Raw genomic sequence first — 61,681 nt, 5'->3', positions numbered from 1 at the left:
CCCGAAATATGCCACCGTCGGATCGATGTGAAACTCTGATATGTTGTAGCCCAAGAAAAGAGCTTTCCAACAAATATAGTTTCAGGTGAATCTGAGTTGGGGATCTCGAGATATCGTCCGTTTAGTAGACGAACATCAAGATGCTCTGTTTTGGATCCGTGGATGGAGGCACGAGATCCTAGGTAATGGTGGTTGGTGGAGGACTGGCGTTAATGGGGTGGCACCAGTGGAAAAGTGGTGGTGGAAGGGTTATGGATGATGGAAAGGTTAGGGCAAGTGTTGGATAGATTGGAAGAAGGGGGAGAAGAGGGCCACCCCTAAGGGACTAGGGTGATTAGCCGGACGAGGGATGTTAGAAGCGACGTCGCCGAGGATTGAGAGAACGGGAGCGAAGAAGACGAAGGAGGCAAGGCAAAACTCAATCTCAATAATCAATAATCAATTTGGTTGCCTACCACATCCTTTTATAGGCTAACCAACAACTCAAATTAACCCTAAAAACACAATTTTCGTCGACCGCGTTCGAACTCGCCTGACCCCGTTCGAACGCATTGAGTTCACTCTTCTGGATTTGTGAACGCAATGCAGGCGTTCGAACGCGCGATCGAACGCGCCTGTCGATATTTGTGAATGCGATGCAGGTGTTCACAGTGCGTTCGAACACACCGCGTTCGAACGCACAGTACATTCTCTTCACCACGTTCACAACCCCGTTCACAAACCGCGTTCGAACGCGACTTACAGAAAACTTATTTTAATGGAAATTAAACACTAAAACATGAAATAAAAATACTCCTAAAGTGAATCCATGCTCGAGACGACGTCGGTGAAGTCCAAATCGTATCAATCCACCATGCTTCCGCAACCTTGTCCTCAAGGTTTGAAATTTGGAAAGTGATCCATGATATCTGACTCTAGCTCCTCCATGGTATGATCTTCTGCATTGGTTCCCCACATATCTGAAGATATAGGAAATGTTGGTGCTGAGAAAGAGGCAAGCTCACTTGTGTCCGGTTGGCGCGAAAGGGCATCAGCCGCTCGATTCTCGATTAGCAAGTTCCAAGTCAAGCTCGGTCCTATCCATCGCCGCGAGTCTTTCGTAAGCACGCAAGATAGGGGAAGTGTGACCATAATCGCCTCAAAGGGGTTCATCCTTAGTCGAGCTTGGATACTTGTACTCCTACTAACCCAAGGTGGAATTCAGGTCCATCTACATTGAGTCCACTTGGTGTCGGGTGATCGAAGCAATTGACTCAATGTCAGTTCAGTAATAGAAATCTGGTGCATCCAATTGCGCTCGGGAGGTCGAGTAAGATGCAGTTGGTGGATCCGGATTTGGTCCTCCCAATGACTCGAGTTAGGTTCCGCGACAGCCATTTGCAATAGTAGAGCTTGGTCCCCTGCACAAGGAAAGCCCACAAGTGGTTGCAATGTCGGCCCCTGCTGCGATTGATTTCCATCCAGCAGCACCCTTCGACCATTCTTTCGAAATGTCAGTGTGAGGTTTGAGAAATCAAATGTTACGGGGCCCAAGCTTCGAAGCCATTGGGTCCCCAAAACAATATCGGCACCTTGCAAGGCCAATGAACTCCACCTTGCTTGGGTCGACTATAACTCCCTCGGCTGAAATGATGTGCCCTAAGTACTCCACTCGCTGCCCACAGACATTTACTTCGCTTTACCTTGGGAGAATGGTCCCTAAAGAGCGTCAACATGGACCGTAGATGATCCAAGTGAACCTTCCAAGTCTTGCTATATATCAAAATGTCGTCGAAGAAGACTAACACATACCGTCGTAAGAGTGGATGGAATATATAGTTCATCAGCCTTCGGAAGGTCGCCGGAGCATTTGTTAATCCAAATGGCATCACCCTAAACTCATAGTGTCCGTCATGAGTTTGGAACGCCGTTTTGTGGATATCCTCTGCACGCACTCAAATCTGGTGGTATCTTGCACGAAGGTCCAACTTGCTAAAGTATGATGCTCTAGTTAGCTCATCTAGCAACTCCTCGATGACTAGGATCGAGTACCTATCCTTGATGGTTATGGCATTCATCGCACGGTAATCTACACAAAAATGCCAACTATCATCCTTCTTTCTCACCAACAGAACTGAGGATGAATAGAAACTCCAACTTGGTTAAATGATGCCTTGTTCCAACATCTCCGCAACCAACCTCGATATCTCTTCCTTCTGGATGTGTGGATAGCGCTAGGGTCATACATTTGGAGGTTCAGCCTCTGGTACAATCTCAATCCTGTGATCAGCGTGCTTGGCAAGTGACAGCCCTCATGGAGCCTCAAAAAGTCTAGAAAAGTCAGCTAACAAGCAATCCAAATCAGGACGAGTACCTAAGTTAGAGACGACTTCAAGTTTTATAGGCGCCAACTGTTAGAAGTAGGTAACTTTGCCTATCCGCGGAGCGCTCACCAATGGTCGTAAAGAGGGGCTTGTTTGCGTGCGAACTCCCTCGAGTCGTATCACACGTCTATCTCTCCAAAATGTGAGCCTTATTGTGAGAAATCAAATATGACGGGGCTGAGACTCTGTAGCCACTAGGTGCCTAGTACAATGTCAGCACCTCGAAGGGCAAGCGGGTACAAGTCCAAGGTGAAGCTATGCCCTTGCACTCGTACCACTATTCCTCGGCAGATGCTGTCAACACTCAAGCGAGTACCATCACCAATGCTCACGTCAAACCCAATAGTAGGCTCAGCCTCAAGTCCTATACTCCGTACCAATCTCTCATCCAAAAGTTATGTGTGCTCCCCGTATCAATGAGGATGTGTACACATTGCTTTTGGACGAGCTCATTCACCCATAGGGTCTTTGGGGTGCTAGTGCCAGAGTATGCATGCATCAAGATCTCGGCCTGCATATCCTCCTCCACGATCTCCTCAAGCTCCTCTCCAACTACCTCCTCTGTGATGTCTCCCTCTGCCTCCTTATCACATCCATCGATCAATATGACGCTGTTTGTAGCCTTGGCGCATCGATGCCCCAGAGTGTAGCCCTTATCATACCAAAAACACAAGCCTTTGGCTCATTTTTCATCCACCTGCACTTGGGACAAGGACCGACCTTTAGGTTGCATGCCTCCTCCTTTGAATCTGGTTGTCGGTCTCGGGGTACCTTGCTATTCGAAAGAGGGTGCCGGTAACTTCATCATAGAATTGGAACCGCTGATTGTGGACATCATCTATGGCATGTACCAGTCGTCCTTCAGCATCCAATTCATCCTCATAACTCCTTTCAAAGTAGTGTACTTCTATTCCATCCTTGTGGCAATCTCAAAAGCCTCAATTAAAGTTCGTGGCTGCATTGAATAGACGTCGGCTTTTATCTCCTTGCGTAGCCCCGCTAAAAATGTGCTCTTTAATGCTTCTTGTGGCTACCTTGGAAAACAATAACTTCTAAGGCACTCAAAGTCTTCTTGATATGCTGCCGCAATAGTCTTTTGTGTTAATTTGGAGAGTATAGCTCCATAATCTTCATATCCAACAGTCCCAAACCATCGTGGTAATGCAAATGTGAATGTCGTCCAATTGTCGAACGGTTGGTGGGCATGCATTGATTAGTACCAATGTAAAGCTGCATCTGCCAAATGAAAACTCACAATAGGTACTTTGACCTTTTCCGACGTGCCATGACAAGGAAAGTACTACTCGGCACGAAAAATCCAATCAATAAGGTTACCTCCATTAAATTTTGGAAATTCCAACCGATCGTCCGTGGAGGCCATAATCGCGCCCATTGTCCATTAGAGGATCCATCCTCATTGCTGGCGGATGAAGGATGTGGATCTCCGATCCACGACATCTCCTTTCCTCTTCCTCGCAAGCACTCATGTGTTCATCATCAAATGGCCATGCTGCTCCTAGTTCGCCCTTGCCTTGATGGAGTTCATTCCTTCTCCTATCTATGCCATGGTTCACTCCTGGTGGGGCCGGATAAGGTATCCTTGGTCTTGGTGGGTTGGGCAGCAATGCATCTATCTGCCCGAGGAAAACTCTCATCGTTGGCGGGGTTTGATTGGCCGTTGGTGTAGTCATGACGGGTTCCTCTAGTGTCAGCCCTCCACGCGATATCATACGAATCTCCTCGCGTAGGGACTGCACAAGAGCCTCTTGTATTCGTTGTTGGTAGTCCATCATTCTTTATTGTTGCTGGAAAGAGGTGCACTCGGCATGGAAAGAGGTGCACTCGGCGTGGTGCTGGTGCTAGCTTCGCTATTGCCCCCCATGGTGATCAGAGCGTTTGGATCCGGTTCTGAGTTGGCATTCGTCATCCCACGCTTTGCCATCAATCTTGTGTTAGTCATGGTCCAAGAACCGGTGGCTCTAATACCACTATTAAGGACCAGACCAAGATGGAGATAGGTTGGTTACTTGGATTGAAGGGAGATCTTGATGGTGGTGGGAAGGAGAAGATGATATGTGGATGAAAATATTGGCGAATATGGATGGAGATAGGATGAAGGGAAAAAAGGGGTCGCTCTTGGAAGAAGTAGGGCCGCGATAGACAAGGAGGAAGGTCTAACCAATGGAGGTTAGAGGACAATGTGAAGTTAGGGCAAGAAGGAAGAAGGAGAGAAAGGGAGAGAGATAGAGAGAGATAGGCAAGAAAATATGATTTCATAATATAACCCCACCAGGGTGCACTCCACAATACTTAGAGGCTACCCCTTAGACTCAAACAATAGAAATAAAATCCTAAAAATAAAGTGTTCTCGTCGTAGTGTGTTCGAACGTGCTCGAGGCCATTCGAACGCGGATTTTCCATTATTTGTAATTGCGAACGTGGAGCGTTCGAATGCATAATTCTCGTTCTCTGTATTTGTGAACGTTTGCAGGCGTTCGAACATGGCCCTTGCATTCGACCCCCTCCCCCCTCTCCCCGACAAAAACTTTATTTTTCTTCCAAATATATATATTGGTTGCTTGTAGTTTACTAACACAATTATTTTTATTGCTTGTAATTTTTATTTTAGTAAATTTTATATCTTTATAGTTGAATTAGGTTTTATTTCAAGCTTGATTTAAGCCTAAATCAATTTAAGCTTGCTGAGGCTCGAAATTAGCTTGAATTGATAAGACTTGAAATTGTTAATTGAGCAACTCATTTAAGCTCGAGCTACGCTTGAGATTGAAATAAGCTCAAAATTAGCTCGAATTGAAATTATTTAAATTTAAGCTTGGTCACAGAGCCAAGCTTGAAATTAATTTCAATCCAAGCTTGATCAGAGCCCGGCTCGATCAAGCTTAGCTCTTTTATACCCCTATCTCAAACTCTTAAGCTTTAAACTTGTTTCATTTTCAATCAAAGCTTTTCACTTCTTGAAGACATCAAGCACATTAGATTTTTTTTCAAAAAAATAAACTCATAGCTTTCTAATAATATTATCTATGAATATAATAAAATAGGAAGAACCACGAAGTGAGCATACTTGGGTTGGTCCAAAAACATTTGAATGGACCAACTCTAAGTTTTTGTGATGTGGTGTTTATCACTACTTTGTGGAGCTCACTTTCTTCTATTTTTCATAAACATAGTATCCACAAAAATCTAGATATATTGACTTTAGCTCTAGGAGTTTTCCATTAGAATGCATGATCTTCATTTATTCTCGCTCATGTCCAAGTCTGCAATGTTATAACAAATGTATCTATATCAAACTCTACCACAGAGATTGAACACATGACACCTTCAATCACGTAAAGTATACCTTCCTTCTTGCCACAAGTTAATGCCAAAACCCTCTTCTAATTTTCCATGAATCACTAGTGAAGAAGATCATTTGAGTTGCTATTGTTAGCTATCCAACAAATATGAGGTTTCTTTTAAGGTTAGGGGCATGCCCCCCATCGGTCAATTTTAGGGTCCAACCATTCACCATATTGATCTAGACATCTTCTTTGTCAATGATGCTATAAAGTTCTCCATCTCCAAAATATACATGTTCAAAATCATATTGGACATAATTATAGAGATGTTCTTCTAACAGTCTCATGGAAAAAAGCTCTAGAATATGTAACCCATCATCCAGTCTATCCATGCAAATACAAAATCAAAGTTATTCGAGATAGATACTTTAAGAGCTCATAGTATCATGTGTAGTGCCATCCGTCTGATTTTTGTAATTGTCATTGCGCCTAGTATGGCCCTTCTTGTTGTAATGCTAACAACCGTCTCCTTTGTCTTTAGCATGTTTTGACTTCTCCTCGATTTAATTTTCTCATGGCTATTTGATCTACTCTGCGAACGGTCTCTACTCTCCACATTATGTGTTGCCTGCGCTACTTTACCCGATTCTTCCTTTAGATCTCCTCATTTAGTAGAATATTTATTATATCATCATTCTTGAGAGCACATGATCCTAAGAAGTTGCTCAAAACTATAACTAGGTTATTCCAACTCTCTAGTAGTGATGACAAAATCAATAGTGTATAAATCTCATTGTCGAATTTAATGCCAATTGAGTTCAATTGATTAGTGGTGGTATTGAGCTTGTTTGGAAGTTTTGAAAAGCTTCCATCTTCAACTATCTTCATGTTGAATAGCTTTTTCATCATGAAGACTTTGTTCAATGTCAACAATTTCTCATAGATCCTAGATAATGCGGTCATCAAATTTGAAGTTGTTCTCTTCGAAAATATTGATAGTCACCAAATTTACTAGGGTGAGGCACACCGTTCCAAGTGCTTTTCAATTAAAAACCATCATGTCTTTATCGCTCGTCCTCTAGCCTTTTGGCTTTTCCTCTGAGTAGTAGATAAAGATCTCTCTAATAAAGATAATACTTAATATGTCTTCTAGAATCCAAAATTTGTGCCATTTAACTTCTTAATTCTCAACTTTTCATCCTTCAAAGCTCCCACTTAATCTATAACATTGCTTTGATGCTAGTTGTTGAGAATAACGTGAGAGTCAAGGTAAACAAAACACAAAGAAAATTATAAATCAATTATCTAAGAGAAATAAGATTTTACATGGTTCACCTAATATGAGCAACATCAACAAAGATCCCATTGATTTCATTGTGTAGATCACACACACACAAAAAAATACACGAGAAAAATCATTCTCTATCTAACCTAAGATTTAAAGCCCCCCATTCACATAAAATAAGGCTAATTCTAGAAGAAGTATTTTTTAATTTTTAATATCAAAAGAGCTAATACTAATATAACATATTCTATTATTTAGTTGAATACTAGTATAAGGAGTAATAATTATATTTAAATATAAAGTTGATATTAAGCCCTTGTTATTTGTAGAATAGGAATAGGCTATTCTAGAATAAACCTCATTATTCTGGTATATAAACTAAACAACAACAACAATAACTTATCTTATTTTGGTATAGTAATTTATCATTCTCTCTCATTTTATTCTATATAACTTAAAAAAAAATTTAATAATAACCCACAATTATTATTTTGTCTATAGATTAGATAATACTTAATTACACATCACCTCAGCTTTAGTTGAGATTCCCTCTCTCTCTCCACTATCTCTTTTCTTAAATATCAATCATCTCAACTACAGTTTAGATTTTCTCTCTCTTCTATTTTAAATATTGTTCATCTCACCTATAGTTGAGATTCTATCTTTTTTTTTACTAATAAATTTTGCAAAAATGAAGTAAAAAATGTTAAGCCCACACTCTTTTATCACAATGCGAGCTTACAATCCTACATTACCCCCGTAATGCCTCCTTATTTTCCTATAGTGCATAATTATTTTACATAGAGTCCGAGATTATTTCACAATAGTGCGGGCTTATAATTCTACATTACTCCAATGTATCGTTATTTCCTCATAGTGCAAGTATATAGAGTATTTTAAATTTACAGTTGTAAAAATTTTATATTATTTCAAAAAAATACTACTTACTACTACTACTTTTATATATACTTAATGGTATTTTATTATTTGGTTCAAAATATCACCAATTTCCCAATATAGTTTCATTATCTTTTAATACTTTAGTATTAACTTTATGTCACATCAAATATAATTATTACTCATTATCCTAGTACTACTGAAGTAATATTAGAATAATTTATACTAATATTAACTTTCTTCTTCTAGTATTAAAAATTAGAATAGTAATTTATATTCTAGCCTTATTTCATAAGTGAACACAGCCTAAGTAAATAGAGGAGAGACTTGGGAGTACAAATAGGATTAGGACAAACTACATTAGGTTGATCTTTCTTTTTAGGGAAATTTTTATATAACACCTTACACCTTGTCTTTTAACGAATTGTGATTCACACCCTATATTTTCACTATTTACAATTCGTGTTCTATAATTTAGCAAATATGTGCAAAAGAAACACCTAGGTTATATTTAATTCGGGCATACAGCATAAAATGGGAATATTTTGGGGAATATTTTGTCAAGTAGATATTTTTTTATTTTTATAATGACTAAAATGCCCTTCTACTCTCTTTTTCTCTCAATCATCATCTTGGGCTTCATTGATTTCACCGTCTTGAGTCTCATCGGACTTTACTCTCCCATACTTAAGCTAGCGGCAGATTACAAATTGGGAGAAAACACTCTTTTATCCTCCAAAATTTATCGAATTCTCTAATTATCCTAAAAGTCCCAAATGGGAGAACAAAACTCAGATAAATACCAACATAAAACAAAAACCTAACTCAGGAAATGATGAAAAATTCCTCTTCGCCCTTTACTACTCAGTCTACCACTCGTCACCAAAGAACAATGAGAAAATGAGAGAACAATTTGAATACGTCTACCGCAAGAGGTAAGAGGGAAGAAGGGAGGATGAAATGATTAGGGAGAGGAAAGGGTTAGGTGAGGATGAGGAGGGAATGAGGGAGGAGTATTACATGGAGATGATGAAAACGAGAGTGTTAAGTGAGGACGACAACGTAGATGGGTTAGGTTTAGATCAAATGATGGAGAAGGGTTGGTTGGGTTTAGTTGATCAGGTTTAATTAGGTTAAATTTAGTTAACTAGGTTTAGTTTGGTTGAGTTGAGCAGTACAAGTTGAATAAAGATAAATTAGTTGATAATATTTTACAATCTTCTTAGTATAATTAATTTAATCCAGAGGTTTAGTTAAATTTAACTAACATAATATTTTCTACATATATTTACTAAATCATAGGACTAATTTATAAATAATATAAATCTAAGAAGTAAACTACAATTTCGCTAAAAGAAATCAATGTAAACTACAATCATATGCAAATTTCCCTCTTTTTAAGGTCAACCTGTAAAGAAAAGTAACACCAATAAGAAATCCTCAAAGTATTTCTAAACCCACTAGCAAATTAATGCAACAATTCTGGAAAGGCCAAGTGACTAGATCTGTACTTAAGAAAAGTTGGAAGCTCTGATAACCCATAAGATCAGGACATTAGCTCTCTCCAAAGTATTAGATGAACATCAATTTAAATTTTCTTAACAGAAAGAAAAATAAAATAAATCCATGTCCAAGATGATCACATTATCTGTAACCATCAACCTGGGAAGTTCAATACAAGAGCTACATAACTAACTACGCTACTGGTATCATGGTAAGCTTTATTTGATGGGATTTTCCGTTTAGAATGTCCCTTTGTACTCTTAGTTGCTTCTCTGAGAAATTCCTGAGAATATAAAGTTATAACATGAAGGGCAGTTCTTTTGGTAGCCTTTTAAAAGGCAACGATGTTGCAAAATTATAGTTGAAAATTGAATTGGTAGTGTCGAGTTTCACGAACATTAAAATACAACAGAATAGCATGAAGGGCATCTAAAAGCTGGTGAACATTAGAGAAAAGGAAAAAATTTAGATGATATATACACTCGATTAATTATACATTGTAAACAAACAGGAAACAACTATATCAGCTCTTGTGGTCCCTCTTCAGACTGAGTTTAGATCCTGCGAAACTTGGCTCTGCCATCTATACCAATAAATCCAATTATTTTCCTCGATTCATTTAAAACTGAGGAGATTACAAGAAAAACAGTGGACAAAAGAGCCAACCTGGTGAGAAGGAACCTTGCAAGAGGGCTCAAACTTGGGGTCTCAAGTTTTTGCGTATTTGGTATCTTCTTGTGGTTATCAGTCTCCTGAGGAGTCTCAATTCTCTTTGTGAAAATACCAGTAGCTAATTCATGGAGTCCATTCAAAGAGGATTCCTTTGAGCTGCAGAAATGAAAGTAGATATGGTTGAGAACTTAAGGAAGAAAGGTAGATATAACAATAATATAATGAGTTAAAACCTATAGTACAAGGACCTTCCCAATCTTTGCAGCAACTTGATGATCAATGATTCACAGAAGCCAGGTAATTGGTGCTCCATTTCCACCAGTGAATGAATAATATCGCTAGTACCAGGCCCTTCCGACATATCACCAGTTGCCTGCACCAAACAGAAGAGAACTGGATTACAAGACTACCAGCAATGTCTGAAAAGGTAAGGACTAACTAAGGCAAAAGTGAAAATACCAACAATTCAGCACGTCTTATGAGAAGTTTCTTCATGACGATCAATAAAATATAGATATTCAAGGGATAAAAGACTAATAATGGATATCCAGTTCCTAGCAACAGTTCATGTCTGAACACAACTTGCTTACTAAACGGGCTACCGAGTTACACATATTATTTGTGTTTATATAATTTCTTCAAGTTATAAACAGATTTATTTGGTTATAAATGGGTTATTTGAGTGAAAAATAGGTTATTTGGCTCATAAACGGATTGTTATGTTATAAATAGGTTAGTGGGTCATAAACGAGTTAAACTTATATAGGCTAAACAAGTTGAGATAATAAACATGAACATGACTCGCTTAATAATTGGATCAAGCAGGTCAACCAATTTAAAACACGAACCCGGTTATATTGAACCCAAACCCATTTAAAGCTTTCAAGTTCATGTGAGTTATCAAGTTGGGTCAATAAATTACCACCTCTAACTATGACAATAACAAATCACACATGAGTATTTAAGTACTCTAATAGTCGAGTTTTATTTTAATGTCTAACATCTTCTCAATTCCATTAATAGCTGAACATGCGTAATAAAATTTGATCAACCAACACACTTACACTTTAGTGTCTTCTTTGGAATAGAGAATTTGAATGAACATTTTCTTTATAATGACACCCAAATTTACTAAGTGTGCATCCCATGTGTAAAATTTTAACCTACTTTCTTTTCAAAATTCTATATTAGCTTGTGCTAATAGAAACAAATCAGCAAAGCACTCATGAAACAAAAATAATACTTTGGCCTTTAATGCAGTAGTAATTCTTTATTTAAGAAACTACCTTGGCCTTTCTTATCACTGTCTATTTGCACTTTTAATGCCCTAAACTATATATCTCCTTGCCTTTTCTCCTTTTGAAAACCCTTGCAACAGAACAGATCATAATACATTTTGTTGCCACTGCAAATGGAGTAAGAGATGTGAAATGCTGCAGATTATGTGATCAAAGTCAAAAGGATAATGGGACTGAAAAGGAGTTTCAAAAGAAACTGAAAGAACTATTCTGAAATGCAGACCATGTATCCACATAGGCAGCCATATATGTGCTTGTGGTCCTCATACAATGCTGCATAAGGCTAAAGCCACACAGGACCTGTGTATGTCTTATTGAAGTCTCACTATATTTCTCACATGCAGTGCATTGAAAGGCGGGTGCGGATTGCGGGCGGTTACCCCACCGCCTAGCGCCTAGGCAAAAGGCGTCAAAGCAGACGGCAACACGGTCTAACAATTTAATATATAAAAAATAAAAAATAATTCTATATGCTATCCCCATATAGGTATAAATAACGGTACGTACTAGGAGCCTGCTTTGACCTTTCGATCCATTATCAGAAGGAGCCTAAGCTTTTTGAAAGAGAGAGGAAGCCATGTGACGTTGGAATTGGCGAGATTGAATCGAGGCCCGCCCGGCCACCTTAGGGGGGACAACCAAACCAACCAGTAGGCTTTCTTTTTGAAGTTTCCTCCCAGGGCCAAAAAATCATTGAATTCATAAGCATATCCTAGGCAGTGGTTCATTCAATGAGAAAGAAAGACAGGAGGGCAGGATTCGTCATGGTCAGGCGAATATATTCTGGGAAAAAAAGGGAAGGGGGTTTGCAAAAATCAAAGACATTTTCACCTTCGCAAAATACAGCACTTGGGTGTGAAGTCCTTTATTCACTCGGGTACCAATTCTCTCTCTCAATGGACCTGATCAGAGGAGGGTGAGGGCACGGCTATGCCCTTGGCGTCCTCCACGGTGAAAGAGACAGACTCACTCTTTCTGTGAGATGACTTGCATCAGACTTGTGGGATTTGACCCATGCGCTGTTGATCGGTTCACATCTCAATGGGTCTGCAGATCTATTTTCTTCTATACGAGAAATCGCCATCTCGTAGCACCACCACAATACCGATTCTCGCTGCTCGACCAACAGGATCTTGTTCGTGGGATGCCGGATCAGCGGGAACCTGCGCTGGAGGGATTGGAGTGGGATTTGAATGCCGCTCTTGACTGACCACTTCTTCCGGGGGAGCGGTCTGCTCCCGAGATGCTCTGACTACTAAGGACCCACACTGAGAGGGGTTTTGCTTTCACACGGAAAAAGAAGAAGATTGATTGTTGTTTGGGTTTCTAAGTAGGGAGTGATCTATGATCTCGGTAGTCAAGAGAAATTGTTGGCGCTCGAGTGATATAGTCTTTGGTTCGAGAGTGGTTCTGAGAAAGTCCTACAGCTTATGGTTGACACCTTTCAGTAGATCTACACCACGAGCGGACATACTTGTCATTGAGCTACTTGCTCTTCTCCGAGGCCTAGAAATTGACATCTGACAGAATGGGAGAAGGGCCGCTAATTCGTAGGTAGCAGTAAAGTGCATTTGTCTAACTCTTGTCCTAGCATCCTCTAGTTCGTAGTCAAACTCACCTTCATCCACCTTTCATGGACTGGCGCGAGCAAGCGCCAATGTCTAGAGCAGGAGATGGAAGCTTGGTATGAGGAGGTTGTTAACGTGTTGTCAAAGGCAATAGATTGGTTCGCTTTCGGATTCGTTTGCATGACTAGAATGTTATCCGAGATTAGTCTCCCCGGGACAAAGGCACTTTGGTGGGGAAGGAAAGTCCCATAATTATATATATTATTTATAAAATTTTAATAGTGCAATTCACAAATCACAACCATAAAAATAATAGATTATAAATTTATAATTCACAAATATGTATATATATTTCAGTATCATTTTAATAATAAATTACCATGATCTGAAATTAAATGCATTAATAGTTGGTGCCTTAGTGGTTTCCAATGTTAATATGAGCTAGGCTCTCTTTCCCAACACTCTCTCTTTCCCACCATTAAAGCACAAAGAAAGAAAGACAAAAAAAAGTGGGTAGTTTCCGATGTCAAAGAGAAAGAAAAGGAGAGGAGGCAATCGGCAATCCACGATTTCAACAAAATCATCATTTGATTGCCACCGTCATCCACTTGCTGCCGCCTCTGCTCGTTGCCTTTGCTTGCCACAGCTGCTCGGAGCCTTCGAGTCTTCCCTGCTCGCCAGCTATACTCGCTTGTTGCTGTCAATTTCTCGATGCCTTTCAGAGATGATTGAGGCCGCTTGGCTCGCTACATGACTTGGCAGCCCACCAAGTTTGCCCAGGCAATTTGGCCGCCAATGGGTAGCTGCCATTCCTGTTGGCGGGGCGGCGGACGTGCCGCCCCACCAAAGCAATAGCCATGGCTGCTTTTCAATACACTGCTCACATGGTAACTGCTACTAGTCATATACAAGTCATATTATATAAATAAGTGGCTATTATCGATGTTTCTCTTCAAGAATGAAGATCTTTTATTTCTTTTCATTTCCAACTTGTTTTGCACATATTTATCACTTTAAAGACTATTAATTATAAAAACAAAAACAAAAAAAAAACCACCAACACATCTGCATACAGAAGATAAACTATCCATTCCTTGACACCCCCACATCTTTTCTTGATTAAGATTTATCCATGTGGCATGGTAACATGAGCTTGAGCCACAACAATAGTCTAATAGGAACTACGAGAAAATTGTTCTATATATTGCACTCCCCAAATCCTGCATCAACTGATTTCTCATGTGACTCCCTCTTTTGACTCTTTTAGTTTATACTAAATATTGTTTTCTATAGTTGCCCGCCTATCAATATAGTGGATTGGAAGGTTTCTAAAAAGTTCCAAATAAGCTGATATATGCAAATTCTCAGCCTTTTCCGTACTCATGCTATTATGTAGATCTGAGTCGTCAACCCATGGATTAACATTCCAACTGAACACCCATGTCCACTACCACAAGATGAGCTAGATGCCATCCACCCACAGTAACATGGTGGAGATGGAGGTGGAAGAGAACGATGGAGGAAGAGGAAGAGGAAAAGGGAATGGAGTCACCATGGTTGGGGCGATGGGACCAACTGCTGCAAGATGGGATCTAAAGAAAAGGAGAGATGGAGAAAAGAAAGGCAGTGATGATGTCTGTTCTCATCAATGAATGTCTAGATTTTAGGTTTATGATTTGTGATATTGGGCAGGAGTCAAGCCAGATAAAAAGAGTAACCCATCCAATCACTTTAATAAGAGTTTGATCATTGGGTTGGGTTTGATTGAGTAAAATAATATCTGGCTTGCTCCAACAAAGTAACTTACAAGTAATCTCTTATTCTCCCTTCCATCACTGAACAAAAGAAACCTTAAGTCCCCGTTGCGATTTGGTAGGGTAGAATTGAATGGAGGGAGTATCGATGGCCAGAGTCAATAAATGAGAAATAAACTGAAGGAGAGAAGGTGGCAATGGATGTAGAGAAGAAGCGGCAGGGGGACAAAATCCCTACAATAGGGTCTAGAGAGTCTTCATAGCTGTGCCTTGGCATGTGTCCATGGCATTCAGCTGTGCCTGTGCCACAAGATTTCTTAGTCATACTACTACGAAGGTACAACATATAACCCATACTCAGAAATGAAGAATACGAATGCAATGTCTTCCCTCTCTAGTGCACTCCAAAAGAAATTCTGGAAATTTCATACAGACCTAGATATTTAGTTTATCACAGAAGAAATTCAACAAAGCTCTTCTGATAATAATGCTCACAGAAAGTAGTCACATCCTAGTCACATAATAATAAGTACGATATGGTAATCTAAATAATATTTCTGGGAGGAATCATAAGGCTGAACAAGAGCTAACTACAAACCATTCATTTTCTTTGTATGCACAAGAATGAAGATGTTAATCTATCAAATATCAAGATTAGAACAATAAACACTAATATCTCTCTAATTTACCTGTGAAGCATAGCGACAACCAAAAACTGTTTTATCAAAACAATATTTTATCTTAGTCTAACAAACATAGATCTTGTTCTTAAGGAAGGCAGGTGCTGCTGCAATTTTGTCATAACATAACGATATCAACTTATGTGCATTATTATTCCTACCTCTTTCAGTGAAGGAATTATCAACAATGACAATGCTGGAGAAGCTGCTGTAGCAGAAGCTCGGACGATAGACTGCGCATCGGTTAATTGACGTGATTTACTACGCAGATTTTGTGCATCAACATTCTCACTATTTTCCCTAAAGAGTAAACGTGTTACCAAGGAGCAGAGATCATTAAAGCTAAAAATCAAGTTATTGTACAATAAGTACCTAGGAGTTTCAAAGCTGCTTGCTATCTGAGATATTTTAGGCTCCTGTGCATCTTTGATAGGTCTGCTCATGTGAGGCCTTTCCCGAGCATTTCCTTTTCTTAATCCACCTTGTAGAGCAGCCTTTGCCTAAAAATTATAATTAAGAATCTCACTACAGTAAATTAGACTCGCAATGCAGAAACAAATTGTTTGCCATTCAGTGCACAATTTATTCATGTAATAAGATACCTCTGCAAGGTTTATTGCACTATCTTCATGTGAGGCACTTGATGCTTTTTCTTGGATCCCCAGTCTAGATCGTGAAGCTCGAGGAGTCTCAGATTCATCATGTTGGGAACGAAGGACAACATTACCACTAATAGACAGATCTTCGGAAGAGGAGAATCTGCTACCAAGCTAATAAGTAGAATAAATTAGATCATCTCCTGAATTACACATCACTAGCATTGCTTCTATTAGTCATAGACTCATAGTATTACCTTAATACTTTGATTGTTCGATGCTGCATATATCTCTCTTGGGGAACGTACAACAACTGTCCCTGATCCACTTACTGATTGATGATTCTGGCAAATTAAGTATTACTTAGAATTCAGTATCAAATATATGCTGCAGATGAAAATCAAATTATATGTGACCTACATCTTCTAAAGAACTTTCAGATTTCTTATCATCTTGTTCCTTCAATTCATTGTGAAGTAAATTTGCAGAGATTGATTCATCAGAAGCATTTCTTGACACAGACACCCATTGGCTCTCTCGATCTGCTGTTCTTTTAGCTGTATTAGGACTATAGGGCACATCTGTTTTTCTCTCTCTCATTGTAGCGATTTGTGGTGGTTTTATAGAACTACGAACAGTCCCTGTACCCTCTGACATATCGGCATTAACTTCCCAGCTAGCATTCTTCAGGACCTTTCCTTGACTAGAATGAAATGGAGTGAGTGAAAAACAGAATGATGACAGTGAAAGAAGCTACAGAAAATTATGTAATGAGTACCTTGAAAGAGCAACTTCATCTCTTGAATCCCTAACCACCTTGATAGTACTTGTTGCATCCTCCTGAATTTTTAGGCCATTTATTTGGGTCTCAATGTCCTCCTTTAAAGTCAATTTCGGACGTTCTCTGTAGATATAAAGAAAATAAGACCTCCAGTAGAGATGATGAACAAATAAGGGCTTTTACTACTTCAAGAAAAAACAATATCTTAGTTATGACTAGACTGTTAAATAAATGGGAAGGTTAACACCTTATTCTCTCCAGAAGCCTTGGACTTTTTCTGGCATTCTTGATGAAGCGAAGTTTAAGAAGCTCCTTGGCACTAGGTCTCTGAAGGCAAAATGTGGAATAAATATTAGGTCATGACAAACCATACATAAGCATGTAGTAGAGGGAGACAGTTTATATGGGTGATTTGGCCAGTCAAGGAGATGGTTGGGTTTGGCAGCTGGAGGTAAGAGGGAACCAAGCTGCCAAGAGAAAGAATGAGTTTTACAGGGCCCACAAGAGATAATATGCCATCCTAAGGGTGACAGAGGACATTATCAAAAATGAAAAAGATATGAGTCAGCAGATTTATTGCCTAATCAGCCTGCTTTATTGGCCTATGTATCTGTTAAATCCGATAAGCATGACCATAGGTGACCAATATACAAATCAGCCTATATGAGAGACACGGTTTGTAGAGACACGTACTGCTACTGCATATTCCCACACATGAGCTGCCATTTGAAGCATTGTATGACACAAACAGATCATTTCAAATATATCTCTGGTGGTTGCTCCAGAAAAAAACAAACAAACAGATCTCATAATCACTCTCAAGCAAGTGTGGAACAACTGGGCAATTTACTACCCAGTATTAAAGGGAATTCATTAAATTCTCAGTCATTTTCTAACTTGACTCTCTGTAACTCTTAATTCTTGATTGTATATTGGTCCACTATGTTAATGAAATCCTATGGTCTTCCCCACTACCCTCTCAAAAGAAAATAACATAAAATAAAATAAAGAACCAACAATTTTAATGCATTGAACATGGGGTATGCACACAGCTTTTAAACAAGAGAAGTGTCAGGCAACACTACACGTACTGCTTCAGCTATCGAGTAAGAGAGGAGAGAGACAAAGGGGGCCTAGGGTGTTGACAGCAGGAGGAGGAAGAAGATGATAGTCGACTTGGATTCAAGCATGACTAACCTAACCAGGCCTGGAATCCATTGAAGTCAAATGCTCTTTGCTACAAGTTGTGTCAGGTTAGGCCCAATGTGAACGGACTCAAAACATTTGTTAATCCCAAGCTTAAATTAAGGAAACCTGATTTAGTTAAATGCATAGGGTAAGTCAGGTGGGGCCATGTTCAAACTCAATCTCACTCTTATCTTCTTTCTCCACACTCTCTTTCTACAACCAATGTCCTATCCTCCTCTGGCAATGTCTCCCCACATTCACCTCCCTTTCCTTTTCTCTCTCCCTTTGATGGATCTCATCTTGCTCTTTCCAAACCTCTTTTATCATACCACAAGTCATATGAAAAGCCCACATACTTCCATATGGCACACAAATCCCAGTATAGAAACTATTGATGTTGAAAGAAAGGAGTCAATATGAGTGTATTGCTTTCTATAAACATACATAAAAATAACTTTTTTCTCATGAAATATGTTAAATTATTTCTGCAATAAAATCCTTTACTATGAAATGAGCAAAGAACAAAAGAAATATTGATCTTAGTCTAAGAAGAATAAATTTACCTCTGCAGGAATCTTCCTTAAACATAATGATACGAATTCTTTCATAGGTCGAGAGAAATGCTCATCAAGCTGCATCAAATACAATAAATATTAGATCTGGACAGACTTCTTTGTGAACAAAAATACTATATGATTTAACACTATATATAACTATTTGGTAACACAAACTGATTTCCATGTAAACCTGGGGAGGATTTTCTCGTGGTATTATGAAAAGAACCCTCATTGGATGGATATCTGCCAGAGGAGGTTCACCTTTTGCCATTTCTATAGCTGTTATGCCTAAAGACCATATATCTGCCTGCATCAGAAGTAAGATATATCTAAACGATAATTACTTGGCTCAACAGAAAATAATGAGAATTTGTAAAGATCTGAGCATACCTTTTCATTGTATCCATCTGAATTCTGAATAACCTCAGGTGCCATCCAAAATGGGGTTCCAACAAATGTCTGGAAAGATCTAAGCTCGTTAGGAAGTAACACCAAAGATCAGTACAATTACTAAGCTAAGTTGTCTTCTTAGTTGCATTAATAATACAAATGATGTTAATATTGCAGTCAATGATAATCCTCAATAAAGTACCACAACAATTTAAAACAGAAAATGCAATTTATCTTAAAGAAGTCACAACAAACTTTTGATGAGGGTTAATTTTCTTTTTTTCCCCAAACTAAACTACAAGATAAGGAACAATTCAGAAAGGGGAAAATCTTTCTGGATGTAGAAAAGAAGCAGAGATAAAGCAGTTGAACAACCCCTACAGTCTATATTATCCACAGGAGGCACTAATAAAGCAGTTAAAAAGGAGATTCACCATTTAAAACTAAAGTAGTAGAAAAAAAAAAAAATCTAATGACTACATCTCGTGAGATCAAACTGGTCCAATTTCATGGAAATCATACACCAAAATCTTTTCCTCTTTTAAGACAACCAGCTCTTTCCAATGTGGACAAAATTATAAAGGCACTTTCTTAACAATATATAAATTTTCACATTCTTTTGCAATAGTTCAAAACATTCTTTTATTTTCAGTACTACAAACAACAAAATAAGCATTATCTTCAGTATCCTAGAATTAGATTATGCCTGCCTCAACCTTTCATCTAAAGAAAAAGTGAAACACTTTGTACAGATGATTACTATATCTATGAGCAACAGACCTAGAGAGCCATGAACAGAAACAAGAGACACAGACACTAAGTTACATAAGATGTATAACACTGTGTAAAAATCAGATGTCACATCAAAATTATAAAGACTGATTGAGATAATAAAAAAATATGGAGTTTTTTTTTCATTTCACACTCTAAAAAAGAAATATGGAGCATTATTTTTCACTACTTTTAATTCAATTCAACTCTTGCTTTTCTTCATTAAATCATAGAAAACAGCCAAGTGCTTTTCGATATTAAATGCATCAGGTCGAGTTAAAAATAGTGAAAATATGGGGTGTAATGGCAATAAACACATAATGTAGGGAGTGTGAGATAAACTTCTAAAGAATAATGCTGGAAAATACATTACCTTCCTCCTAGACATTGTTTTTGTCAGTTGTGCAGAAACACCAAAGTCTGCGACCTATGATGCAGATATACTTACATTAGGAGGGTTAAAAGCAGAAGATTAAATGCTGATGAAGTCATGAAACATTGGAAGCTGACTTTATGTGAGTAAAATAGTGAAATAATCTAGCAACATATTCTACCAACCTTTACGTCTCCATTTTCTGTTAGCAAGATGTTTGCCGCTGCAAAAAGTTAGAGAACAAGTTCAACAAACATGTTTCACATATCCTTAAAAGAAAACTTAAGTAACAACTACCACCGTAATTTTCTAAGCAGCAACGACAAACAGCATATACACAGATAGGTATAAAGTTAAATTATAGACAGCAACCTTTTATATCCCGATGAATCTTTCCTTCAGAATGAAGATATTCAATTGCATGCAGTAAATCCCGGAGAATGCACGCAATAGACATTTCATCCAGCGGAGGACCAGCTTGAAGCTTAAGGGAAATACAAAAGACATCAATACATCAAAAAGTCAAAAACAGATATCCTCTATCTAATAAAAAGGTAAAATAATTAAATTGGAAAGGCAATACAATGGAATAATTTTAAAAGATCAAGCTAAGAATTATCCAACATCACAAAAAATATAATTCGAGTGATTCATTACAGAGTAATCTGAAACATATGAGTGGTGAAGGGCAGTTTTAGGCATGATTTGGTGTTTCACCTGATTCAGAACTCATCGATCCAGGACTAACCTTACAGATTATTGATTTGATCTTTGTTCTGGGCCATTATAGGCTAAACCTGATCTGTTTCGGCCCAAATTTTGTGTTCTTTATTGGGGTCAAATCCGAAACCAACCCCAAATGTAGCCACGGTTTTAGGTTTTCGATTCATCGATTGTGGCAAGGAGAAGAGGAGAAAATGTAGAGCAGATAGAAAGAAAACGATAGGTGCAGGTTGGATGTAGGCATGGCCAGTCCTCATCTGATCCAAAACCCCCAAGCTTAAGTTTAATAGGTTCAGATCGGGTCAAAAAGGGTCAGGACCCAAGTGATCTGACCAAACGGAACCCATTAAACTTAAGTTTAAATAATTTGGGGTTGGGTCAATCATGCCCGCATCCTATCACCCCCCGTCATTTTCTTCATTCCTCCTCTCCTCCCTTTGATGATTGAAACCCTAACCCTACCCTAAACTCATTGTCAGCTGCTCTCTCTCTCTCTCCATTTCCTGCACCCCATTTTCCCCTTATTTCCACCTCTTTTAGATGTTGTGACAGTTACAGTAAGGCTTTCTCATGCTGCATGAGTCGTGCCACCGGGGACGTCTTGGTGTCTTGCATCAACTAACCGATAGCGCACCCTATCCACTGATACTTAATTCCATCCTAGAGATCCGCAAATTAATCTTTTTTTCCAAATACTAATTATCTGTAACTTTCCTCTCAAGTGTTGGAGTTGGTTAGTGTATTTTCCGAATAAAGCAATCCTTTTATGAGAAGACCTGCATAAAAAGTAGAGCACTGAACATGAGTAATACTAAAGCAAGAGTAGTATTGATTTCATTTATGGGTGCAGCTAACTCTCCATGATGTATCTGACTTAATCCCTAGGTACCTTACAAATGGCTACATTTGAAGGGAAACCCCTGCAAAAAGCGCATCCTAGCATTTAAGGCTCTCAGAAACATGGGGTCTAGGTAGGTCAAGTGTGATCTTACCTTTGCCACCAGAGAGGTCATTTCATGACTCCAGCATACTCAATTAAGGCACATGGGGAAAAGCCTTAACTATATCACCTTACAACACCTTGATTTTGTAGCATGGATGCTTCTTATTTTCTATTTTTTGTACCATGCAAGTATTAGGCCATTAGTCATTGAACAAAATGGCATGATAAGTTTTCTTTAAAGTCCTAGATTAAAGACCAAAATTTAATAAAGCAGTAGAAGCAACCCATGAGCAATAAACTGACAGATGCTAAATGATCCATGGACCAATTACTATCAAGTACAGTGAAGCCTAGGTCTTTAAAGAAAACCAAGCCACCAAGCCGCCTAGGTCTTAGAAAACTTAATAGCATCATGTTGCATCTATATTTAAATTTCAGTTTGATACCACTCTGCTTTAACATATAGCACAACAAAAGAATTTAACAGCAAGTCAGTAAGTGTTAACTGAAGCACTAGAAAGAGAAGAATGTGAACATGAACTGCAAAAGATACATTCTGAATTGCTCTAGAGATTCTTCAGTTATTTCTCTAGTTCTTCCACTTCATGAAAGCATTATAGTCTAAATTCATATCTCTCATACAAAACTCGAGAATAACAGGATAACAAAATGGTTACCAGATATTGGAATAATATATGCAGAAAATGACACCTCATCATACAATGTAAGACAATTAAGGAAACTTGAAAGGCCACAAGATAAACAAGAAATTTTACTACTACCAAACAGCTTTTTTAAAATCTTTTTCTAATTTGTAGCATCTTAACCATAACAGTAGTACTCATAAATTTTTATTAGTGAAAGCACCAAAAAGGAAAATGTGAATCTAAACATACTAGGTCAGCAACAGAACCACCAGCCATGTACTCCATAACTATCCACAATTTTGTTTGATGAAGATAGGAACCATAGTAGTCAGTTATGTATGGAGACCGGCACTGTGATAAAACTGCTATTTCCTGCCACAAAAGAAAGGATGTCATCCACGGTGAGTTATAGAGGTTAATCTTGGGTTCGACAAAACTGTTATCAGATGTAACTAACCTTTTGAATGTCTTCAATATCATCCTCACTAGAGTGGAATAATGAAAAACTTTATCAGTATACCAAAACATCTCAGAGAACAATAATTAAAGAGTATAATCTACATAAACCGAAGGGCATCAACAAAGTACGAGCCTTTCCAGTGTTTAAGCAGTCATAACTTATATGCCAAAAATCACATGATCGTTCAACAATACCATCTGAGACCAATGATAAAATGCTCAAAACTTCAACTAAAAATCAAAATATGTAATTTTTTCAACCATGTAGCATCATCTAAGTTAGCAGACCCCAAATAGACGGAGTTAAAACTTAAAAACTTGTTGCCGTTGTTATCATATAGCATCAGATACAGTTGGTCTTCATTCAGGATGATAAAAGCATGTTAAACTAAGAAATCCATGTTCAATCTTTACCAATGATATCCTAGCTGTATAATAGATGAAAATGATGAAATTGGCCTACAGTATGTAGATATCATAGCAAACTAGGATATCCTTGATACTTGGCAAGTTCAAAGTTAAGTCAAATTTAAGATTCCTATTAGGTTGGGTTCTTTAATAATAAAAGCTGACCATAAATGTTACTATACTGGGTATGATCTGTGAATTCAAAGGACACCTGTATTTGACTATAATGTCACAATCAACTCATAATTAGTAGACCAAATTTCTCTTCTCTGCTATTCATATTAAGTAACTAACAATTTTTAATAAATTCTAGGTTTTGTCAATGAACAATTTAGAGATGTCCTCAGGTGTTTATCCCATCAAATGTCATCACAATAATCTTAATTAAATAATTACAAGAGCATACATATATACACACATATATATAACACAAATAATGTATTCTTAACATACAGTATCCTTTATTCCTTATTGTCCCTATCTATGCACCAATTAATAATGTGTCATGTCCATATGTGGACATCCCTACCCATGCTTCATAGATGGTTACATCAGGAAACAGGAAAGATATGAAGAGCATATTCAAGTTGATGTTTTTGAAGTGAGAATGCCATGGCAAAAATGGTGATCAAGTACTAACAGCCTATGGGGTCAACAAGCTGACTCATGGTTTTTCTTTTTTCCTTTTTCTGCATATACATGCAAAATATTTAGTCTGCATATATACAGATAACCAGAGTATCAGACAAAAGATCATATTTGCTTCAATACACTTTAATCTCATTCTCTGCAATATAGCCCCACAAATTACACCTGAAGCTTAGCCGCTAACATTCAGCTGTTCGGAAGTAGATTGAAGAAAAAATCCTCTAGTTACTTGTATATTCACTTGCAAAATCAAGTATCTTCAGATCTATGAGCATTTTAGTCAACATGATTCTTAAGCATTATGGACTCTAAAACAACCAATGCTTTACCCTGGTCAAAGTCATTTGAAATTTGAACAGTGTCTGTGACAGAGATGTAGTAACATGATATCAATGCAGTGCATCTGCAGTATCACCATGTAGCTGAGTTTGATGACACCTCAACAGCACTCGGTTCATAAAGAACTTATTAACATAATAACAATAGAGTGCTAGTCTTGAAACTTAAGAGAAAATCAAAGAATTTTTTTTTCCTGAAGAAAAGCTGAACTAAGTTGCCCATTTGATTAAGAAACCAGCGGGAGAATCAAAACAGTGGCCAGGTAACAGCACTCCATCCTCTCCCAACTCTCTCCAGCAGAAATATCCATTCTTTCATCAATAGCCTCTAGGAATGTTGCAAAATTGCGAGAATTCTTCCTATTCCAATAGTGAATAGATTGTTCTTTTACTCTGATCCACCAGTCAATGCAAATCACTGACAGCTCCTACTTCTTTCTTCCATGAAGATATCATATACTGGTTTACTTGATAAAGAAAGCCAATCAGCAACAGCTCCACCTGTGTTTTACTGTAGAAAAATCTATGAAAAAACCATCATCTAGCTTCTCACCACCCATTTCACTTTCTATCCCATACCTTCTCCAATGCTAATTCCAGTACTTTAATTAATATAAATACCATAATTCCTAATGAAAAAAATAATAATTCTGGTTCTCTCTGATAGCTATGAAATTTAAAGTAAGGGTGAGGTCTCACCAGAATCATTATTCTCTCCTTCAACAAAGGGAGCAACCTTGATCTTTGTCTCAGTTTCTTGCACCTCAGCAGTCAATGGCAAAATGTTATTCAACATGTTACTGCAAAATGATCCTCTATAATAGAAGCACAAAGAAACCACAACACTTCCTCTTTTCTTGCAAGAAGAGAATTTCCTCTCAGGTTCTTGTCAAACAATGCCTTCTGCTTCCATTTCTATTTCTTTTTCTCTGTGTTTTTCCTTCTTCCCTTCTCTCAGTTTTCTTTTTCTTTTTTTCCTTACACTAAGGCATCCAATATGATTAGCATGTTGTACATGGGGCAGCACGCCCTGTACTAAATAGTTTCTATCAGTTCAGCAAGGGTAATTATGTTTCCTTTTTTTCATTCCTGCACCTTTCCTAGAACCCCTTATATCATCAAAATATATCCTCTCTGTTGTCATGCCATTAAACACAGTAATTAAATTATTATATTTCAGATCCTTTAGGACAAGATAATTGGAATTTCTTTGGGCCATCGACAAGATAGTCATATTAGTTACAAAGTAAATAAAAAATGCAGCACCTGTCCACCATTGGAATAGTGTTGATTGTTCAGATGTAATGTCACTTAGAAGTTAGGACTTTGCTTTTGTGTATATTTCACACATCATTTGATAGTGCTATGCCAGAAATGGCGTAATCTTTAATACTGCAAGTTCCATTGGAGAAATTCCAATTATGTTGCATAACTTCAAACAATATATTTCGAAATAGCACTCTTCCAAGTTTCTCTTTTATTCAATCTCCTGGAACTGAATCTCACACTAGTATAAATTCATTAGTTGGCCTGTAAAAATCTTTCAAGTTTCATGGCCCTTGTGTAGCTTTGCAAAGGTTATTTTATCAAATATCAGTGTCAAACAATATCACATGGAATCTTGCACTAGCCCAATAAATTTATGGCTAAGGTTGTCAAGAAAATCAGTGGTATCAACTGAAACTAAAATTTTTTAACATTCAGGTCGAATCTAAAAACATTTAACTTAGAAGGCATTAGTAATTGATGTCATTAACTGTCTTCTTTTCAAATTTTAGTTTTACCCTCTTTTTATCATAAACCTCTTCTCCCACCCTCACAATTCACCGAGTTCATTTGATAGCCAATCCGATGAGCCCCTCTGGCTACTTCACACTTTGGTGAATTCAGATGAGTTTGTTTTTCTCATTTCTTATTTTCCTTTTTCTCACCCATTTTTTAACTCCTCTTTTCTTATTGTTAGTGTTGTTTTGCAATAACAATTTACAAGTATAAAAGTTTGTTAAATTCAATTAAATTCATTATAATTTTGAGTGAGTTTTTTTTTAGTTTTTAAGCTTCATATGTGAATAATTTTGATTTTCTTATTTTGCTATTATTTTTTATAAATTTTTAATAATTTCTGAATTTTTAAATAATATTTAGAATTTTATGTAGTTATCTGATGCCAATACTGAGTTTCGGAACCTTGGATTTCACCAAGGCTAAAATCCTTAGATGGAACATCAATGTCAATCAAGGTTCGTCGGATCAGCCGATCCTAGTCAAATCAGCCAGGATCAGTCGGTTTTAATCAAACTGAGCCAAATTCATTATGGATCTTACGCGGATCCGACCCGAAGACATCAATTATTGATGTCTCCAAGCTCTTTCCCTTTCTCTCTTTACTATTCTCTTCTCACTCTCTCTCTCACTTTTTTCTCCTTTTATTCTCACTCTCACTTTCTAACGGAGAGATCTAGCTCCAACGAACTTTAAGGAATTCTGACGACGCAAATCTCGCTCTAGCAAACTCCAACGAACTATGGTTCATCAAGCATTCATTGTTTTGAGCAATCACATTATCCATATGTTGATTATTATCATCTTAAGTATCCTCTATATCCTCCTCAATATTATCAGATACAAGATTCACATATTGATTATTTTTCTCCTCAAAGACTATAAGATTCATTTGATATACAATAATATGATACAATCACTCTTTAGAGCACCAGACCCTAGACATTATTATTTTTAAACTTATAGTGATCATCCGTGCAGGTGGATGAAGATAACAACTTAACTTTAGTCATATGACAACAGAATGGCGCAATTATAGCATAATTTATAATTAAGAGTAGGAACTCACGCTTCTTCCAAATCAATGACTTTAATTGCTACCTCTTTGTTCAACTCTTTGTCAAACCTGCAAATTAAGTAGCTTGTAAGAGGAGACTAAGCAATGATAGTCATTTGTAACAGAATCACATAGAAAAGATATAATAACATCAATTTATGCTTTTTTTCATAAAGAACAATGATTAAGATATGCAACAGAAGAGGTACAACACATAGAAATGCTTCTTCTAATTATGTTAAGAACAAAGTCTATATGCTATGGCATGTAGTGGGAAAAATATACATGCCACCGTCAATCCTGAATGCAACCTAGCTGATGTATCAGAGCAAAATAAGGCAATTTAAATTAACCCATAAAATAAAACTATCTAACAGAATACAAAATAGCTACTAGCGACAGAGGAACTATGAAAATAAAAAGGTTGCCTTATTTTGGAAAGAAAGCATATATTATGGTATGCATCAAACTACCATGTAAATCAGTCTTGACATCTTGGACTAACACACTTTAACCTTTGATACTCTAGCTCAAGGCTACCGCAGTCAATTCAGAAATCAGACTGGTGAAACTTATATATCAATTCAAATAAAGCATACATAGTCTCTTTGGAGGCCTTTTTAATTGATCTTATTCCTTTTTGAGTACCTTGCTATGAGAAGGAGTAAGCTTAGGTCACAAGAGTTAACTGCTTGGCAGTTTGAATACCAGAATTACACCCAGAAAATTACAATTCACTAATTACTACAACGGACTGACTCATGGAGAGTTTGCATATACTTGAACAAAAATAGTATGTTATACTAATTTTTACACAGTGGAACAAAAGAATGAAGAACAACTTAACGGTAAAAGCAATCAAGGTATTGATACTGTACTTAATTATATTCGTAATCTAATTTGCTTTATCGTTCAAAGTTATTCCAATAGGAAATGAAGTGCCCAAACATATAAGTTCCTCATCTTTATCATAAATAAATGAAGTGTGTAACTTCTGGAAGTCTAACCAGATGTTAAGATAATCATATTTTCAAGCTGTTCTGGAGCCTATTTGGAGGATCAGATACGTGTACAAATACCATGTCATAGGAAAAAATGTTCCACAAGTTTACAAAGATCCATGCACATCAATGTAGTGAAAATAAGTTATATCTTACTATCCATTCTAAGGAAAGTTCTGCAGTTCAAGATCAATAATCTTATAAAAAATATGGACTTTGCAGCTATGGAAGAATACCTAGGAAAAAAGATGAAAGAAGATGCATGCTTCATAACTACTCTATTTTAGTAGTATGAATCTTTTAATTTTTTGCAAACTGTTAACCTCCATTGAACTTTCCTTCTTAAATTAATTCATTTATCGTGAAGGTGATTTGTCTTTTGTGCAAATACGTTCTTCCCTGGGCTTTGGTGCCATGAGGTGAAAGTTTATTTCTTACATGTGTTTTGTACATTAGACCTCAAATGACTTTTCTCAAGAGAAATGGCAGACGGCACATATCTGAACCACATTCAAGCCAATAAATGAAACTGTCCCCTGCCTGATTAATGCATTTATGGAATTAGCCTCCATCATGGTTAATCTACCTCTTCTAGGTTACTTGTGTGGATTCTAAATAAATATCTTTCTTCAATTAGTAGCTCATATCCAGCATCAGAGATATGCCAGCCATGGAACTGAAAGGCTCTACAATTTTTGGAGGACTGAGGTTGACAACAAGCCATTATAGAGGTCCAGTAGCTATAAGACTCTGAGATTAACCTTTTGAGTTAACAAAACATGAAGAGAGTTACTAACTCCTAAATCCTGAAGGCAAATTCTTATCAACTGGCATTATTATCTATTATGAGAAATGTGGAAAAGTTTGGGAAGAATAACTAAAAATTAGTTGGGATACTATTAGAAAAGTCACATTGTTAACCACCTAGGTAATTATGTCACAAAGATAAATACAGCTAGTGCAGGTTTTGTAATAATACCAACTCTTTTAACTAATAATCATGTCCTAGAAAACTGAAGACCCCTTAAAAAGCCTTTTACTTTGGAGAATCCTTTTAATCTATAAGGATGATCTCAATTTACACACAGTATGATAGTATCACTTCTTCCTTAACCAATGCTTATTGTCCAAGCAAAGAAGTAATTTTTCTTCAATGTACGGATTTTACCTCAGGCATAAAATTCATTTTTCTTTTACCAAGACACATTCCAAGCACATTACCCAAGTGAGAAATGGCATGAAAATCATCACAAAATCTACCATCCTTCAGAAGCCATTGCTTTTGCAATGCAATCCTTGCGCCAAACAAATGAAGCTCCATAAAGTTTTTAAATGCACGATAAAGAAGTGAAAATCCGTATCGTCATGTCAAACTTCAAAATAAAGTCCAACAACGTCTAACTGGTCATTGAATCAACCTAAGAAAGAAAATGGGGGAAAAGAAATAGAAAGATGTCGTAAATTATATTTCAGCCCCATCCCAAGACCACATTTTGATGGTAATGCCCACCAACTAGAAAAAATTTCAGCTACCGACATACTTCATCAACACGCGTCAACCACTCACCCAGAACATTGACTAATCACAAATCCCAGTTCCCAAAACTACCAGAAGAAATCCTTTTTTTTTCTCTCGAAATTATTAAGCTAAGCATCGACGACATTTAAAGCATTATCCTTCTTATCAAAACACTCCCAAATCACAAGCTAACAAATAAACCCAAGAAAGAAAAAAAGAAAAGCAAGAACAGAACAAAATCTTCGAGCACTCTTTACCCTTTGTAGACATCGCCAAAGGATCCCCTTCCGATGAGCTCCAAATCACTGAACCGTGCTTCGATCGCTGCCGACATGGCCGCCGAATCCGACATATTGGACACAGACGAATACCCCAACAATTTAACCTTGCCTTCTACCTCCAACAGCCTCAAACTTACGGCAACTCCGACCCAACAACCTCCATGAGTCTCGAAGTCGCTTCCCTTCCAAGGGAGACGGGTGGGATCCGGATCTACACAGTCGTTGGTAGGTCGGAGGAAGGAAGCGATCGAGGAGAACAGAAATGGAACGGAGAGATCTCCACCGATAGGGAGAAAAAGAGAGTACTCGGGGGTCTAAATCTGCTACATCAAACATGCCAAATGGCTTGGGGTGAATTCGAGTTCCGGATCCGGTTTTCGGGTTTAGATCCGCGCCGATTGTTCTAAATGATAAAAAAAAAGTAAAGTACACTTTGCGCCCATATAATATAAAGTCGTACAAATACTCTCTTAAACTTTTGAAAAGCTACGACTCGTTAACAAATACCCTAAATTACATTTCTGTCTCTCTATTATTGAAGAAAATATTAGATTTTATTAGCTGATAACTTCAAATTACATATTTATTTTTACCTACTTCACCTTTGTGTTCCTCTTCTCTTCTTATCTAATCTTCTTCCCTTCTTCTCTTCTTCCCTTCTTCTCTTCTTCTTTCTATTTAATCTACAACTACTCTTCCTACAACTTCTATTTGAGCTTTTCCTTTTTAACTTTGAAGGTGTCAAGGTATAACTCACGGAGAAAACACAAGGGGAAGATGTAGATATCATATGCCTTTGGTGTTGTTGTTGCTTGTACTAGAAGTTATGTAGGGAAGATATAGGAAGATAGGAAAAATAAATTTAGGGACACAGATGGCTTAGAAAGAATAGGGGAAGACTTTTTGCAGTTCGGCCTAAGGAAAAAGATAAGGATAAAATTATTCAAAAATTATTGTTTTGATCTTTATAAAAGTAATTTAGTATATCTGAAATTAACATACTATTCACTTGCTTAGCATGTGAGCTTTAAGGCTTAATTATACTTTACCCCCCTTGTATTTTGACTCGGTATCACTTAACACTTTATAAAAACATACAAATATCTCTAGACTTTTGAAAAAGCTACAACTAAACCTATATATTAGCCTTCCAATGAATTAAAACTCATGTTCCAAGTACGTTAATAGCATGTTATTTTCAGATAGATAAAATTACTCTCATGGAAGCAAAAAAAATTAGACAATTTTGCCCTTAACTCCTTTCTTAGGATGAACCATTAAACTCTTCTTTCCTAACCAATTTCCTTCCTTAAGTCCTAATAAATTTTTCCATCCTATCTCTCTACATTTTCCCCCACATGGCTTTTAGCACAAACAACAGCAACACCAAATACCCAACATGTCTAGCATCATATGTCTTCTTTAGTGTGTGAGTTATACCTTGACATCCTTCAAAGTTGAGAGAAAAGTTGTATATGGGAATTAGATTGGCAGATTAAAGAGAAAGAAGAGAGGAAGAAGAAAAAAAATGAGACAAGAAGGGAAGAAGAAGGGAAAAAGAATTATTCCCAATCGGTAGTAGGTAAGGGTAGATAGGTAATTTTATATTATCAGCTAATAAACCCTAATATTTTCCTCCAGCAAGAGAGGGATAGAAATGTATTTTAGGGTATCCATTAAAGGCATTGGGTTTGTAGTTTTTGAAAAGTCTAAGGGGATATTTGTACGCTTTTATAGTATAATGAGCAAAGTGATACTGAGTCAAAATATAAGGAGAAAAGTGTAGTTAAGCTAAGTTTTAACTCATAAGCTTTTCAAAAGAGAGTTTAGCAGTAGCTTTTCAAAAGTCCATGGGGATATTTGTACGTTATTATAGTGCAAAGGGGCAAGGTGATATCGAATCAAAGTACATGAGAGTAAAATGCAATCAAGCCTAAAAAAAATAGTCTTTTTTGCGTGTATACCATTCAAAAATCCTTTATTTATTTTTATGCCCCTTCTAGAATTAATATTTGCATATATATCTAGAATTAATATTTGTTTTACTATTCTGAAGGTCTTAAAATTAATAGAACTTATTGATGGAGAGAGTTGATATTATATACCATTTTCTTTGAGAGCAATTTTAAGAGAAATCTACTTAGTTGTTTCTTAGCAAATATTGCATTAGTTTGATAAATAAACTTGGTTTTCATTTTTGGCAATTGAGCCTATTTTGATTTTTCTTTTTAAGTCAAGAATTTTTTTTTCCTTTTGACTTTGCTCTTTTGCTTCTTAGTGTCCCAATAACTGCTAATGGGACACACGAAAAAGAAGTAGAGTAAAATTTCGATATAATAAAGCTGCAACTAGCGATCTAGTGGCGATTTGATTCCTTGGTCCCAAGCCTATGGCCTCGAGAGAGGCGGCCCTTCCTAAGGTCTCTCCCTCCCTGGCTCCCTCTCTCCCTATTCCCTCTAATGGAAACATGGGCCACTCTCCTGCTTTGGCTCCCTCCCCAAGTCCCTCTAGTTTAACTGATGGAACAACTTTGGTTCCGCCCCAGCTGGTCGACATCATAGCAAATGACCACAACAATAGCTTGCCCTCTGCAGCCTCTTGTCCATCTTCCTCGACGCCTAACCTGACCAGATCGTGGGTCACAGTGGCTCAAGGTACTCCTGTGAGAGCAACCAGCATTAGCATTGAAACGCCCTCGCCCGGTACAAGCACGTGCACGCCCACACAGCACGCGCGGCGCATGAGATAGGTCGGGCGAGACTCGTTACGCACAGATACTCTCGTGTGCACATATAATTATGACATCATCAAATAAAACATGTTAACCTATCCATGATCACATAATCTACCACCAAATAAATCATACTATTAACCAAATAAACTTGTTAACATATGAATATCCAAGTTCACAATAATATACACTAGACCACTATGTAATCTAGTAGGACCTACACAGGCCACAACAAACCATCAAGGTACAACTAAAATAACTAATATAAGAGTACACTATGATTCGACCTGTATTATACAAATCATCGTCTAATACAAAAGAATACAAATATCAAATACTAGTATAGCTCAATTTCTATATAAACTATCATCAATACCGTCTCGTATCTATAGCTCACTTCATCATCGCTCTAAAATATCTTTTCAAGATATCTCAAGTCGCTATCATGTACCACATATCTGAGGGGGTTAGAAAAGAAATAAAGAGAGTCATGAGCAAAATGCTCATGGAATAGACCTTACCCCGAATTAGTGATGCCAAATAGAGAGTAAATCATGTACTGGATAATATGAATCAGAAAGCAGCATGATGCCATGTGTGAGCATGTATATATGTATCATCAATGACATATATATGAATAAAATCAATTCTCATGAATGAGCATATTATATCATCAATGAAAAATATATCACATGATGAAATTACTATATAACCTCACTAAATATAACAACATATCATGTATAACAATTATGATCCAATAATACTAGTCACATCAATGATGATGCATGATGCACGCCAACCACTAAATAATCATATATGTCAAAGGCAGATATAATACACATATCTCTCATTATCACAATCATCCATCTGAACTTCGAATATCATCCACAATGTTGGACTACGGTATCCGGCCCCAAACTCAATATTGATTAAGTGCAGAAACAACTCTATCTACTCCTTGTTACTTGATGTCGGTGAATGGATAAGTCACATTGAAGTTTTAAGCATGCTTTTACTATTTTTATCATAAAATTTGGACCAGTTCTAAGGATGTTTCTACTACTGACTAGAACTGGGAGGGATTGAATCACATTCCCTCTGATTGCCATGATGAGTTGATTGCTCCTTTCAATGATAAAGAAATTAAGTCTGCTCTGTGAAGTATGCCCCTTGTCAAATCTCCTGGCCCTGATGGCTTCCATGCTTAATTCTATAGGCAATATTGGAATCACATCAGGGAGGATCTGTGCAAGGCCGTGAGGTAATTCTAGCTAAGTGGCAAGCTACCCCCCTTGTGGAACCAAACCTTTATTGCCTTGATCCCAAAGAAGCCAAACCTATTGAGGGTCTCGGAATTTCGTCTCACTTCGCTTTGTAATGTTACTTATAGGCTTTTGACCAAGATGTTAGCCACTCGGCTAAAGCCTTTTTTTGGAGCGGCTCATTACTCTTGAGCAATCAGCCTTCGTGGCTGGCTGATCCATTAGGGATAATATCCTCTTGGTTCATGGGATGGTTCATTCCATTGAGTATAAATTGTTAAATGATCCTTATATGATTATCAAATTTGATATGAAAAAAGCATACGATCGTTTATATTGGGACGCTATCTTGACTGTTTTTAAAAAAAATAAATTTACCGTCTACTTGGATTAATTGGATTAAGGCTTGTATCTCCACTGTTAAGCATGCTTTCCGGTTAATGGAGGACAAGTCGAAATAGACGGAGGGGTTATGTGGGATTCGCCAAGGTGACCCCTTATCCCTTTATAGCTTCATCTTAGTCTCCCAAAATTTTCTATTATACTGAATTCTAAAATGCATGTCATTAGCCTTGCTGGCTTCCCTTTCAGCTCATCAGTTAATATTTATCATTTAATATATGCTGATGACTTAATCATTGTTACCAAAGCCACTGTGAATCACTGTGCTATTATAAAGGAGGTGCTTGGTAAGTATGGGGCCATCTCCAACCAAAAGGTTAATCTTGCTAAATCCTTCTATGTTCCTTCTTGGACTAGGCCAACACTTAGTAGAGATATTAGGACTTCTCTTAATGTTTCTCATGGCAACTTTCCCTTTCAGTACCTTGGTACTGATATGTCGCCTAATAGGCTTCGATTGAGGGACTATGCTGGTATGATTAATAGGGTCACTACTAAGCTTGCTGGATGGAGAAAATCTTTTTTGTCCCAAGCTGGGCGGCTCACTCTTATTAACTCTAGTATAAATGCCCTCCCTAGCTTTAATTTTAGTAATTCGGTTATGCCCCTGAGTACTGTTGATGATATTGAGAAGAAGGTCGAGGCCTTTCTCTAGGCTAAGGGGGATACCAAAGGTAGTCATTTAATTAATTGGCACACTGTTAACTCGCCTAAAGTCCAAGGTGGCCTTAATATAAGGAACCTTAGATTGGCTCGGATAGATTTCATGAACCCTAAAATCTATAATATGCTTAATAACCGCAATTTCTTATGGGTCCAGTTGATAAAAAACAAGTATGGTCTCCTAAAGCTTTGGGGCAGGAAAAGTCGGTCTAGAGGCTCTTCAAGTATGTATAAGCATATCCTTACTACTAGTACTGATCTGAAAGAGGGTTTCTATAAGAACATTAGCAATGAAAACTCTACTTCTATTATGCATGACCCTTGGCTTTTCACTATGTCACTGGCTATGAAGCCCACTTACTTAAATATGACTGTAAGTTTTGGGAACAAGAAAGTGGCTAGATTAATTCAAAGAGGCACCTGACATGTCGATAGAACCTGTCACTAGTTTGGCCCTATCCTTTCCGATAGGATTCAACAAATTCACCTACCTCGTTACCCTATCCAGGACTCTTGGGTTTGGGCCGATGACCTTCGGGGTCAGGCCACTGTCAAAAATGCCTATTCCCTTCTTATAGATCAACCCACCTCAGTCACCGAGGATAAACCTATTTGGACCGCTATCTAGAAATTGCCAATTGCGCCTCGTATTCGTACCTTCCTCTAGAAGCTCACTTGGAACCGTTTGCCTTCCAAGGCCAGGCTCATTATCTATGGAATGCCTAATTCGCCTCTCTATAACATTTGTGCTAAGGATATTGAGACGGCTGCCCATATTTTCTTACAGTGCAATTTTGCTAAGCAAATTTGGGATCTCAACATGACTACCTTTGGTATTCGCCTAACCTTTAATGGCAATTGGTTGGGTGGCAACCGACTTAAGGAGGGCGATAACCTCCCTAATCAACATAAGATTTTCATTCTCTCGATTATTGCCAACTCTTTTTGGCAACTCTGAAAAAACTGCAACCTTGCTCGCTTCAATTCACCAAATATATCCTCTTATGTTTGTTGGCGCAACATTGTCTCTATGACTATGGGCTATTTCAAGCCTTCCATGGCAACTATCCCCAAAAAGCCTGCTCCTCTATCCTTGATCGGGTGGTCTTCGCCCCAGCACAACTGGATCAAACTTAACTGTGACGGATCCTTTGACCACTCTTCTGGTCAGGGTGGAGAAGGTTGGCTTTTTAGGGACGCTGACTCTGATATCTTACTGGCAGGTGGTGCCACTGTTCGATGCACTACGATCCTGTTTGTTGAAGCGTGGGCACTTCGCAAGGCGCTTGAACAAGCTAAGGGCTTGGCTATTCAGAGACTCTCGGTGGAGTCTGATTCACTCCAACTTATAAATGCCCTCAAAACCAACAAAGGGGACAAAAACATGAAGAATGTGTTCAATGACATCTGTCATCTCCTCGGTACCTTCAACAACATAAAATTGATCAATGTACTTAGAGAAGCAAATGATGTTCTGATTTTACTTGGGAAGGCTCAAGGATGCCACTGTAGGAATAAAAAGAAGTGTTACCGTATTCTTCTTCTTTTATTTCTCACTCTCTTATTCTTTTTCTTATTTTCTATATAAGAATTCTTACTTCTTGGGGTCCCTTTTGCTTCTACTATTTTTCTACTTCTATCTCTCACTCCACCTTTTCTTCTTTTTCTTTCACTTTGAAATAATTTATACAAAGCCTTTCATATAAGAGAAATATTACTCTATGTGTTATATTCAATACATCTCCTTCTAAAGTTATCAATCTGAGATGTTTTTATATAATTCTATAATCTACTCTTCTTATTTTTTGTTATTTATTTAATTGCTATTGTCCTACCGGTGTAAATAGACCAGACTTTAAATCCTAATTTATTAAAAACCTCTAAATTAGAAAGGATTAGATATATTTTTAGGAGAAAAAGAAATGGATACCCCTAAGAACTAAATAATTATGGATTATAAAAGAATTCAATAACTATGAATTTCATAAGATGACACTAAACCAAGTGTAATTTTTTAGAATTATTTGCTTTTCTCTACTTTTAAGATTGTTCATTTTTTTATTCTCATTCATACTATTTTTGACAAACATTTATACATTGTTTAAAATAAAGTAATGTTAAAACAAGTCTTCAAAAGTTTGAATATGGTAGTATCTTTTTCACTTATCCTTCTTCTTCTTTTTCTGATCGTAATTCATAGTTATTTTACACAATTCATAATTATATTTAAGTAATTCAGAGTTATATTTATGTAATTCGAAGTTATATTTACGAACTTTGTAGTTATATTTACAAACTTCGTAGTTATATTTATGAACTTTGTAATCAAACACTAGCAATAAAAGGAAAACATAATTGTGTAAAATAGCTACAAATTATGTAAAAATAACCGCAAATTAAGTAAAAATAACTGTGAATTAAGTAAATATAGTTGCAAATTGCATAAAAGTAACTACGAATTGTATAAGAGAAGTACTTTATTCAAACATTTAAATACTCATTTTATCATCACTAATACGTAGTGTAAATTTACTTTAAACAATGCATAAATGTTTGCCACAAATTGTAGAAATAAGATTAGAAAGATTAATACTCTTAAAGTAGAGACAAGTAAATGATTTTAGAAACTCAACAACTAATCCATATTTTCTAATGTCTGATAATCCAGAAATGATTCTTAATTATATTTATATAATTTTATTATGTAAGTCACAGTTATTAAACATTTATATTTTGAACTATATAGTTTTATTACGTAATTCACAATTATTAATACTTGTGTTTTTATAAATTTCATACTTAATTTACTTAGTTTATTTAGTTCCTAGTTTGTATTAGTGTAGGTTTAATTTAGGTAACCCGTAGTCTAAATTAGTTAGTTAATATTTATTACTATCTGTATTTTTTTGAGGCAAAAATTACATGATAGTATATTTTAAAAAAGTAAGACTAATTCACATAAAGTAATTTACAATTATTTTAAGTATTATGTAAATATATGAGAGAGCAAATATTTATTATTGTGCACGTCTTACTGAGACAAAAAAACAAAACAAAATAGTACCATTTACCAAAAACAATAAATTGTATTAAATGCATAGTGATGATATAATATTGTTCGGATGTGTTTTTGATGCATTGGAAAATAGAAAATAGGAAATAGAAAAAAATTTGCATGCAACAAAAATGTAAAGTATGTCGAATGAGAAAAATTCGGATGTGTTTTTTATGCAAATTTCTAAAAAGGAATATGACATGATTATAATGTTTGGCAAAAATAAAGCGTTTACTTGTGATTGGATAAAAGGTTAAGAAATATGTAATTGATTTTATTGCCCTATTGTGTCATTTTTTGAATTATTGCCCTATGTTAGTTTGATTTATAGTAAATATTTATAACTTTATTTTATATAAAAGTATAATATTGTTCACTATCTATGAATGGCTAATTTGGAACTTGTAAAAATAAATTTAAAATTTAGTGCTGAAAGATAATTTAACTGAGTTCACCTTAATTTACTTATTTTTATAGATCCTATTAGAAGTATGTGTAATTAAAATAGAGAGTTCCTATAAAACATTTTCGCCCATATATTTTAAAGGGAAAGTATATTTTATATTATATGGTTAGACTTAAATTCACTTTACTTCTCTATAATTTTATTTATATTATTATCTTTTATAATTATATTAAAATTGAAATCGTTATATTTTTTCTATTATAGTTGACCATAGGTGGAATTTAAAGATGCTCATTTAAAATTAAAGTTGTAGATAATAATTAAATAAACTTTTTAATACATCTAAAATCATATTGATACGATCTCCCCTTAGGTCAAGGCTCGATCTATCTCAATTTTTAGATCTGGACAGGATCTGTCACGAAACTTTGAAAATAGATCCCAAACGATGCAGTCGTCGGATTGATGTGAAATTTCAATATGTTGTAGCCTGGAAAGAGGTTTCCAACAAATCTAGTTTCAAGCGAATCAGACGATGGGATCTCGAGATATCGTCCGATTAGTAGATGAACATTAGGGAGTTTGTGTATGGATCCGTGGATAGAGGCACGAGATCCTTGGCGATAGTGGAGGGCGGTGGTCCAACGATAATGGGTTGGCACCGTTGAGTAAGTAGAGGTGGAAGGGTTACGAATGATGGAAGGGGTTAGGGCAAGGTGATAGATAGATTGGAAGAAGGGGAGGAGTGGACCTGCCCTAAGGGACTAGGGTGAGTGGCCGGTCGAGGGGGGCTTAGAAACGGCGTTGCTAGGGAATGAGAGAACGAGAGAGAAGAAGACGAAGGAGACAAAGGCAAAACTTAATTCATTCAATAATGATTCCATGGTTGCCATCCACATCTTTAGAGGCTAACCAAACAATTCAAAAATGACAATTATTACCCTAAAACAGTAAATTTTCGCCGACCGTATTCGAACGCGCTCGATCGCGTTCGAACGCATATTTTGCATTCTCTATATGTGCGAACATGATGCAGAAATTCACAAGTGCGTTCAAACGCACATTTTGCACTCTTTGTATTTTCGAAGCTGATGCAGGCATTTGCTAGCGCGTTCGAATGCACTCCACCCGCATTCGAACGCGACATATAAAAAACTTATTTTTCTATGAATTAAACACTAAAACAAGAATAAAAGATTGGTATGATCTCCCATTAGGCTAAGGTTCAATCTATCCCGATTTTCAGATTTAGACACGATCTGAGACAGAATTTTGAAAATAGATTTCGAAAGATGCCACCGTTGAATGGATGTGAGATTTTGATATGTCGTAGCCCCGGAAAAGAGCTTTCCAACAAATTAAGTTTCATTCTAATCGAATGTAGGGATCTTGAGATATCATCCAATTAGTGGATAAACATCAAGGAATCTATATTAGGATCCGTGGATGGAGGCACGAGATCCTAGATGATGGTGAATGGAGGTGGACCGATGTTAATGGGGTGGCACTAGTGAATAAGTGGTGGTGGAAGGGTTATGGGTGATGGAAGGGTTATGGCAAGTGTTGGATAGATTGGAAGAAGGGGGACGAGAGAGCTGCCCCTAAGGGACTAGGGTGATTGGTCGGTCGAGGGAGGTTGGAAGCGGCGTCACCGGGGATCGAGAGAACGGGAGCGAAGAAGGCGAAGGAGACAAGGTAAAAACTCAATTCATCAATAATGACTCCACGGTTGCATCCACACCTTTAGAGTCTAACCAACAATTCAAAAATAACCCTAAATAAAGCATTTCGCCGACCTCATTCGAATGCACACATTTCTCACTTCTCTGGATTTGCGAATGCGATGCAGGCATTTGTAGGTGCGTTCGAATGCACAATTCACACTCTCGAGATGTGCGAACCTGATGTAGGAGTTCGAACGCACTCCACCCGCGTTCGAACGCACTCCACCCGCGTTCGAGCGTGACATATAGAAAAGTTATTTTTCTAGAATTAAACACTAAAACAAAAGACAAAGACATCGATAAAGTGTATCCATGCTCGAGACGACATCGGTGAAGTTCGAATCGTATCAATCCACCACGCTTCCGCAACCTTGTCCTCAAGGTTTGAAGTTTGTGAAGCGATCCATTATATCTGACTCTAGCTCCCAGGTAGACTCGTTAGTGGGCTTACCTAGCCACTCTAGCAACACTTCGGTCTTCAATCTGGATCCATGGCGTCTTCTCCTGCGGCCTAAGACTTGGACCAGTTCAGGCCATCTTCCTCCATTGGTTCGGGCAAGGCTGAACCCACCACATGGTTAGGCCCGATTTGGGCCATCAATGCCGATACGTGGAAAACTGGATGGATCCTGGTCCCCTCAAGTAGGTCTAATCGGTAAGCTATTGGACCGATTCGTTGTAACACTCGGTACGGACCATAGTATTTGTGACCCAACTTCTAGTTCAAAATTGGCCTCAATGTGGATTGCCGGTACAGTTGAGCTCGAACGAACACCAATTGATCCACCTTCTCACTCACGCCGGCCTTTGTCATGAGTCTGCTTCATACGGTTTTGGGCTGTTTCTAGGTGAATCTTGAGCTGTCAAAATGTTTCATCTCGATCAGCAAGTTTCAAGTCAAGCTCGGTCCTATCCGCCGTTGCAAGTCTATCGTAGGCGCACAAGATAGGGGGAGTGTGCCCATAGACCGCCTCAAAAGGGGTCATGCCGATGCTAGAGTGATGAGCGGTATTGTATGACCACTCGGCCCATGGAAGGAATTTGACCCAATCCTTTGGTCGGTCCGCCACAAAGCATTGCATGTATTGCTCTAGTCTGCAATTCACCACCTCAGTTTGGCCATCCGTCTCGGAGTGATAAACTGAACTTAGGTTGACTTGAGTCCCTTGTAATCTGAAGAACTCGAACCAAAACTCGCTAATGAAGATGTGATCTAGATCCGACACAATCGTCCTAGGCATCCCATGCAAGTGCGCCACTTCCCGAACAAAAATTTCAACAATCTTTTTCGCTGAAAACGGGTGCGTCAATGCTATGAAATGAGCATATTTGCTCAGTCTATCCACCACAATGAACACCACAGATTGTCCTCGAACCTCTGGCAGCCCTTCGATAAAGTCCATGGAAATGTCCTCCCAAATACGCTCCGGTATAAGCAGCAGTTGCAATAACCCGCTAGGCTTGAGTGTCTCCGATTTGACTCATTGGCAGATTTAACATTCATGGCCATACTTCTTCACGTCCGTCTTCATTGCTGTACATGTATAGTTTTGGGCCAATTGCTTGTAGGTATGTAATACCCCTTCATGACCTACTAGAGGAGTATCATGGAAGTGTGCTATCAATAGTCTCCGTAGCTCTTCGTTCCCGAGTACCTTAATTCGCCTACGCTCGAGCACTAACCCATCGCGCTCCTCGTGCTCGGGGTGGCTTGATGGGTTCTCTCTCAGCTTCTCCATGAGTCGAACCAGATCACTATCCTCTGTGCTGACTCTCCGTAGATCTGAGAAGAAAGGAAAGGTGGGTGTCGAGGAAGAAGCGAGCTCCCTTGCGTCCCCTACATTTGGAAGTTCAAACAACGGTTGACTTCCATCCAGCAGCACTCTCTAGTCATTCCTCCAAAATGTCAATGTAAGACTTATAAAATCAAATGTCATGGGCCCCAAGCTTCGAAGCCATTGAGTTCCCAAAACAATGTCGGCACCTCGAAAGGCCAACGGATAAAGATCCAATATGAAAAATTGGCCTTGCACCTTCAACTCCACATCTCCACAAATAAAATCTACCCGCAATGTGGTGCCGTCTTCAATCGTCACGTCGAACCCTTCCGTGGATTTCGACTCAAGCCTAATCTTCCTAAGGAACCTCTGGTCAATAAAATTGTGGGTGGACCCGGTGTCGATCAAGATTCTCACTATAGATGTCTTGATTACACCGCTCACCCGCAAAGTTCTTGGTGCGGCTGTCCCGAAATAGGCGTAGAGGGATATCTCGGCCATCATGTCCTCCATAGGTTGCTCCTCAGCTACTCCCCCTTGCTATCCAGCCACACCCCCATCTTCATCTGCAATCTCATCCTCAGCCTCCTCCAATCCATCAATTAGCATCATTGATCCTATCGGTTTAGCACAGCGATGTCTAGGTACAAACTTCTCATCACAATGAAAAAGGTCTTTGGCTCTTCGTTCCTCCACTTGACCAGGTGTGAGTGCTCATCCCGGACCTCTAGGTGTGTACTTCACATCTTGGGATGGCTTCAGAGGGGCTCGAGGAGGCACCATTGCAGCAACGGTTCTTGGTACTCTAGTAACATTTCCTGCCACTATAGTTGGTAGAGCTTGATTGCGGCTTCCCTGGCTCGTCCAATTGTGTTTGAGGTATAACTTCATGGCTCGATGTTTTTCTTCCATGAGCACCGCATCTTCGAAGGCCTCCTTTAAAGTTCTAGGCTGTAAAGCCCTCACGTCGGCTTGTATGTCTCCCCGCAGCCTGGAGATGAAGGTGCTGCGAAGTTGCTGATCCGTCCATGGGAGTTGACATCGGCTACTTATCCTCTCAAACTCTTCTTGGTATGCCCCAACCGTGGTCTTTTGCACCGTCTTTGAGAGGAGAGCATCGAAGTCTTCATACCCCGACGCTCCAAATCTCCGCGTGATATCGACACAAAATTCATCCCAAGTTTCAATAGCCTCATTGGCATTGGCTGCTCGAAACCAATGAAGTGTCGCATCTTCAAGGTGGAAGCTCGCAAGAGTCACCTTGTATTCTTTCGCCGTACCCTAGTATGTGAAGAATTGCTCCGCCCTATACAACCAATTGATCGGATCGCCACCCTTGAACTTGGGAATTCGAGACGCACGATTTGCTCATCGATGCCGTTGTCTCGATCCGGATTATGTCCAAGTCCTTGTCTAACTGGAGGAGGATGCACCATGAATGGGGTTGATGATCCCTCCTTCGATTTTAATTAACTCGCCGTGGTTCTGGGTCGTATTGCCCCACCCACATATCTTGATCTCCAAGGTGACCTCCATAGTAGTTTGCTCTTCGGATGGGCTCACCTACAACTGGGCTTGGTGGAACCATCCTTGCTTGTCTCTGCCCATAGGGTGGTGGCAACAACGACTCTTGTGGTTGCAAATTCAAAACTGGTGGCGGTGGGTTCATAGGGGTTGACTTGCATCGTGGGGTCGATGGTACATTCCCATTCGCCATGGCTTCCCTTGTCGCCCGTAATTCCCGCATCATCTCCATCATTATCTGGTTGTTAATGGCCATTTGTTCGGAATGAGACCCCATCACAGCTTGAACACTAAGTTCTTCCGTATTTCGATTAGATTGGGCGGTTTCGCGGGTGGAAGTCCTCGCAACCTATTCCCCCTCCTCTATTGGGAGAACCTCTTTTTCATCATCTCACCGTGCAACCATGGCTCTGGTTGTCATCATAGAAAGTGCGTGTCCGAGGAACGGTTGCTCTGATACCAGATTGATACGATCTCCCCTTAGGCCAAGGTTCGATCTATCCCAATTTTTAGATCTAGACAGGATTTGACATGGAACTTTGAAAATAGATCTCGAAAGATGCCGTCGTCATATATCATAGCCCCGGAAAAGGGCTTTCTAACAAATTAAGTTTCATTCTAATTGAATGTAGGGATCTCGAGATATCATCCGATTAGTGGATGAACATCAAGAAATCTGTCTTAGGATCCGTGGATGGAGGCACGAGATCCTAGATGATGGTGGATGGTGGTGGACCGGCGTTAATGGGGTGGCACTGGTGAATAAGTGGTGGTGGAAGGGTTATGTGTTATGGAAGGGTTAGGGCAAGTGTTGGATAGATTGGAAGAAGGGGGAGGAGAGGGCCGCCCCTAAGGGACTAGGGTGATTGGCCAGTCAAGGGAGGTTAGAAGCGGCGTCGCCGAGAATCGAGAGAACGAGAGCGAAGAAGATGAAGGAGATAAAACAAAATCTCAATTCATCAATAATGACTCATGGTTGCCATCCACACCTTTAGAGGCTAACCAACAATTCAAAAATAACCCTAAATAGTGCATTTTCACCGACCGCGTTCGAACGCGCCCAATCACGTTCGAACGCACACATTTCTCACTTCTCTGGATTTGCGAACGTGATGCAAGCATTTGCAAGTGGTTCGAATGCACAATTCACACTCTCTAGATGTGCGAACCTGATGCAGGCATTTGAACGCATTCTATCTGCGTTCGAACGCGACATATAAAAAAATTATTTTTCTAGAATTAAACACTAAAATAAAAGACAAAGACATCCCTAAAGAGTATCCATGCTCGAGGCGACATCGGTGAAGTCCGAATCGTATCATAAAAGACACCCCTAAAGTGTATCCATGCTCGAGATGACATCGGTGAAGTCCGAATCGTATCAATCCACCATGCTTCCGCAACCTTGTCCTCAAGGTGTGAAATTGGGGAAGCAATCCATGTTATCTGACTCTAACTCCCAGGTAGACTCGTCAATGGGCTTGCCTAGCCACTCGATCAACACTTCTATCTCAAACCTGGATCCATGGCGTCTTCTCCTACGGCCTAAGACTCGGACTGGTTCAGCTAGGCTATCTTCCTCCATTGGCTCGGGCAAGGCCGAACCCACCACATGGTTAGGCCCAATCTGGGCCTTCAATGCCAATACGTGGAAAACTGGATGGATTCCGTGTTCCCTCTGGTTGGTCCAACCGGTAAGCTACCGGTCCGATTCATTGTAGTACTCGATATGGCCCGTAGTACTTGTGACCTAGCTTCTGGTTTAAAATTGGCCTCAATGTGGATTGCCGATAAGGTTGAGCTCGAACAAACACCAATTGATCCATCTCAAACTCTCGCTCATGCCGGCCTTTGTCATGAGTCTGCTTCATGCGGTTTTGGGCTGGATGCTAGGTGAATCTTGAGCTGTCTCAAGGTTTCATCTCGATCCGCAAGTTCCAAGGCAAGCTCGGTCTGATTCGCCGCCGTGAGTCTATCGTAGGCACGCAAGACAGGGGGAGTCTATCCATAAACCGCCTCAAAGGGGGTCATGACGATGCTAGAATGATGAGCTGTATTGTATGACCACTCGGTCCATGGAAGGAATTTGACCCAATCCTTTGGTCGGTCCGCCACAAAGCATCGCAAGTATTGCTCTAGTCTGCGATTCACCACCTCGGCTTGGCCATCCGTCTCGGGGTGATAAGTTGAACGAAGGTTGACTCGAGTCCCTTGCAATATGTAGAACACAGACCAAAATTCGCTGATGAAGATGTGATCCCAGTCTGACACGATCGTTCTAGGCATCCCATGCAAGCACGCCACTTCCCAAACAAAAATTTTAGCAACCTTTTTCGCTAAAAAAGGGTGTGTTAATTCTATAAATTGAGCATATTTGCTCAGCCTATCCACCTAATAAGCTATGGTACCAAATTAATAGGCTCTAATACCAAATTGATAGATTCACGAAGTAAAAATAGGCTATCTAACGATTCCTTCAAGATCTGAATATATTATAAGAATCAGTCCGCGCAACCATGGGAAAATATTCGTCAGATATTCTCCTATAGTTATAAATTTACAAAACCAATTTTATTAGATCCCCAACTTCCTGATCTACAACTTTTGTATCCACACCCTTTGCTGATTCGAAAGTAGAAAGGACAAAAATACAGAATATAGTGGGTGATGGTGGCGGTGACGGGTGGAGTGGATGTTAGGGTTATGAATGGGTATGGAGATGAAGATGGATGGTGGATGTGATTAAGGGATATAAACGAAGGGAACGAAGTGGTCGAGATCACAAAGAATAGGGGTGGCTCTACTGTCAAGGAAAATTAGAAGTTAGGAGAAACCTTGCCAACGGTAAAGGTGGAAGGATGGTGAAGAGGGAGGAGGGAGAAGTCTAGAGAGAAGATAGGAGGCAAGAAATCAATAATCAAATTTCATAATAAAGTTGGCTGCCATCCATATATTTATAGAAGCTAGCTAACAAGTACTAAAATAATATGAAACCCTTATTCTAGAGGATTCCCGTCGATCGCATTCGAACGCGCCTGATCGTGTTCGAACGCACCAAAAGGCATTCTCTGTATGTGCGATTGCGATACAGACGTTCAAATGCGGGTGTTCGAACTTGCCCAACCGCGTTCGAATGCACATTACGCATTCTCTGTATTTGCGAACCTAATGCAAGCATTCGCAAGGGCGTTCGAACGCAACCCCTCTGCGTTCGAACGCGACTTATAAGAATTTTATTTTAATAAAAATAAACTCCTAATATAATAAGAAAATATCTTAATTAAGTGTCACCACACTTCCCTACACCTTGCCCTCGAGGTAAAAATTCAGGGAAATGCTTCAGGATATCAGTCTCCAACTCCCATGTCGCCTCATCAGATGGCTTGCCAAGCCACTCAACTAGAATCTCCATCTCCAATCTGGTGCCATGTCATCGTCAACGTCTAGCAAGTACTCGAGCTGACTCTACAATCTCTGTCTCCTCCAATGGCTCATGTAGAACTGATCCAATTACCTCATAATCTCCAATCCACCCCCTCAGCAATGAAACATGGAAGACAGGATGCACTCTCGACCCCTCCGACAGCTCCAAACGATATGCAATCGGACTAATACGCTCTAACACCCGAAACGGAACAAAGTAGCGATGTAGTAACTTTTAGTTTCGTATCGGACGTAAGGTCACCTATCGATACGATTGCACCCTCATAAATACCCAACTGCCAATGTCAAACTTCAGCTCCCTATGTCTACGATCATAAACTTGCTTCATACGATTTTGAGCAAGTTTAAGATGAGCACGCAACCTACTCAATGTGGCATCTCTATCCATCAAGGCTAAGTCCACCTCTATCCAATCTGTAGATGCCACTGGATCATAAGCGCGTAACGTCCAAAAGTAAGAACTCCAACTATCGTCTCGGCATCTCTCCAACAAATCACCTCAAGTATTGCTCAATGTCTCAATTGACCTCCTTGGTTTGGCCGTCCGTCTGTGGAAGATAGGCTGAACTGAAGTTCAGTCGAGTCCCCTGCAATCTGAAAAACTCCATGTACCAGCGGAAGACAATCGTGCGTGACATGCCATGTAACCAAGCAACATCTCTAACAAAAATTTCCCCATCGACTTGGCTAAAAACGAATGTGATAATGCCAAAAAATGCACATATTTGCTCAATCTGTCAACCACCACAAAGATAACGGAATAACCATGTACTAGCAGAAGACCCTCTATGAAATCTATAGAAATGTCCTCCCAAACACGGTCCAGTATAGGTAAAGGTTGTAGTAATCCAGCTAGTTTCAATGTGGTTGCCTTAGCCTTTTGACAGAATTCGCAAGCAAAGAAAAAACTCCTCACATCCCGCCTCAATCCTGGCCATGTGCAACTCTAAGATATTCTCCTATAACTACTTAAGATACCCTCATGACCAGCCTATGGAGTTTGGTGGAAGTGCTCCAATAATTTTTGTCGCAATCCATCATTTGTGGGTACCGAAATGCATCTGCGGTCTAGCAGCAAACTGCCTCGATTCTCCAACTCTGGATGGCGCTTCGGATCATCCATCATCTCCTGCAACAATCTCAAAATATCTTGGTCAAATGTATATGCATAAGTCGATAATTGCTGAGATTTTTTTGACAAAGTCTTACTAAGAAAGGCTATGGAACATCTTTCTTACATTAGTACAGCTCCTATGCCAACACCCGACGCATCACATTCGACAATGAACTTTTTAGTGAAGTCCGGTAGCACTAGAACGGGTGCCGTCGTCATTGCTGTTTTCAATTTTCAAAAGGCTAAAGTGGCTTCATCCATCTATCTGAAAGAGTCATTCTTCAACAAAGAAGTGAGAGGAGCAACGATGTTGCCATATCCAGCGATGAATCAACAAGAATATCCGATCAGTCCCAAAAACCCTCTCAATCCGGTGGTAGTAGTATGAATAGGCCAAGCGATCATATATGCAACCTTTTGAGGATCCGTCGCTACACCATCTGCTGAAATAATGTGGCCTAAAACTATCATCTATACCGTCTCGCATCTATAGTTCACCTCATCATCATTCTAAAATATCTTCTCAAGATATCTCAAGTCGCTATCACGTACCACATATCTGAGAGGGTTAGAAAAGAAATAAAGAGAGTCATGAGCAAAAGGCTAAGTGAATAGACCTTACCCCGAATCAGTGATGACAAACAGAGAGTAAATCATGTACTGGATAATATGAGTCAGAAAGTAGCATGATGCCATGTATAAACATGTATATATGTATTCTCAATGACATATAGTATCTGAAATTGTATATATTATGAATATCAGTACATAAATCTAATAATTATAATTTACAACACTATCTATTAATCTAATAGAAATATAAATACATAGTTACATCAAAATAAGTATTATTTATATTTATGCATAATATTTTATAACCTAGTTAATCATCAATTATACTAATTATAATTAATAATCATCATGTTGAAGAATATATATTATTATTAAAATAATTAATGTCTAAATAATTTATCTACATTAATTAAGGAAGTAATACCTAATTAAATAAATAAATGAATATAAAATAAAGTAGATAATAAAACAATGTCACTAGTGTGCTGGGCTCGGCACTGTGCAGAAAAGAAAGGAGTAGAAACAGAGGAGGAAGAAGGAAAAGAAAGAAAGTAGAAGAATGAGAAGAAGAAGAAGAAGAAGAAGAAGAAGAAGAAGAAGAAGAAGAAGAAGAAGAAGAAGAAGAAGAAGAAGAAGGGAGGAGAAGAAGAAGGGAGGAGAAGAAGAAGAGAGAAGGGGAGCTGAGGGAAAGAAAGGAGAAAGGAAGAAGAAATAAGAAAGGAAGAAGAAATAAGAAATAAGAAGAAAGAAGAAAGAAGAAGAAGAAGAAGAAGAAGAAGAGAAGAGGAAGAAAAGAAAGAGAGGAGGTGAGGGAGGACCTTGTGGACCCGGGCCGGCGGGTAGGGCACCGGCCGCTGCTAGCCAGCCAGCGACCGGCCTCTCGCTGGCGGCTCGGCTCCGACGAGCCCGAGCTCGGGCGAGAGAGAGAGAAAGGGAGAGAGAGAGAGAGAGGGAGGGAGGAAGAGTTTCTCACCGGCGGCGACGGCTTTGGGAAGGTGGCGGCGGTCAACGTTGCCAATGAGGAGTGCGAAAGAAAGTCGAGAGAGAGTGGAGTGAGAGAGAGACCGAGAGAGATAGATAGATAGAGAGAGAGATTTAGAGAGAGAGAGAGAGGAGGTGGTGGAGGGGGGTTGCGGCGCCCCTACCACGCAAGCTGCGCATGTAGCTTGCATGGGCACGAGGCCGGCTACAGTGTGGCCGATCGCGTCGTGCCTAATTAAAAATTTTCTTTTATTTTTTATTATTATTATTTTTTGGGTTTGGGTTGTTACAATACCCGAAGGCTCCGAGCATACTCTGCCATTCGCAAGGAGTATCTCAAATATAACCATACCCTGCCCATCCGCTAAGGGTATCAACATCCATCCAGACCGAGCACCCTTTTAGCTGATAGAAATCTCGTGAGGATAACTCGCCACATATGCCTTGGCGAACGGCATGTGTCCGAATGTCTGCTACGCACATAGACTAGCGACTTTGGATGTAAGGCCAACAGGATTGCCACTATGTCGAGCGATCAATCATCCACCAAGCGCGTCCTAACTCTCGCGCCGACTCGGGTATCCTCACGCTTTCTATCAACTATCCTATCAATCACATTTCATGCTTTCCTTCTAAATGATAGATCACATGCGTATATCCAGTACGATAATGAGTCAATGTATAATAAAAATTTAGGTGGAACAGGAATCAAGAGAAAAATAATGCAATGTAGACTCCAACCATGTATCTAACACATGCATAATCCTGCTAGTCTATCACATGCACACTCATACTAGAAATCACTCTGATACAAAGTCATAACAGTATAATCATCTCTAATCGTCTCTATTTATTATCACCATACTCATATTCAAAATCAGCCTAATCAAGCACATGCACACTCATACTAGAAATCACTCCGACACAATGCCCAGCTGCATGGGCATGAGGCCGGCCACGTCGTGCCTATGCAGAACCTTTTTTTTTAAAGCTAGGTTGTTACACTGAGCCTTCGGACATGATGTTGAGACCGGGTACCGGGTGTTGACTATGCATAGTGGTCTAGTATGATGATGACATATAGAGATGACATTGATGACTGAGATGTTGAGAAATACATATGATTTTATTATCATCTGATTACCTAATTATCGAGCGGTCAATATATACATTATATATGGTTGCATTTGATATCATAGCATTGTCATGGTCGGCATACATCATGTGTCATATTTGAGAGAAAGTTACGATGATAGTATGATATGGAGATTTGTTTACGCATTGTCGAAGATTATATACTTTTATCAGTCATGACATGTTATCTACTGTTTATTTATATTATTGATGATACATTCACATATTCATTCATAACATGATGCTCTTTCTGATTCATATTATCCAGTACATGATTTACTTTCTATTTGGCATCACTGATCCGGGGTAATGTCTATTCACTAAGCTTTTTGCTCATGACTTTCTTTATTTTTTTCTAACCCTCTCAGATATGTGGTACGTGATAGCGACTTGAGATATCTTGAGAAGATATTTTAGAACGATGATGAGGTGAGCTATAGATGCGAGACAGTGTAGATGATAGTTTAACCAGATATTGAGTTGCATTAGTATTTGATATTTGTGCTCTTTTGTATTAGACGATGATTTGGATAATACAGGTCGAATCAGAATGTACTCTTGTATTAGTTATTTTAGTTGTATCTTGATGGTTTGTTGTGGCTTGTGTGGTGTCTGCCAGATTATGTAGTGGTCTAATGTATATTATTGTGGACTAGGATATTCATATGTTAACAGGTTTATTTGGTTAATAGTATAATTTATTTGGTGATGGATTATGTGATCATGGATAGGTTAGAAGATTTTATTTGATGATGTCATGATTATATGTGCAAAGCGAGTATCTTGTGTGTGACGGGCCCCGCTCGACCTGTCGCGTGTGCCGCGCCCATGCCGGGTGGGGGCGTTACACTGGCCGGCCAGCTGGCGCGGTGGGCCCCACCATCGCCGCCACAGCCTCCCTCCCTATCGTCTCTCTCCCTTTTATGTCTCTCTCTCTCTTTTTCTCTTTCGGTCTCTCCCTCGCTTTTCTCTCTTTCTCTTTCTCTCAAACACTCTTTCTCTCTCTCTATCTACTACCGCCGCCACTCTGTCGGCTTGCCGCTGCCGCCGCCACCTTCACTAACGCCGGTGAGCCTCCCTCCTTCTCTTTCTCTCTCTATCTCTCTTTCTCTCTTTGTCGGCTTTCTCTTGGGACCACCGGAGGTTTGAGCCGTCAGCGAGAGGCCGGCTGCTGAGTGGCCACCAGCAGTCGTACCCCTCCCCTACGGCCCAACCCTCTTCTTCTTTCTTCTTCTTCCTTCTTTTTTCTTCTTTTTCTTCTTCTTCCTCTTCTTCTTCTCCTTCTCCTCCTTCCCTTCTTTCTCCTCTCGGTGCAAGGTGCTGGGCTCGGCCCAGCACCTGCTAGGTTAAAGTGCTGGGCTGAGCTAAGCACTGTATATATATATATATATGCATATTATTGATACTATTTTAATTATATTTTATTATGTTATTAATTATTTAATTAGTTTAGTTAATCTAATGTATTAAATTTATATAAATTAATTAAATCTAATTATGCCATATTAGTAAATAAATCAAATTATATCATGTTTAATAAAATACGTGCAACATAAATTACTATATTAATCCTAGGTAGGTAATAATAATTATTAGGGTTATGTACGTATATTCTTGCGTAATTAATTACAGTAACTTAATTCTTATTTTTTTAATTATCAAAGAGAATAATAGACATATAATTATGTTTTTAATACACTATTAAATAATATAATTATGGTTAATAAATAACAAAATAAATATAGAAATGAAGAGTACATGATTACAACAAGAAATTATTTTCTAGCCAGGTTAATTTTAATTAATAGAAAGATTGACATTATTTGTTATAAATAATTTTAGATCCCGACCCCCCAGTTCAAGACCCCGTGGACTTAGCTATTGAGACTTGATCTTTATCGTAACAGCGTAAACGAGTGGTTATTTGATATTTGTAGTGGTGGTGAGTAGTCTTATCCCCTAGATGTCTTTATCAAATTATGATATATTATATATTATTTACATGCATATTTTGGCCTCTAACATGATTATATGACTTTATCTAGAGATGATTTCAGTCAAGCATATTTTATCATGCATTTGATTAGGCTGATCTAAGATATGAGTACATTGGTGATATATAGAGATGATTATACTGTTATAGTTTTATGTCGGGATGATCTCTATCATGAGTGTGCATGTGATGGACTAGCAGGAGTATGAATGTGTTAGATACATGGTTGGAGTTTATATTACATTATTTTTCTCTTGGCTTATTTACCACATAAATTCCTGAGTTGCATGACCTGTTGCAGTACTAGATATATGCATATGATCTATCATGTATATGAAATCATAAAAGTACATGTGTATATGATATGATGTGATATGATGTGATGGCTGGAACGATATCTAGTCCGAACTAGTACTGGACATACTCTTAGCGTATGGTAGAGTATGGTGATAGCTGATGGTTTTACTCTTAGCGTATGATAGGGTACAACTATCATTGATATACCCTTAGTGTATGGCAGGGTATGATTACTTTCTTCTGAGATACCCTTAGTGTATGGCAGGGTATGATTTATCTACAAAGATACCCTTAGCGTATGGCAGGGTATAATTTATCTACAGAGATACTCTTAGCATATGATAGGGTATGCTCTAAGCTTGTGACATGATGTGTATTGAGTTTGGGGCCAGGTACCGTAGTCTAACATGGTGAATGATATTCAGAGTTGAGACGGATGATTGTGATAGTGAGAGATATGTGGATTATATCTACCTCTGACATATACGATTATCTAGTGGTTGGCATGCATCATGCATCATCATTGATGTGACTAGTATCATTGGATCATAATCGTTATACATAATATGTTGTTATATTCGGTGATGTTATATGGTAATTTCATCGTGTAATATATTTTTGGTTGAGGATATAATATGTTTATTCATAAGAATTGATTCCATTCATATATATGTCATTAAGGATATATATATACATGCTCATACATGGCATCATGCTTCTTTCGATTCATATTATCCAAGTACATGATTTACTCTCTATTTGGCATCACTGATTCGGGGTAAGGTCTATTCACTGAGCATTTTGCTTATGACTCTTTGTTTTCTCATTTTCAAAAACCCAGGTGAACGAATAAAGTAGGATACTCCCTTGGAGGTCTTGCTAGTGGGTGAAGAGTAGAGTGTGGTTAGTGTTATATGCTAGATGAGTTATCTTATCTAATGTATAAGTGGACATCCCCCAAAGTGTGTCTTTATCCTTGTCTTATAGTCTAGTAGGTGACTTTGTACTTATATAATCATGTATGTACTACCGTTGTGTATATGTTGTGGTGAGAAGCTATTGATGATGTGTTGTGGCCTGTATAGGGCCCAAGTAGGATTATCCGTGTGCTGTTGTGGGCTCGTGCCATGCACGTGTTTAGGGTTGTGGGCATTATAAAAACAGTAGATTTTCGCCGACCGCGTTCGAACGCGCCCAATCGCGTTCGAATGCACATTTTGTGTTCTTTGTATGTGCGAACGTGATGCAAGTGTTTATAAGCGCGTTCGAACGCACATTTTGCACTCTTTGTATTTGCGAACCTGATGCAAGCGTTCGCAAGTGCGTTCGAACGCATTCCACCCGTGTTCGAACGCGATATACAAAAAACTTATTTTTCTATGAATTAAACACTAAAACAAAAATAAAAGACACCCATAAAGTGTATCAATGCTTGAGACGACATCGGTGAAGTCCGAATCATATCACATATCAATCGAATAATTCACATGACAAAAATATATTAAAAACATACATATGTTTTGTCACATCTTTATTATTTAAAATCTGATTTATATTTCTTTAGGTCAATTGCACTCTATCTCTTTGCGGTTTGGCTCAATTTCATAAAACACCAATGTATTCTTAACTTACACACTTAACACCTTAATGGTTTTAATTTAAGTGCAACCTCATATCTTTTTTTATTATATTTGACCACATTAAATGTCAAATTTGAAGATTCATTAGAAATGAAATTGTAGAAAATAACTTTTTAATACATCTTAAATAATATTAATATAATTTTAGATGATAAAGATATGACATATATATATATATATATATAATATTGTATCATATTTTTATTATTGAAATATGATCAGTATTATTTTAGATGCATTAGAAAGTTTATCAAACTCTCTATAATTTTGTCTCTAATAAGGATCTTAAAATACAACCTATGATTTAGTCAAATATGATGAAGAAGATAATAATTGCACTTTACTCAAAATTATATGAGAGGTAAATGCTTAAATTAAAAATGCATAGTAGTTTTGTGAAATTGAGCCAAACCAGAGGGAGGTAAAATATTTTTTTTTTCTTTTTTACATACATTGGAAAGATGATTCAATTATACACAATTTTGCTTGAATATCTTCAAATTTGACCAGTAGGTTAGTCAAATATGATGAAAAACATAATGATTTCAATTTGAATATAACCGTAAAAGGATAAAATGACAAATAAATTATATAAGGATTCTTATTCATGAATTAGGAATTCTTTATTTATGATTTGTAGTTTAACACTATCAAATCTAGTATAACTAATAGTATAGTTAACATTCCCATAGTATTACTAATACTATAGATACCAAACTGTTTATTCTAATTTTAGGTTCAAATAAGAGAGAAAACTATTTATCCTATTATTACAACCAAACACAAAAAGTATAGCTCTCCTCTAAATCATGGATAAAAAATGAGTGCAATTTTATCCATGAATTATCTTATTCTTCAATCAAATGGGGACTTAAGATGTAATTTAGTGTTCCTAACTAGAAATTCCTATTTAGATACTAATTTGTCATAGATCTATTAGTTTAAGTTAATCAAGTTAATCTAGGATGTGAAAAATCAGTAATACAAATGTGCTAAATCAGTAATACAAACGCATAGCTCAAAGATAAGGTGCTAAATCAGTAATACAAATGTTATCTGAAAATTTCCATCGTTTATATCCTAGCGCTCAGGACAATTCCCTCGTTACTATTTTTCCCTCTAGATCTAATTTGACAATGATATCATTATAATTCTTAAGATGTTATTTTGTGGGGTTTAATCGATCTGTTATGTGGCTTTCACTACTACTTGCTAGTTAGATTTCTATGCGATAATGATACAAATACTTCAAGGGCAAGTAATGTAGAGATCTGGCATGCAAAGCATGATGTACTAATAAATAAGCAATAGAAAACTAAGATATGCTCAAATCATCACATAAATAAAGCACTTTTATGTGAAAAAATCTCTCTCCCTCTATCAAGGGGAAAAAAACTATGGATTTGGCTAAAACCGGATTAATTTATTATAAGATAAATGTAGATAAGTATGGTTGTTATATCCATAGCATACTATATGCATATATAAGATTATGTTTAGGCAGAAAAAGAAATACTTAACATATCTAAGTATTTTATCATAAATATAATTTCTAATAGGTTAGTGACCATCTGGACTATATATTTTAGAAACATATCCTATTGTTTATGTCTCTCTCTCTCTCTCTCTATTGTATTCATAAACATAGTCATACATATTTATAATACATTTTAAGTACTAAAGCTGTGTTGTCATATAATAAACTTAATTCCTACGGTAACATCTGGATGAGGGAAAACCAAGCTGTTTAATAAATATAGGAATAAGAGAAAACTAGGGAAAAAAATAAAAGAAGAAAAGGACTTTGTGAGTCCACCTAAGAGAGAGAGAGAGAGAGAGAGAGAGAGAGAGAGAGAGAGAGAGAGAGAGAGAGAGAGAGAGAGAGAGAGAGAGAGAGAGAATAATTAATGACTTTATCCATCAGTTTAATGAATGACTTCACTACTGTCATAGAGTTGTTGAAATCCTAAGATGTTTTCCACTTAGCTTAATCACTTCCTTTAGCTCAAGTAACACGGCATAAGGTTCTCCCTATAGTGCATGAAGATAAAAGTTTTAAGAGGATCGAGTTTTGTCTTCTCCCTATAATGCATGCAAATCTACTCCACTCAAGCCAATAAACTAGTTGGCTCAGGGCCCACATCACCACCATCCTTATTCCCCCCTCCCCCGTCCCCCTCATCACTTGCAGACACTTGAAGACCTTCACCAATTTCAAAACGAAACTACTAAAATTTTCTGCGACAACAAATAAGCAATTATAATGGCAAAAATTCAGTTTACCATGGAAGATGAAAGCGTACTGCCATTTGATATCATTTCATTCGAGAAGTTGTAGCAAGTGGATACGTGGAGCTCGAGTACTGTTCTACAAATGAACAAGTTGCTGATATTCCAACAAAGGCATTGAACATTTTGAAATTCACTTATTTGAGAAACCTTCTTGATGTGAGTGAATTTGCATCAAACGGGGATGTTGGTTAGCAATGCAAATTAACCATGTTTTGTTAGTGGAGTTAGTTATTTACTTATGTGGTCCATGTCATCTATGTTTCTCTCTTAGTGGGTATTTATTAAGTGCTTGTGGGTTCATGCTTGTTATGAAGTTAGTGGGCCAAGGTCATGGGTTAGTCTACTATTTCGGTGGTTACAATCTTTGTGCCTATAAATCTGTATTTCAAATCTTCAAACAGTATGAGAAAAATTCCTAGTTGAGTTTTTACCTCTAGTTGCTCTGCAATTACTAGTTGTTTTGCATGAAGTCTGCTGTTAGCCTAAAGTAGAGAGGTTGGAAGCTTAGTAGAGTCAACCTTTCAATTGGTTAAGGCTTTCAATTTTTCCTTAGATATCTGTTACGAATAGGGTTCTATAACAATGAGTTTACATGAGAGGGAGTGAACTTCCCATTTGTATGCACGCCATTTAATGCGATGGTAGAGGAGTTGACGAGTGAAGGGAATGGGATGATAGGCACATGAAAGGATTTTGAGCTTGTTGCCTTCTTATTAGATGGTATCAAATTTAAGGTGCTAGGAACTTCTCCTAACACCTATTAGACTCTATCGGTGCTTATTTAGTAATGATGTTGACTTGCATAGCCAAGGAGTTGCCTATAGTATTATAACACCCGTCATTAAACATGTGCTCCTCATGTGGGTTCTACCTACGTGATTACCATGTGATTTGTTGATCAATATTTCAACACAATATACAAGCGAAAAGCCCACATTTTTATAAATAAAACAGACAAAAGCTCATAACACTAAGACCACAACAAGCTCAAAATATATCTATAACAAAATAAGACAAAGCCCACATAAAAGATACAAACCATTTAACTTAATATATATGAATAAAATAAGAATAAAAATAAGAATAAGAATAAGAAGACTCAAGCCAGTTTTCGCTAGATCCGCCTCATCTATTAATTTGAAAATATTTTCACGAGAAGGTGGTGAGCATAAAACCTAACAAGTTTCCATTTCTACAGTCTAAAAGTAGTGCAATGAATGATGTAGCAATAAGTAAATATGAATGTGCGTATCATGATCAAATCATTGCATCAGTTCGGACTATCAAGTTCTCCACTCGAGCTCACACTAAACTCCACCCATAGGTCATGTCAATACCACACCAAATAATGTGCATTATCTCATATTACTAAGTCTGTAATATAGACTCATACAGAGCTACGCTTATAGGCCACGTCAATCCTCACGCTCTACCACACACATACTCCTAACGGAGTGTAGACCCTAGCAGTAGAATCGTCTTCTTATCACCCGGCGAATATCATGACCGATTGTCCTCCACCACAGACTAAGGACCTTAGTCATAAGCTGTAACGCCCCCATCCGGCACGGGCACGTAAACGCCCACGCGCCCACACGGCACGCACGGCGCACGCGATAGGTTGGGCAGGGCCCGTCACACATAGATACTCTCCTGTACACATATAATCATGACATCATCAAATAAAACCTGCTAACCTATCCATGATCACATAATCCATCACCAAATAAATCATACTATTAACCAAATAAACCGGTTAACATATGAACATCCCAGTCCATAATAATATACATTAGACCACTACATAATCTGGCAGGACCCACACAGGCCATAACAAACCATCAAGATACAACTAAAACAACTAATACAAGAGTATACTATGATTCGACCTGTAATATCAAAATCATCGTCTAATACAAAAGAGTACAAATATCAAATACTGGTACAACTCAATATCTGGTTAAACTATCATCTATTCCGTCTCGCATCTATAGTTCACCTCATCATCATTCTAAAATATCTTCTCAAGATATCTCAAGTCGCTATCATGTACCACATATCTAAGAGGGTTAGAAAAGAAATAAAGAGAGTCATGAGCAAAAGGCTCAGTGAATAGACCTTATCTCGAATTAGTGATGTCAAATAAAGAGTAAATCATTACTGCATAATATGAATCAGAAAGTAGCATAATGCCATGTATGAACATGTATATATATATTCTCAATGACATATATATGAATGAAATTAATTCTCATGAATGAGCATATTATATCATCAACCAAAAATATATCACATGATGAAATTACCATATAACATCACTGAATATAACGACATATCATGTATAACAATAATGAAACTAGTCACATCAATGATGATGCATGCCAACCACTAGATAATCATATATGTCAGAGCCAGATATAATCCACATATCTCTCACTATCATAATCAACCGTCTCAACTCTGAATATCATCCACCATGCTGGACTACGGTACTCGGCCCCAAACTCAATACACATCATGTCACAAGCTCAGAGCATACCCTGTTATACGCTAAGAGTATCTCTATAGATAAATCATACCCTGCCATACGCTAAGGGTATCTCTGTAGATAAATCATACACTTCTATACGCTAAGGGTATCTCAAAAGAAAGTAATCATACCCTGCCATACACTAAGGGTATATCAATGATAGTTGTACCTTGTCATACGCTAAGAGTATAACCATCAGCCATCACTATACTCTGCCATATGCTAAAAGTATGTCCAGTACCAGTCCGGACCAGATACCGTTCTAGCCATCATATCATATCACATCACATCACATCACATCACATCACATACATATGTACTTTTATAATTTTCTATACATGTTAAATCATATGCATATATCCAGTACGACAACAGATCATGCAACTCAGGAATTTATGTGGTAAAGAAGCCGAGAGAAAAATGATGCAATGCCTACTCTAACCATGTATACTTTTGCTAGTCTATCACATGCATACTCATGATATAGATCATCCCGACATAAAAACCATAACAGTATAATCATCTCTATATATCACCAATGTACTCATATCTCAGATCAGCCTAATCAAATGCATGATAAAATATGCTTGACTGAAATCATCTCTAGATAAAATCATATAATCATGCTGGAGGCCAAAACATATATCTACATAATATATAATATATCCTAATTTGAGAAAAGCGTCTATGGGATAAGACTACTCACAGTTTGTTTAGAAGACACAAACCACGCATCTCTCACGTCCGTCAGATAACCGAGTGACACTCATCGCTAGCAAGGTTCATGGGGTCTCAAATAAGGGGGTTCGGGATCTAAAAATATTCAAGTAATATTAATTAGTCGTTTATCCAATTAAAATTAGTTCAAATAGAATATAAACGTTTGTTTGGTTTAAAAACACTTCTTTTACTTTGCACATAACTAGATTCACATTATAGGTACGATTCAAATATTATGACATACTATTATTATTAAATGCTAGTTATAATATACGGAAAAAGATTTGTTTCTTTTTATTTAATATTCTAAATATATAATTATAAAGTAAAAGCTAAATAATTATAAATGGGATATAAGTATAGATAAGATCTATTTATAATAAATTTATATTTCTTAGTCTATTTTGATTAATTAGAAGTTATATAGTATTTACTTAATTATGTAAAATAATTAATTAATTAATAAGACTAGTATCTTATTCTACACACAATAGTATCTGAAATTGCATATATTATGAATATCAGTACATAAATCTAATAATTATAATTTACAACACTATCTATTAATCTAATAGAAATATAAATACATAGTTACATCAAAATAAGTATTATCTATATTTATGCATAATATTTTATAACCTAGTTAATCATCAATTATGCTAATTATAATTAATAATCATCATGTTGAAGAATATATATTATTATTAAAATAATTAATGTCTAAATAATTTATCTACATTAATTAAGGAAGTAATACCTAATTAAATAAATAAATGAATATAAAATAAAGTAGATAATAAAACAATGTCACTAGTGTGCTGGGCTCGGCCTAGCACTGTGTAGAAAAGAAAGGAGTAGAAACAGAGGAGGAAGAAGAAAAAGAAAGAAAGCAGAAGAAGGAGAAGAAGAAGAAGAAGAAGAAGAAGAAGAAGAAGAAGAAGAAGAAGAAGAAGAAGAAGAAGAAGAAGAAGGGAGGAGAAGAAGAAGAAGAAGAAGCGAGAAGGGGAGCTGAGGGAAAGAAAGGAGAAAGGAAGAAGAAATAAGAAATAAGAAGAAAGAAGAAAGAAGAAGAAGAAGAAGAAGAAGAAGAAGAAGAAGAAGAGGAAGAAAAGAAAGAGAGGAGGTGAGGGAGGAGCTTCCGAAACCGGGTTGACGGGGAGGGCACCGGCCGTTGCTGGCTAGCCAGCGGCCGGCCTCTCGCCGGCGGCTCGGCTCCAACGAGCCCAAGAGAGAGAGAGAGAGAGAGAGAGAGAGAGAGAGAGGAAGAGAGAGGGAGGAAGAGTTTCTCACCGGCGGTGGCGACGGCCGACGTTGGCAACGAGGAGTGCGAAAGAAAGTCGAGAGAGACTGGAGTGAGAGAGAGACCGAGAGAGATAGATAGATAAAGAGAGAGATGTAGAGAGAGAGAGAGAGAGGAGGCGGTGGAGGGGGGTTGCAGTAGCGCCGGGGCCCGCCGCGGCTAGCTGGCCGTAGCCCATTGGCTGCGGCAGCGGCAGCAGGCGCGTGGCGCCCCCACCACGCAAGCTGCGCATGTAGCTTGCATGGGCACGAAGCCAGCCACAGTGTGGCCGGTCGCGTCGTGCCTAATTTAATTTTTTTTTTAGGTTTGGGTTGTTACATAAGCCCATCACCAA

At 38.0% G+C, this 61,681-nt stretch overlaps 1 protein-coding gene across 2 annotated transcripts; it reads right to left on the bottom strand.

Annotated features, from left to right (window-relative positions):
- Nucleotides 1-9,668: 9,668 nt before the first annotated feature.
- On the bottom strand, nt 9,669-30,109 carry LOC140796550 (uncharacterized). Of its 2 annotated transcripts, none has more exons than XM_073149592.1 (20): nt 29,761-30,109; nt 26,996-27,052; nt 22,749-22,776; nt 22,541-22,663; nt 20,351-20,462; nt 20,164-20,201; nt 19,979-20,032; nt 18,835-18,903; nt 18,635-18,751; nt 18,451-18,519; nt 16,947-17,026; nt 16,697-16,822; nt 16,339-16,621; nt 16,176-16,262; nt 15,925-16,092; nt 15,695-15,822; nt 15,484-15,622; nt 10,271-10,395; nt 10,017-10,178; nt 9,669-9,933 (listed from the first exon to the last, which is right to left on the bottom strand). In XM_073149592.1, exons 1-20 carry the CDS (start codon nt 29,853-29,855, stop codon nt 9,894-9,896), a joined length of 2,100 nt encoding a protein of 699 aa, XP_073005693.1. In that variant the 5' UTR covers nt 29,856-30,109; the 3' UTR covers nt 9,669-9,893. The 2 variants fall into 2 exon arrangements, with proteins under 2 accessions (XP_073005693.1, XP_073005694.1); XM_073149593.1 differs by having other exon boundaries at nt 15,484-15,613.
- Nucleotides 30,110-61,681: the final 31,572 nt, after the last annotated feature.

This window comes from Typha latifolia, chromosome 10, assembly GCF_019914945.1.
Source record: "Typha latifolia isolate L0001 chromosome 10, TyphaL0001v2, whole genome shotgun sequence".
Taxonomy (NCBI): Eukaryota; Viridiplantae; Streptophyta; class Magnoliopsida; order Poales; family Typhaceae; genus Typha; species Typha latifolia.
The sequence above is the reverse complement of the archived record's forward strand: the minus strand, read 5'-3'. Positions and strand labels throughout refer to the sequence as shown.

What these genes read in the sequence shown, in the direction of transcription:
- LOC140796550 (XM_073149592.1), bottom strand. Translation starts at nt 29,855, where the DNA reads ATGTCGGATTCGGCGGCCATGTCGGCAGCGATCGAAGCACGGTTCAGT. An exon ending in TTTGGCGATGTCTACAAAGG is followed by an intron (nt 27,053 to 29,760) that starts GTAAAGAGTGCT and finishes CTTAATTTGCAG; the next exon opens with GTTTGACAAAGAGTTGAACA. An exon ending in CACGAGAAAATCCTCCCCAG is followed by an intron (nt 18,520 to 18,634) that starts GTTTACATGGAA and finishes TATTTGATGCAG; the next exon opens with CTTGATGAGCATTTCTCTCG.